Source organism: Oryctolagus cuniculus, chromosome 17 (assembly GCF_964237555.1).
Source record: "Oryctolagus cuniculus chromosome 17, mOryCun1.1, whole genome shotgun sequence".
Lineage (NCBI taxonomy): Eukaryota > Metazoa > Chordata > Mammalia > Lagomorpha > Leporidae > Oryctolagus > Oryctolagus cuniculus.
In genome coordinates, this window is record NC_091448.1 from 45,023,587 (window position 1) to 45,088,587 (window position 65,001).

The window sequence follows — 65,001 nt, forward strand, 5'->3', positions numbered from 1 at the left end:
GATGGAAATTGTTGTCTAACTACACTGGTAATCACCAGAGCAAGGGATTGCCTCCCAGAGCAAGGCTGCAGGGGCCAGAGGTTTGTTTTTTGTTTTGTTTTTTTAATAGATGAATGTCATTGATTCTGTGAATTTTCTGTCTTACCTTGAAAACTGGCTCTTCCTCAGCACTTGAAAGTAGAGCATACTTATTGGGTATCTTTTTTTTTTTTTTTTTTTAAATTTCATTTATTTGAGAGGCAGAGGTAGAGAGGTCTTCCATCAAATGGTCACAGGGCCTGTGCTGGGCCGATCTGAAGCCAGGAGCCAGGAGCCTCTAACAGGTCTCCCACATGGATGCAGGGGCCCAGGCACTTGGGCCATCTTCTACTGCTTTTTCAGGCCATAGCAGAGAGCTGGATCGGAAGTGGAACAGCTGGGACTCAAAGCAGTGCCTATATGGGATACTAGCATTGCAGGTGCCGGCTTTACCTGCTACGCCACAGCGCCGGCCCCTATTTGCTGTTGGTTTGATCATTGTGGCAGGTTTATTTCCATAAAAATCTGTCATCTCCCAACTCCCACTGGTATCCGGACTGTGGTCTACTGATCCTCAAACCCCAATCCTACACTTGATCTTGGCCGAAAGGCCGAGAAGCGAAACCCAAAACCTAGCCAGAAGTCTTTACAGCTCTCTGAGCTCATTCGCATCGCTTCAGTTCACAGATTCTCGGATGACAGGGCCACCTTCCCTTCTTGACACATCTCTCTGGTATGTGCCAAGGGGAGTCGAGCTTGACTGTCCCACCGACAGCATGGGACTTAGGCCTTTCTGAGGCACTCATTCCCCGTGCAGAACTTCGCAAGCTTTCCTAAGTTATCTCTGCAAACTGAGACAACTGGTGAGATCAATTTCTGATGTCATCCTTTGCAGCTTGCCTGTAAACTTGCCAGTACTCTCTACTGGCATTGTCATCAAGTTCTCCCAAACCAGCCAGCTACATCTGTTGGTTTCAGCAGGGAGAGGAACTCAGGCTAAAGTTCATTTCTAAAGGAAGGGAACTTGTCTGACAAAGAATCTTGCGGTTTTGGTGGAAGATGAGTTCAGAGGAGTTTCTGACTGGGCTCTTTTGAGGTTATGTGCAAGGCCAAGATGACACTTCCTGCCTTGAGACCTCTTTTCTGATGGTAATCAAGTCTTAGAACATCTTCACTCAAAACTGAGGTGATGTCTTCTCTAAAAGAGAATTGGGTGACTTGTTTTTCACACTGCCATCTCCAGCCAAGCCACCCTGGAAGCCTTTGTGTGAGTACAGGAAATACTAAGTCTTCATGGGAATTGAGTTGAGTTTAGCCCGGTCTTGATGTCAGAGCCCAGCGCTTGACAGCTGCCTGCTTCCTGCATTCTGACCCAGGAGGACTGGGTCTCCACTGCTGAAACTCGTCACCAGGCTTTGGATTGTGTTTTCTTCCCCTACCACTTGCAGGTGTTTATCAAATAACGAAGAGACCGAAAGAAGGGCAAACAAGCACAGGGGCCTCCACCTGCAGACACGCAGTGGCACTGCTTTGGGGTGTGTGCTGCTGGTTCTTGGTTCCTCAAACTCACACTTGCCATTCTGTTCCAGCAGCTGCACCCCCTCCAGACTGCGTGCCTGGGGCTGCTCCGTGGTTTCCATGATGAGCTGTTCAGCAAAGCAGCGCCAATCTGGGCTAACGGACAGGGTTACCCAGGCCTTTTCCTGCGTGAACAGGAATCACGCTTTCTTGGCAAAAAGGGGCTCTTCAGCCCTGGTCTTCAAGCGGTGATGGGAAGATAAGGGGACGTGCAATGCGCCACACCTGGCAGGAGGAGGGCCACAGAGGAGGACGATGCAGGGTTTAGGTAACGGGCCCAGGGAAGCTGCACTCGGGCTGTTCTGCCACCCTTCTGAGAGCCGGAAGACCGCAGCTGCGAAGTATTCTCCCTGGCAAGCTCTCTCCTTTAAGAAGGGAGCCACCATTTCTCCACCAGCTAATCTCGACCCCGAGTCCTGGGGTCTCTGGCCCAGAGAAACTATCCAGGTTTTTACCCTCAGGGATCCTTAAGTCTTAGCATGAAGGACCACGTGGCTGCTTCCCACTTTGCAGTCGATGCTCAGTGATCCTAGGGCACGCGGGACTGCAGGCCCCCAACTAGTTGAAATCCCCACTGTACAGGATGTTGGCCTGGGAGATCCATGTCAGCCATTCTCCCTCACCAAGCCTTAAACCAAGGTGGTTCACCAGCTAGAGCAACTTCTTCAGATTTCAGTTCCTTTTTGTTTCTCCTGTTCAGAAATGGTGAAGTGTGTCAGGAGGAGGAGGAGCAGGAAGTAGGGAGGTGGAAGAATTTTTTCACAAGAGTATAATGTACATCAGACACTCAATGCTTTTCAGTTTAAATTCCTGGAGTTAGTTGAGAGATTCTTATTTAATACAAATGAGTAAGACAGGGGCAGGTTGTGCAAACATGAAATCATGGCCAAACCAAGCCTTGGAGGTGGCTTTTGACACAGACTTCTCTTCAATAGCACTGTGCTGTTTTGAGGTCAACACAGGTGCCCTCTTTCTCAATGACAAATTTAAAATAAAACTTTGGGGCAAAGCTTTGGAATTTTAGTAACACATGGAACCAGAGCTCCTATTGCCAAAATCATCGTCACCATGGCCCGATCCAAAGCAGGATCTGTGGATCAGTCTGTACACTGCATCTGACTCCAGTCTGCAGTGTTTGTTCCTCATGAAACCAAACACCCGCTTAGTCACTGAGTAGCCAGATCCCGACAACAGCTTTTGTGCCTTCTGTACAACTGAGCAGACAAACACGCTCAGGCAGTCAGCGCTGATCTGTGCTTTTGTCTTCTCTGGTCCCCTTAACTCTGAAAGGGAGAGGCTAGTGGTCGTGTCAGGGAGGGAACAACTCTCCAGAAAGCCTCGGTTATGAGGACTGTACCTTTCACTGATTAAATAAAGCCCTCATCTCAGGAGAACTATTCTGGTGGGCGGTTTCGGAGGAATCCCTGAATGTGCTGGAGCCAGCATCCCAGGGAGCCTGCCTGCAGCAGTCGTGCCTGGCAGAGTCCTGAGGCCACGTGTGAGGTGCGCTTGTTCCTGCAGCGCCCTTGGCATCTCTCCCGGGGGCCCGGGGGCCCAGGCCAAAGCCCCCTTCCAGCGGAGACTTGCAGAGCTCCTCTTTGAGATGCACCTCAGCAGCCCAGATGGGCGCTCACATTCTCCCCGAGTGAACCTCACACTGCACTGCCCGCCTCTGCTGCCCTCCTCATGCCCGGCCAAGCCTGCAACAGTCACGCAACCCGGGGGCTGCTGGCACAGCTGCCGACGCAGTCACAGCGGAGCGCCCCAACCACAGAGCAGATGAGGGAAGTGGGGCCGAGACACAAACATCCTGTCCTTTCTCCATCAAGTGGCTCCTGCTCAGAGCCAGGGTCGCTGAGCTGTCTGTGTGGGACAGAGCGGTGCACTGGCACGCATGAACCCAGCTTCCCTGGAGCCACTGCTACCAAGAGCATTTTTCTCCTGGGCCCGCAGACTTAAAAGGTGCTGTTCTTTGGCTTATGAAGCCAGTGATTGGTGACAGTGCCGGGAGTGCCCCAGGTGCTGGACCAGCGAGAGCCTGGGCAGTTTTGTGCAGGGCATGGTGAGTGCAAGCTTGCTGGAAGTTCCATCTCTTTCCACAGAGCAGCTTAAGAGAGAGGGGCCTGAATCAGGGGCACGGAGCGGGAGCTCCCCGAAGCAGCCCTCAGCAGCTTTGTGGGACACCCCCATGCCCAGCTCTGCTCTTCCACGAAGGACGGGGCGGGGGGAGGGGCTCAGGCCAGGTCTCACCTCGTGTATGATCGCTTCCAGCTAAAGCTCTCCTCCAGACTGGAAGAGGGAGAGACCTCCCGCTTCTGCAGGCTTCCCCAGCGACGCCGGCCCCCTAAGACTGACGCTCGGCGCCTGCTCAGCCCTTTCAGCCTCTCTTCCATCCGGAAGAACTCAGTCAAGGCCCTGAAGGAGTCCAGGATGACCTCGTGGCTCCAGGCCGGCAGGGGCTCCCGGCGCAGGAAGCCGCAGTGGCCTCCGCGAGGACTGAGCAGCAGGAAGAAGTAGGGGTTGCTGTGGAAGAGCTCGGCGGGCAGGGTGAGGTCCGGGGCCCCGCACACGGGGTCGTCGGCACTGCAGATGCACAGCACGGGCACGGCCGCCTCGTCCACGTCCCGGAGGGGGTCGTTGCGGTCCCAGTAGGTGTCCCAGCTGATGGGGAAGGTCTTGGTGTGGCAGAAGAGGGTCTCCTCGAACTCCCGCAGGGTGCGGCTTCTGAACAGCCTGCTGGTGTCCACCGTGTCCTGCAGGGCCGTGGCGTACCTGGCAGCAAGAGGTCGAGGGGGCGGGGGAGGGGAAGAATGAGAACACCATGCTGACAACAGAATTCACACACGGGTGGCCAGCAGGCCAGATTCTGGCTACAGAGGCTTTCTTGGGCTGGCTGGCACTTTACAAAAAACTTCCATTTCACAGCCGTCATGTAAAATCAGTTATGTAAAATGCAGGCATGTGGCTTCTTGGGGGAAGTGGGACGGTGGAGCCACATGGGTTGTCATTCCTTGGTGGCAACAACTGGTTCCTCCCCCCTTCCTGTGTCCCTGCCCAGCCCTGGGGACATCTGACTCCACAGCTGTGCTCCTCCTCACCTCAACCTCAGGCCCTCTCGAGGGAGCCTGCTGGGAGCCATCACCCGCTGAGCCCTCCTAGGAGAACAAACTCCGGGCTGGCATTGCAGTGCCGTGGTTAAGCGCCACTTGCAGCATGAGCAGCCCATATCAGAGTGCCTGGTTGAGTCCTGGCTGCTCCACTTCCCATCCAGCTCTCTGCTGATGCATCTAGGGAGGCAGTGGATGACAGCCCAAGTATTTGGGCCCCTGCCACCCACGTGGGAGGCATGGATGGAGTTCCTGGCCCAGTCCTGGCTGTTGTGCCATTTGGAAAGTGAACCAGCAGATGGAAGACCTCTCTCTCTCCCTCTCTCTCTCTTTCTTTCAAACTTTCAAATAAATCAATGTTTATTAAAAAGGAGAAAGAGGGGCCAGCATTGTGGCTTAGCAGATAAAGCTGCTGCCTGCAATGCTGCAGGCTGCTGTTCAAGTCCCAGCTGCTCCACTTCAATTCCAGCTCCCTGCTATGGCCTGGAAAAGCAGTGGAAGATGGCACAAGTACTTGGGCCCCTGTTATCCACATGGGAGACCCAGAAGAAGCTCCTGGCTCGTGGCTTTGGCCTGGTCCAGCACTGGCCATTGCAGCCATCTGGAAAGTGAACCAGCAGGTAGAAGATTTCCCTCTCTGTAACTCTGGCTTTCAAATAAATAATTCAATATTTTTAAAAATTTGACAGGTAGAGTTATAGGCAGTGAGAGAGACAGAGAGAAAGGTCTTCCTTCCGTTGGTTCACTCCCCAAATGGCCACCATGGCCGGCGCTGTGCCAATCCGAAGCCAGGAGCCAGGTGCTTCTTCCTGGTCTCCCATGCGGGTGCAGGGGCCCAAGCACTTGGGCCATCCTCCACTGCCTCCTTCCTGGGCCACAGCAGAGAGCTGGACTGGAAGAGGAGCCAATATGGGATGCCGGCGCTGCAGGCGGAGGATTAGCCAAGTGAGCCATGGCACCAGCCCCAATAATTCAATCTTTTTTTTTCTTTTTCTTTTTCTTTTTTATTTTTTGACAGGCAGAGTGGACAGTGAGAGAGAGAGACAGAGAGAAAGGTCTTCCTTTGCCGTTGGTTCACCCTCCAATGGCCGCCGCGGCCGGTGTGCTGCGGCCGGCGCACCGCGCTGATCCGATGGCAGGAGCCAGGAGCCAGGTGCTTTTCCTGGTCTCCCATGGGGTGCAGGGCCCAAGCACCTGGGCCATCCTCCACTGCACTCCCTGGCCACAGCAGAGAGCTGGCCTGGAAGAGGGGCAACCGGGACAGAATCCGGCGCCCCGACCGGGACTAGAACCCGGTGTGCCGGCGCCGCTAGGCGGAGGATTAGCCTAGTGAGCCGCGGCGCCGGCCCAATAATTCAATCTTTAAAAAAGAAACAGGGCTGGCACTGTGGCTTAGCAGGCTAAGCCTCCGCCTGCAGTACCAGAACCCCAATGGGCACCGGTACGAATCTCAGCTGCTTTTCTTCTGATCCGGCTCTCTGCTATGGCCTGGGAAAGCTGTTGAAGATGGCCCAAGTGCTTGGGGCCCTGTACCAACATGGGAGACCTGGAAGAAGCTGCAGTCTCCTGGCTTCGGATCCGCTCAACTCCATTCGTTGCAACCATCTGGGGAGTGAATCAGTGGATAGAAGACCTTTCTTTCTGCCTCTCCCTCTCTCTGAAACTCTACCTCTCAAATAAGTAAATTAATTAAAATCTTAAAAAAAAAAAAAAAGAACGCATGGGCTCAGGCAATCCAAACCAAAGACAGAAGCCCCGCCTTCCCCACCATTCTCATTTTACTGAAAATTGTGTTAATTGTTGGGCTTTCACTTTTTTAGAAAGCAAACGTGCTGTCCTGATGACAAGAGAATGCCCCGCTTGGGCACAGCTGGGGCAGGTGCTCCGGAAGCGTGCTGGCTGGCAGAGGAAACAACTGGAATGGAGCCGATTTACTGCTGGTCTCAGAGTGCTCTCCGCAGCCCCCTGGAGAGGGCCTGACACCCTGACAAGGCAGGCAGGGCGGGGGACCAGACACTGGGGTGAACCACTCCAGCCTTGGCCAGATGAATTGAGATCGGTGTCTCCTGCAAACATTCAAAGATGCTCGCCTGAGTTTTCGGTCCCACACTTCCATCAGAAGGGCGGATTTCCTCCTCACCTCCCTCACCCCGCCCTCCAAGCTGGTGGCCAGGGTCAGTGTGCGGGCTGGGGAGGGAGGGCGTTTGGGGACAGAAACTATGGCAGCTGAGCCAGATGAGGGCGCCTTGCCCCCGCACTGCCGGAGCTCTGGGTTGCTAGGGCAGCGCCCTGGCCTGTTGCTGAGCTCAGGGAGGGTGTTCAGCCTAGCGCCAAGGTGCCCACACCTCCTGGCCAGCGCCTGCGCTCCACTCCCGGCTCTGGCTCCTCCACGGTTTCCCGTGGATGTAGCCCCTGGGAGGCAGCAGGGGTCCCGCATGAGAGCGAGCTGGGCTGAATTCCCAGCGTGAGGCTTCAGCCCAGCGCTGAGCACACCAGCCGATCCGAGCGCGCTCTCTTCCTCTCAAACAAACTGTAAAAATTTAACATCACCATTGCCACCGTTTACGGAGAGCCTCTTCTGTGCCACCTCCTCCCCTTTTGTTTTCTCATGTAACCATCTGTAATAAAAATGGAGTGGTTCTCAACTTCATTTAACTGCATAGGGAAGGGAGGCTTGAAGGGGTTGGCGGGCTCGCTGGAAATTCAGGGCTGAAGGCAACCGAGCCTGACCCCACAGCCCAGGTCCTTCGCTAGCCCTCACAGTTGCCAGACGTCTCCCATCTCATTCCGCCATCTCCTAGCAAAAGCCGGGAATGTCACTCGGGCTTTCTCCATGGCAAAGTCTTGCCTGTCACCTTGGTGGTCAAACAGTTCTGTTTCAATATTTTGTATTAAATGTGTTGAATACACACGTAGGAACAGGCGAAATCAGGTAGGCCTAAAGAGTTCGAATAAATCCCAACAGCGTCCCCACTTCTGCGTCCTGACATCTCCCCGCTCAGAGGCTGTAAGTAAACATTCTGCACAGATATTCGGTGGCAATCGCTGCCCTGGCCCTGAGCTTCGGACCAAGTGGAGGCAGGTGCCGCTCTGGGGCCGGCAGGCCAGGTACTCAAGTTGCTAGGACACCTGGGGCTGAGACAGGGCCCCCCACAGGAGTCCCTACTGCGGCACAGCTAAACCCATCCGTTGCTTTTAAACCTGCTCCCCTCGTGCTGTCTAGACTGTAGCGTTCGGACAGATTTGGAAGAGGTGCGAGAAGAAATGGGCAACATGGCCCACGTCTGTTTGCCGTCACCCACCTGCTGAGGGCGATCTTCTGGTGGAGCAGAAAGCCCCGCTCGTAGGGCCACGGAAGGCCGGCTTCGAGCCACTCGCGGCAGCGCAGCACCGGCGAGATGCAGGCGGCGCCGGTCACGTAGCTTGAGGAGCCGCACTCGCCCAGGTAGGACAGCAGCAGCGCCGAGCCCGAGCCCTCGCTCACCGCGAACAGCGGGGCCGCAGGGTGTCGGAAGCGGATGTAAGTGACCGCCTCCTTGAGGTCCGACGGGTCCCCGAAGGACTGCAGCCGGGGGCTGACCAGCGGGCAGCCGTTGTGGCCGCGGCGGTGGAAGATGACCGGGTAGTAGCCGCGTTCCATGGCCAGCAGGCAGAGGCCCAGCACATTGCGGGTGAGGCGCCCCCACGCATTGGGGATCACCAGCAGCACCGCCCGAAAGCCCCCGGCGCCGGTGACCCGGCGGCCCTGAGCGCAAGGTCCTACGACCCAGTCCAGGGCCACCAGCCCGTCGTCTGCCAACTGCAGGTACTCCCGGGCCAGCTCAGGCCCGGGCCCGGCCGGCAGGACGAAGTGGACGAGGGTCTGCAGGTGGGGCCCGGAGAGCCAGGAGCGCGGAGCCGGCCCCAACGCAGCCGAGCGCCGCAGCACGCGCAGCAGGCATTGGGCCAGCGCCGACGGCTTACAAAGCAGGCTGCAGCCCCCCGGCAGCGGCTCGCGCCCGTCGCCGAACTGATCCGAGGGGCCTCCGCCGGCTGCCTCCTCCTCGCCGTCTTGGCCCGGAGCCCGCGGCCGGGTCCTGGCTCCGACGGCGCGCCTCCAGGGGCGCCCAAGCCGCGGGCCGAGCAGGAGGAGCAGGGTGAGAACGGCCAGGCACAGCGCCAGGACAGCGGCCCACGGCGGCATGGCGAGGCACGGAGCCCCCGGCGGGCAGGCTGCAGCGGGCCGCCCCCGCGCCGAGCTCGCCTCTGTGTCCGCGGCTCCGCCTGGCGCCCAGAGCCCTCTCGCGCGGGCGGGCGGGCGGGCGCCCTTCGGATTGGCTGCGGCCCCGCAGAGGCAGCCAAAGGGCTCCCGCCCGGGCCCTTTGTACAGCGATTGCGACAAGCAGGGGCACAGGGTGAAAGCGGCCGGGGCGAGGGGGAGGGTGCGAACGGAGGGGGCGGGAGCCCGAGGCTCGCGGGCCGGGGGCGAGCACCAGAGGCCCCCACCCCTCGGCCTAACGCGGCCTGCGGCAGGCGGGAGAGACCCTGTGTCGCTGCTCGCGGCTGCTCCCCGCGGCTCCCAGGGTCCCGCGCTCGCAGACCTCAGTGTGGGTCTCGGCCCCGCCAGACCCCGCAACGGCACAGTCACGCGGCGGCGGCGGCGGGGTGAGAGGAGGGTGGCCCCCGACAGCGGGTTTGCGGCGAGACGGTGCCCGCACCCGTGCGACGTCCCGCTGGCTCCGCGAGGAGCCCGGCGAGCGGGGAAGAGCGAGGAAGGCTTCACCGGGTATAAACAGCCCCACGCCCCCGAGAGCGAGCGGGGCGCCCTGCGAGGGGTGAGAGTCCGCCGGCGACGGCAGCCCTGCGGGAGGGCGGGGAGCCCCTGCGAGCCAGGAGCCAGGAGCCAGGAGCCCGCTCCTGCAGGACTCCGAAGTCTGGGGCCGGACACCCCAACTCTCGCTCTGCAAATCCTGCAGAGGACAGCAGAGCCGACGCCCGGCTGACGGGCAAGCCCGGCCGGTGCGTCCCGTTAGGGCGAGGCCTGGCACTTCGCCACCTCCCGGCCGCCAGTGCCTCTCTGGCCGCCGCCGGGCGAGCGACGACTGCAGGGGCCGGGGCAGGCCGAAGTGTGTGTGTGTGTGTGTGTGTGTGTGTGTGTGTGTGTGTGTGTGTGGCGGGGTGGGGGTGGCGCAGCATCGCCCGGGCCAGCCCCGGCCTCGGGACCCCGGGGCCTGATGTGCTAGGGCAGCCCAGGCCGTGTGGCAAAGTGCCGCTCCCGCTCCGGCAGGTCGGACTTGGGGAGCCTGGTTGCGGGTCACAGAGGAGCCCGCCGATCACCTCCAAGAGTCCCACTTCCCGCCCTCGCCCCTGCTCCAGAATCCCCCGCAGGCCCTGCAGCTGCTCTCCGCAGGCCACGGGGCCGCGCAGGGACGAACCCCTGGGCGAGAGAGGTGGTCCTCCTCCTGCCCCGCAGCGCGCTCAGCCCCCAAGCTCAGACTCCTAACTTTTCCGGCTTGGGGTTTAGCACGCGAGCGCGCACGCTCGGCTGCTGGGGGCGGGCGAGGGGCGGGGCGGGGGCGGGGCGGGGGGCGCGCGCGACCGGGGTCTACGTGGGCGCGCGGGCGGCGCTGGGGCGCAGGGGCGCGGGGGCGCGGGGGCAGGGCGGGGCGGGGCGGCGAGCCGGGCCCCGGGTGGGCTGGGATGGCGCCTCCTCCTCCTCCTTCGCCCCAGCTGCTTCTCCTGGCCGCCCTGGCGGGGCTCCTGGGTCCCGGCGAGGTAAGGCGAGCCGCTCCCGGGAAGCCTTCCGCCCGGGCCCGGGATCTCAAAGCGCTTTGCCAGAAGTTCGCCCTGGAAGGAGTGGCGTGCTCCGAGGGGACTCCGTACTGGCGGGCTGGGCCTGGGGACGGAGCGGGCAGGGCCCTCGCAGAGGCCAGCGCCCCAGCTGGTCGCTTTGGACCCACAGGTGGTGACTGGGCCGGCGGAGGAGGCAGGAGTCGGCTGTCCGGAGGGCCTGTGGCCTCTGCCCCCACAGGTAGGAGTCCTGGAGAGCAGGAGGGTGAGAGGGGTGTGAAAGGGGAGCCGGGTCCTGCTCTGGCCGCGCCCCACGCGCACCCTCCGGGTACCTCTGCCGGTTCCTCCTGCCCCAGTAGCCAACTTTTCCATCCCAGCGTGGCCCTTGGGACCTGCCAGCACCTCCTCACCCAACACAGGGCGCACCCCGCTGCTCTAAGCTGTCGTCTTTGTCCATGTGTAGGTGTCCCCAAGAGTGACCTACACACGTGTGAGCCCAGCGCAGGTGAGTACAGTCACAGACCCACCAGAGCGTCTGCCCCTGGGAGAACCGCCCCCGCTGCTCTTTTTAGTCGCTCCCTTGCTAACCACTCCCTCAGGAAGAGGCACGGTTCCCAGTCCCCGGGGATGGTGAGCCGTAGGCCCCAGTGCGCAGAAGTGCTGTGGAGCGGCTTTTTTTTTTTTTTTTTTTAATACAGATTTATTTATTTGAAAGGCAGAGCAACAGAGGGAGGGAGAGAGAGAAAGAGAAATGCCCCATCTACTGGTTCTCTCAAGTTGGCTAAAACAGGCAGCTCTGGGTCAGCAGAAACCAGGAGCCAGGAGCTCCCTCTGGGTCTCCCACATGGGTGGCAGGTGCCCAGGCACTTGGGCACCCTCTGCTGCCTTCCCAGTGCTGGATTGGACTCCCACCAGCAGTCCGATATGGGATGTGGGCGTGAAGCTGGCAGCCTGCTGGACTGCCCTGAGCTGTGGAGTAGCGGGCTATGTGGGCAGGCGGCTGCCCGCGGGGTCAGGGTAGCAGGAAAAGCAATGGCGGGCTCCGACCCCGCTGTGTGGCTGCGGGCAGTCCGGCTTCCTGGGACCCAGTTTTCTGTACGAGCGGATGTTCTGCCTCCACCGTGAAGGGGGAAGGGTGTGACAGAGCCTGGGAGGGCACATGGCCGTGTCCTGTTAGGCATGCGTCCTGGGTTTCAGGCCCCAAACTGCGGGCTCAGCTTGCACGGCTGCCTCTCTCCAAGTGTCATCTTTGCCCGTAGTCAGAGAACTTTCTTGTCCCTTTGGGTTTTCATTGGTTTTTCCCCACACATAAATGCGTATTTACTGAAAAGGCATTCAGGAGGTAGAGATGAACAGGGCAAGTACGTGGTGAGAGCCAGGTGTTGCTCCGTAATCAAGACTGGAGAGGGCCGGCGCCGCGGCTCACTAGGCTAATCCTCTGCCTAGCGACGCCGGCACACCGGGTTCTAGTCCCGGTCGGGGTGCCGGATTCTGTCCCGGTTGCCCCTCTTCCAGGCCAGCTCTCTGCTGTGGCCAGGGAGTGCAGTGGAGGATGGCCCAGGTGCTTGGGCCCTGCACCCCATGGGAGACCAGGAGAAGCACCTGGCTCCTGCCATCGGATCAGCGCGGTGTGCCGGCCGCGGCGGCCATTGGAGGGTGAACTAACAGCAAAAAGGAAGACCTTTCTGTCTCTCTCTCTCACTATCCACTTTGCCTGTCAAAACACACACACACACACACACACACACACACACACAAAACTGGAGAGGACACAGGCATTTACCTTGGGCTGGCTAAGCAACTGTGCTAAGCCTCAGTTTTTGTCATCTCTAAATGGGGATAAAATAGTACCCTTCATGGTGGCAAAGTTTAAATGAGCTTATTCACAAATTCAGCGAACATCATTGTGGTAGACAAACAGTGCGTGGCCTCAGAGTTTTCAGTCTAGTGAAGGGGAAAAAAAGGAGACGTTAGGGCTGTCATTGTGGCATAGCAGGTGAAGCCGACTCCTGCGACAGTGTTGCCACTGCTCTGAGTCTCGGCTGCTCCACTTTTGGTCCAGCTGCCTGCTAATGTGCCTGGGAAAGCAGCAGAGGATGGCCCCAGGGCTTGGGCCCTGCATTGGGTTTTCCTCTGCAATATCTAATGTTTGGGGATCCTATCTCCACACCAAGAGATGTTGCATCCTGTCACCTACCAGGCCCTTCCCTCACACAGCCCTGTCTGGCTTCTTAGACCTTAAAGAAGCCTTTTCCGGCCTCTCCCAACCCTTGGTTCCTCTTGGTGTTGTGGTCGGCTCACCACACAGGTGCTTCTGTTATTCTCCGCCACCCCTGGCCTGTCTGCAGCTCCCTGCTCTCCGCAGCCTCCCAGGAGAGCTCACAGCCTCCTCATCTCACCTGGTCTTGTCAGCCTTCTTTTTTCCATCCTCCCCCAAATTCCTGTAATGCTCATAACCGTCTCTTCCAGCTTCTCTGCTGACCACTTGGAGTTTGTTAGTTTACTCTTGCACTCGCAGTGGCTGTTCCTGAGTTTCTTACGCAGGCTCTGCTCTCGTTTGCATCTGCTGCAGCACATAGCTCAGTGCTGAGCGCCAGGTCGACTCAGTCAAAGAATGATTCATGATTAAGGAAGCATTTCAGTCCTGAGGTTGTGCACCTGCTGCCTGCATGCCCTGGATCGAGAAGCTCTTGGGGGACTGACTGCTTCCCAATCCAACCTATATGTAAAGACCTGGTCTTTGTTTGGGGGCGCTTGGAGTCTGGACTGTGCACCTGCAGAGGCGTCACTGTGCCGCAGGTGCAGAGAGACAGCTGAGGAGTGTGGTGTGCGTCTGGCCGGGCTATGACCTTTGAGGGTAGCCCTTGATGGAGATGAGGGGTGACGGGAACACACAGACAGGAGAGTGCACAGTAGTACCCGGGTTCCTCCATATTTTCCTGGGCGCTGAGGGTGGAAGGACCGTTTGGCCATCCTGGGACTTGCTTTGAACTGGCCCCCAGGATAGGGGAACATGAGACTGGGAGGGACTGGGGCTTAGCTGAGCGTCTCTGTGCCTCTCCTCCAGGCCAAGGCCGTCGGCTTCCTCTACCACCCCTGTGCCCACCCCTGGCTGAAGCTCCGGCTTGCCCTCCTGGCCCACACGTTGGTGACGAAGCCCCCGCTTGCCCCCGACTCCAGTCTTACTCGGGAGCGGGTAAGCGGCAGGTGGAAGGTGCTGTCGGGCAAGGAGGATGATGCCCCACGTGCTGGGAAGGAAAATTCGAGAGCTTGCTCCCCTTTCCCCTTTTGCTCTAAGGACTGATTCCTTTCATAGCCCGTGGTGCTGACAGCCTGGGGGGTGGCCCTGGAGATGGCATGGATAGAGCCAGCCTGGGCCGCCCACTGGCTGAAGAGGCGGCGGCGGCAGCGACAGAGAAAGGAGTGGCCCCACTCTGTCGGGCTTTCTGGGGCCCCTCCCTCTGCTGGAGCGGGGCTGTGTGGGAGGAGGTGTGCCCAGGTAAGGCCTGCGGGGCTGGCTCGGTGGGCAGCCGGATTACTGGGTTCTGTGCGCAGGCCAGGGCTCACCACCGTGTCTTCTCCCCTCAGGCCCTGGCCCTTGCTCGGCAGAGCTGGTGGCCCCCAGGTGCTGCAGGGACATCCAGAGGGCCCAGACAGCCCTCTCCCAGTGGTGCCAAGAGGCGGGGGCTGCGGGCCGCCCTGGGTCTCCAGCCCACTCCCTCAGGCCCGAGACCTGCCTCGTCTTCCTCCTGGAGCTTGAAGTCCCAGCAGCGCATGTTGGGAGCCTTAGATAAGGGGAGTAAAACTACAGTGCTGCCTGGGCTCCCTGAGAGCAAGGCCAGCTCCAGGACAGAGGCTCTGGAGCCCCATGGGCAAGGCAGCCCCGGCGGCTGTGCCTGCCCCACTCAGCCTTCCCCAGCCCCGCGGGCAGCAGCGCCTCCGCGGGCAGCTCAGGGCCCCACACCACGCACCGAGGAGGCCGCCTGGGCGGCCATGGCCCTGACCTTCCTGTTGGTGCTGCTCACGCTGGCCACACTCTGCACTCGGCTGCACCGAAACTTCCGAAGAGGGGAGAGCATCTACTGGGGGCCCTCCGCGGACAGCCAGGACACGGTGGCCGGTGAGTGTCCTCCCCCAGCCCCCCACCCCTCTACTCCCGGCGGTGGGCGTGTCCCTGACTGCACCCCATCTTGCCCGCAGCTGTGCTGAAGCGGAGGTTGCTAATGCCTCCGCGCCGCGGCAAGCGTTCCCGACGGAGACCCCTCCTTCCGCCCACACCGGACAGTGGCCCGGATGGGGACAGCTCTGACTGACCTGGCCCGGCCCTGCCGCTGTGGCGCCACGGGCTCCTCCCGCTGGGAGGCCGCGACCTCTGCCACGTGGACCCGCGCCGCAGCGCCCCCTGGTGGCAGACGCAGCATTGCCGAGGCCCGACTTCCTTGGGAGGGGTGGCCCCTGGGAGAAATGAAGCTTTGTGCCTCCCGTTCCGAAATTCCCCATATTTCTAATTAAATTATTTTAGTAGAATCTGGAGTTGAGCTTGTGCCTCTGCCCCACAGACTCCCACCCGGACGCCCGTGTTGCTTGCCTTAGCGGGGAGGGCACACCGGCTGCTCTCCCCTCTGCGGACCTCCCCCCGGCTGCTGGCACCAGCGCCCTTCGTTCGCCAGGCTGGTGCCTCTCCCTGCCCGCGTGCCCGGCCCCCGCACCGCCCAGCACTGGAAGCAGCACATGGCCACTTATTTATTTTTGATACAAATGTACATGACACACGTCTTGACAGTCAGCCCACCACCACGCAGGCAGGGCCTGGCCCCCCAGGGAAGAGGCAGGACAGGGACAAGAGCTGGTGGTGGGTGCTGGCGTAAGCCTCTCCAGCGTGCCTGGCCTGCAGCTGGGGGTGGGGGGTGCCCAGGCCCCTGGAGGGTGGGACCACAGCAGGTGCAGGTAGTGATGGTGGTGCTGGCCTCCACGAGGTTAAGGGGAGGGGACCGTCAGCTCCGCAGCCACCAGCTGAGTCGGGGACCCCGGGGAGCCAGCCCCAGGCTCAGGTGCTCTGTCCTCCGCTCCAGCCAGCACACCTTCCCCTCCACAGGGGAGGGAGAGGAGGAGGGAGGGAGAGAAGTGGTTTTCTTGTTTGAAGTTCATGGAGAAGGGGTGCAGTGGGGGTAGCGATGACGAGGGACATAGGGCAGGACCACAGCTGGTGAGCCTGCAGTCTCTGGCCCCAGGCTGGGGGGAGGGAGGCTGTCCCCCAATGCTGGTTCCCCCACTCTGGTCCCCTTGTCCCTCCAAGCTCCAGGTGGACCAGGCCTCCGGGACGGCACTGCCGCCCGCACACTCACACGCAGGCACGCAGGGACACTCAGTTACCACAAAGTTAAAGTTAAGGAGTAGGGAGAGGAGAGGAAAGATTTTCCAGTGTTTGCTGCTGAGGCCCCCAGCACGCAGGCTGGGGCCTGTGCCCTCGGGAGGGGCCGTTTGGCATGAGAGGAGAGCAGCAAGGGGGCTGGTGGCTGCGGGGCAGGGACATCCACAGAGAGTATGTACAGGGGGGGATGCCCCCACTCAGCCCCCAGTAGGGCTGAACTGGCTCATGGGGGTGGGGTGACGCAGGGGGAGCGGCCCCACTGGGAGTGTCTCCCTGACCCGAGGCTGAGGGTGCTGGGAATGACGCCTTGCAGGCCCCTGCACGCTAGGAGGGAGGGGCGCTATGTACAGGGAGGGAGGTACATGGAATGTGGGGGACAGAAGGTCCTGCCACCCCACCTCCCCATCCTTGGGGGCTTGAAAGGGTGGGCACCAGGGCGCCTGGCTGCCAGAGGAGGGCGGCAGCACTAAGGGCACTTGTGCCAGTGGCTCTGTGGGGTGGGGATTAGTGTCTGGAGTGGCCCAGCTCCCGTGGCCAGTGAGGTCCCAGGGTGCAGGTAAGGGTGTAGGGAGAGTGGTCACTGCTTCTTCTCTCGGGTGGTGATGGTGACCAGCTGCTTGGCAGCCTTGGCAATGTCGTAGGCGCACTGGATCACCTGCTGAGTCAGCAGCTGGAAGTCCACGGGGGCGCCAGGCTCCGGCGGCACCGTCTTCCGGCACTCACTCTGCAGCCGGTAGGCGCTGGCGTTGAGCAGCCGGAGGGAGCTGCGCACCGGCTCCAGGGCTGGCCTCTGCAGGGAGACGGGAGGCCGGGCCTTGGACTTTAAGCCCAGCACATCTGTGCCTCTGCCCAGGGAGCTGTCACGTTGTCCACGTCTGCCCCACCCCTCGGGCTCCCACTCTGACCCCTGTACCTTTGGGAAGAGAGAGGCCATCTCGGTCACAGCCAGATGGATCTTCTCTGAGCAGGGCACAAAGCTGGAGGGAGGGCAGAAACGAGTGGGCTCTCCGGGCTGGTTTCCAGGGACGCTGGGGGCTGCCTGCCCCTCCCCCCTCTCCTGCGGCAGGCCTGCCGGCATACCTGTCATGCTTGAACTCCTGGGCCGCCCGCAGCAGCTCCTGGATGTTCTTGGTGACCTGCTCTGTCTTCAGAATGACGTCCTCTGTGCTGGGCAGCCCGGGGTCCAGGTCCCCGTCCAGGCTCTCCAACTCCGGGTGCAAGTCCTCCTCTTTGCCTAGCTCCAGAAACCGCTTCCCTTCCAGCCTGTCCCGGGGTCAAACACGAGGGACGTTTGGTCCCAGCGCTGACCTGGGGCGGGGTGGGGGGCTGTGGTGCAAACCCCAGGGCGCTCACCCCAGCAGTGGGTCCCCGCTCTGTGTGTTCTCATAGTCGCTGTCAGCACCGCTGCCGTGGCGCGAGAGCTTGCTCTGAAGGGGGTGGAGGGGCAGGGGGTGAGTGCTCCAGACTGGCCTGGGCCCACACGCCCCCGCCCCCAGTCGCCCCCAGCCCCCTTTGGGTACTGGGCGGCGGGCGTTACCGCGTGGCGGCTTCCTTCCTGGGAGCTGGACAGAAGCGGGGAGGAGGGCGTGAAGGGCACGGCTGAGGCAGACACCCCCTTCCGGATCTGCAAGGCAGGGCGGGGCTGGAGTCAGCGCCTCCCCCACCCCCCGCAGCGTGCCCAGTGTGACCGCCCCAGGCTCTGCTTACCCGGTAGAGGCCAGCAGGGACATGCACCGAGTACATGGTGTCGTCCTCGAGCTCCTGCGGGGTCAGCACAGCGGCGTCAGGGCTCGCCTCCGGTGCCCCCGCCCCCGCCCCGAGGCCCGCGGGCACTCACGGAGCTGTGGAACGGCTGCAGCCGCGTGCTGAGCTCGTCCGCAGGCGCGCCGCCGCCGAAGGGCTTCAGGGCAGAGCCCGGCTCGTACATGGAGAAGGCCTGGCGGTCCCTGCGGTGGGTGCTCCCGCCGGGCCCCATGGGGGTGTGTTCCGCCCGCTCACTGGGGAGCGGGGGTGTGGGCGCCGGCCCCGGGGGCTGCCGCAGCTGCAGGTTCTCTGCCTGCAGCTTGTGGATCTGCAGGTGGACACCGGTGTGTCGGCCGCGGGGCGCAGCCGGGCCCCCTCCCGCTACAACCCCGGCCGTGGCCATGGTGACAGCGCTGACCTCCCTCTGTAGCCGCCGGAGCTCGTCGCTCAGGCTGCTGTTGACCTTCATGAGCTGCTGCACTTTGGCCTCCGAGGTGGCCAGGGCCTTCTTCAGCTCCAGGTACTCCTGCAGCGTCACCGCCCCGTCCGACAGGTCCGAGGAGTCCATGCTCTGTGGGGAGACACGCCGGCCGTCAGCCCTCGGGCGCAGCCCGGGGCTCCGGCGATCCCTGCGCTGGGAGGAGGTAGAGCTGGGGCCGGGGGCAGTGCTCAGACCCGGGCGCGGTTGTTCCGGGTGGCGCCGGCACTGCGCAGGGGCTCCTGGTCCGTGTCCTCGTCAGAGGCTACGCTGTCGTAGTCGTGCTGGTCGTCCAGGTCGCTCTGGCTCCGTGCAGACAGCTCGAGGTGGTCTGAGGGCACAGGGCCTGTCACTCGGGGCGCCTCCCCTGGGCTGTCTCCCCAGGCAGGGGGAGCCGCGCCCGCCGCACCTGTCGGGCTGCTCAGGCTCTTTCCCTGCTGCCTCCGCTTGGCCTCGCTGAGAATGTCGATGATCAAGGTGGCAAACTCGCGGGCGTTGAAGCGGGCCAACTTCTGTCGCCCCTGCAAGGCAGGGAAGACCACGCTGACCCCTAACTGGCAGTGACGGGGCCGCCAGGCACTGCCCTGCCACCCGCCTGAATCAGGGCTGGTCCGTCAGGGCCCCGCTGGGAAGAGGCCAAGTACTCAAAGTAACAACGTCTTCCTGGTTCCCCAACCCCAGCTCAGCGAGGGGCGAGGGTGGGCAGGAGCCCAGTCCCAGAGCGCTGAGGAAGGGCAGGGCTCCTGGGGACGGAGAGACCACCCTCTGACCTGATTCCGGGTAGCCGAGTACTCCGGGTTAACCGGCAGGAAGGGCACGGCGCTGCGCTCCGTCACCAGTGTGCTGTGGTTCTGGGTGGCCAGCCACACTGTGGGGGAGGGACAGAGAGGCCATCAGCATGGTGGCCGGGCCTCCCCATGCCCACCGAGCCTGCTCAACAGAGCGGTAGGCTTATGCAGGATGAGGCTGGCGGGGGACTAGGCACAGAACAACGCCCACCCCGCCCTCCATCCAGCAGCCCCAGTTCAGGCTGGAATCTGGCTGTGGCCAGGAGGCAGTGACGTGGGGGGCAGAGGGGAGGGAGGAGCGGGGACGCGGCCAGGCACCTCTTCTGGGTTCCACTGAGGGCCCAGCAGGGGAGGCACTCGGGCCGACCGCCATCCCCGAACTTACCCGCGTCATTCTCTCTCCGGTCTACCTCGTCATACACGTCCATGGCAAGCTCTTCAAAAAGCCGGTTGCTGAGCTGGAGGCAGAGAGGGATGAGATTCTGTCAGATCACTGGCCCCAGTGCTGGCCAGGCCAGCTGGCTAGGATGGCGTGAGGCAGGGGAAAGGCTCGTGTCCTTGCTGCCACCCAGCCCCGTGTTCTGAGACCTGGAAAACAAGGCAGGGGCTTGGGTCCAAGCTCCAGGGAGGGCGAGGACAGAAGGGAGCAGGACTACTTGATTCCTCGTAGGTCAGAGGTGGGGCTAAGGCCCTGGGAGCCCTAGCACATGGAAGGCAGAGCCGAGGTCCAAGACAGGAAGGGTGCAGGGGCGGGGGGGGCTAGTGGGGGGCTCCGAGCATCAGGGTGCTCACCGCCTGCAGCTTCTTCTTTGCAGCTTTTGCCAACTCAGACAGGTCCAGGCTGGGGACGAGGAGGGGAGACGCAAGGGAAAGAAGGGCCGTGAGAGGTGGCCAGGCCCCTGTGGTGACCTCCCAGGCATGCAGGGCTCCCAGGCAGACAGGACCGCGACGCCCGCGCCCGCCCGCCACAGCCTCTATACCTCTGAGACATGCACTTTTGCCGAGACCTAAGTCCAGAGGAAGGCAGCAGAGGGAAGAACAGGACAGCAGCTGTTACCCAGCAGCAGGGCCGCTCGCGCCGCCTCGGGAGGAGCTGGCACTCTCGGCACGCACCCCGACCCTGCCTGCTCTGTCTGGGGCCCCTTCACGGGCTCTCGGCTACCTCGGGAGCACCTCGGCATCTCCCGCCCCAGGTGCTGCGCCGTTCCCTCTCGCCTGGGCGCCTTTCCCACCCAGTGGCACCACCCTCACTGTAGGGACCCAACATTCCAACAGTGCACAGGGCACGCCTCAGCCCTGCCTCCACCGAAAGCGAACTTCTAAGTACGGGCTGGATGCCTTGCACGCATCATCTCACTTAATCCTCTCAACAGCTCTGCCAGTCCCTCCTCAGATGAGGTAGCCAAGACGGGCTGAGCGTCCTGCCTCCAGTCCCACAGCCCATGGACGGCACAGCTGAGCCCACACGCCGGGCCTGGAACCCGTCTGCCCTGGGAATGGCCTGGGCTCTTGCCCTGGCTGTGTTCCTGAGACTCCCGCCCCATCCCGGGTGGTATTTCCAACCCCTGTGCCTCCTGCCGTCGGCAAGAGCTGCAGTGACGGGCAGCCTCCCTAGCTGGAGCAAGAGCAGGGAACATGTCAGACATCCGCCTGTGACTGCAGTGCCCAGAGTAGCTGCTGGCTCTGAGAAGGTGCACGGCCCATGTTGCACTGAGCGCGTGCCCACAAGTCGGGCTTTTTGCCGCACACACAAGGCAGAATCAGACCAGAGCAATGGGGAGAGTCTCAGAACAGGACGTCTGGGTTGAGGGATCCCTGCTGCCCAGGCCTGACCCTCTGCATCTGTTCACACCAGCTCCTAGGGGAGGGAGCAAGCTCCTCTCCAGTTACAGCCTGGCAGTGGAACACCGCCGCGGCCAGAGATGGCCACCAGGTGGCACTAGCATGCATCTCCTGAGCTGGATGAGTGCCTGGGGTGTCCTTACCACCTGGGGCTCTCCCAGCCTCTCAGATCAGAGGCGGGAACACCTCACTCAAACCCTGTGCCATGCATGGCCCTTGCCTGATTTCTGAGTGTGCGCCCAGGGCCTGGGCAGTAGCCGCAGAGCGGGTCAATCCCTGGAGCCTACCATCTTTCACTACGGAACAGAGGTTTGTGTAAGGTGGGGTCAGAGCCCAGCAGCCACCCTCCCAGCAGAGAGGCCCTCCTTGTGCCCTGGGCAGTCAAGCGGCTCAGGTGGTGCTGGTCGTGTACTGAGCTGGCAATCCTTACCTGCCGTTGGGCCCAGCATTAGGAGTGAAGACTAGGCTCTGAAATACCTGTGCCTCCAGCCCCCCGACAGGATGGGGGTGGGGTGGGGTCCCAGGCCCCTGAAACCAGGGGAGAGGATGGGGTGGGGCCTCTGGGGGTCAAACGTCCGCATGGCATCCAACAGCCTTTGGGAAGGGGCGTCAGGTGGGCACTCACCTGTCAGCCATCTGTGGGATGATGTAATGCCCATTCTTGTGATCTGAACAAAAATAAAAATGCCAAGTCACTGGTGCTGGGTGGCCTCAGCAGCTGGGAGCCCACCCCACTGCCACAAGCAGGGCTTGGCACCCAGAAGTGTCGGGGGGGAAGGGGGAGGGCAGGCCACCCCAAGAGCGCTGGGAGCTGGCTGGAAGTTAGGCCCACCCCCACTCTCTGGCCCCAACCTGCTGCAGCCCAGAGCCTGCAGCAATTTCACAGGAGCCAGTTGCCTAGCAACACTGTTCCCCAGCCGGCTTTGTCACCATGGCACCTGCTGCTGGGGTGTGTCTGGGTCCCACCTGCCAGGCCCAGCCAGACCTGCCCGTGCTCTGCTCACCCGGCTTACGTCCACAGAGGTAGAAGGCCAGCCGGTCAGTGAGCTCATACTGGCACTCGACTAGCCTTTCCGCCAGTTCATGGTGCCCGGCCTGCCTGTGGGGAGGGGTATGGCTCAGCCCTGCAGCAGCAGCCCACTGCCCCCACCGGCCAGGCCTCACCCCCTGGCCGACCCTCACCTGGCATAGTCGATGGGTGTGCGGCCATTAACGTCGGGGGAGCCAGGGTCAGCCCCGTACACGACCAGCAGCTCTGCCTGCAGCGTCTGCCCTGCCTTGGCAGCCACGTGCAGGGGTGTGGTGCCCTTCTCTGGGTGGAAGAAGTTGGCCTGGGCGCCCAAGGACAGCAGGCGCAGACATGTCTCCAGGTTGCCGGTCCGCACGCTTGAGTGCAGTTGCTGCAAGCAGTGGAGTGTGCAGTAACTGTGCACGCGTGTGCACGAGTCCTGCCCCAAGCTGCCCCTTGCCCCGCTGCTCCCCGCAAGCCCACCAGCTCCAAGGGCCTCAGCCAAAATCTGGCCATGTCAGGGAAGACAGAAGGCTCCCCACCAGGAGTGAATGCCAACGAATAAAAACTGCCTTCAGGGCTGGCACCCGGTGCAGCAGCCAGGATGCGGCCTGGGATGCTCACATCCCCATCCAGAGGGCCTGCTCCAAGTCACAGCTCCTCCACTTAGGAACCAGCTTCCTGCTAATGTACCGAGAGGCTGAAGGGAATGGCTCGAGGTGCCTGGGTCCCGGTCGCCCACATGGGAGACCTGGACTGAGCTCTGGGTTTCTTGCTTAGACCTGGCCCACCCCTGGCTGTTGTAGGCATTTGGGGAGTGAACAAGCAGCTGGGCGATCTCTGTCAGCCTTTCAAATAAATAAAAATAAGATTCAAAAAATCGTAACAACTGCCACAGTCACCAGCCGCTGTGTGCTTGTATGCTCTGCCAGGAAGCCATATCACCTATGAGGTAGTTGCTATTATTTCTTTCCCATTTTACAGATGAGACCACTGAGGCTCTGAGAGCCTTCGCACCTGCCCTTAGCTTCTGAGTGGCAGCTGGGGGACGTTAGCCTCATGTGCACACTCGGGAGCTGAGGCGCCTTGGTCACACACAGCCTGATGGAGCAATCTTGTCCCCTGCTGTGGCCACTGTTTTCCCCTGGCCAGGCAGCCCTAGGGGCCTCGGGCTCACTGGTCATGAAGGAGAGGCCCTCGCGGTGTGTGGGGGTGGGAAGCAGAGGCCCGCCCCTCCCTCGCAGGGCCCCCCGCACCTTGCTGAGGTCTTTGGCGGTGACCCCATCATCGTCCCGGCAGGGAAGCTTGTGCACAAACGCCAGCATCTGGTACTTGGCCCTGATGAACTCGGACTTGATGGGGCTGCACGGCACACACAGGAGGAAACGTGTGTCCCCGGCCACAGCCCAGGCCACGCACGCCCTCCCCGCCGCCCCTGCAGCCCCACTCACTGGACTTTGTCTTGCGGGTTGGCTTTGCGCCGGCCGCTCTGCACTTGTGCGGGGTCCAGCAGGGAGTGCTCCCAGATGGAGTTGGCCCCGTTGCTGGCGAGCGTGTGCACCATCTGCGGGGAAAGGCTGCCAAGTGAGCGTGCGCCCACTGCGTGCTGGGCATCGGGGACCCATCCCTAGTGCACGGAAGGGACCTCCTGTGGGTCTGCCACCCCACACCTGCAGCCAGCCAGGCCACCCAGAGGCCTGGATCCCATGGAGCATGCCAAGTGCCTTGCATGGCGCCACCTGGCTGCTAGGAAGCTGCAGAGTCGGGGCAAGAACTGGCTGTGTTTGTGAGCGCAGCAGGGGTGAGGAGGGTCAGGGTCAGGGTCAGGGTCAGCTCTGCCTAGGGGATGCTGCCCCGTGGAAGCTGCAGATTCCACCGAGGGTGGGGCTGCGGTGGGGAGGACCTGAGCCCAGGCCTGGGTCTGCAGGGAAGGAAAAACCACATGGCCCACCCCTGTACCTGCAGCAGTGTGGGAGGCCAGGCGCTGTGGCGAAGGTGCTTGACAATGGAGATGTGGCGTCCCAGGCTCCGGTGCACACTGCAGCACTCGTCACACACCAGCACACCCCTGCTGATGGATGCCCAGCCAGGGTCTGCCGGCGTGGAGGCAACGGTCAGCCAGAGCCAGAGGGCAGGCGAGACCTTCTCAGCGCCCACTCTGGGTCCACACCACGCTCAGAACTTCACGCGTGCTCACCTGCTCATACTCGCGGTTAGGCCCGGGTTACCAACAAAGGCTTTCTCCCAGGGCTCACAGGTGGGAATGGCAGGGCCACGACCTGTGCTACACATCCTTGCTCCTTTGGCGCCATGTGGTCTCCAGGGCCCATTCAGTGGGCACAGCTCCCTGTCCTGTGGCCACAGCCTCAGTCTCCCAGCCTTTCCCCAGGGAGCAAAGCTGCTGCCCTACCCCTTCCCGCAGGGAGGCAGGAATCCCCTAGGGGACGAGACCTTGATGCCATGTGCCAGACATCCCTGGATACCCTCCTCTCACAGGTCAGCCCCAGGTCTCCTGCACCTAGGGCCTAACAGCCAGACCGCCCATGGGCTCCTGGTGCTGGCAGGTGCGAGGGTCTTTCACGCCGCAGCCTCCTGCCACATCACTGATGGTGGGGGCCGCAGCCCGTCTGGAGAAGGGTGGGCAGAGCCGAGGCGCTAACCGCGATGAAGTGAACACCGTGCACCACTGGCTGTTTTATGCGTGATGCCTCTGAGAACTGTGCGGCGAGGTAGGAAATGCTGTCCCTGCCTCACCGATGAGGAGACAGTGGCTCAGGGAGGTTAGAGGGCTTGCGCAAGGTCACACAGCTGAGGATCAGAAGTGCTAGGATGTGGGCCCAGGCACTCTGACGGCAGACCCACGCCATGTCTACACTTTTGCTGTCCCTCCTCTGCCCCTGCAGCTCGGCCAGAGCCCCGGGAGAAGCGGGGGAAGAAAACTTGGCAACAAGGGAGCCAGGCCTGGCTGGAAGTACCCAGGGTCCTCCTCGAGGGTAGCGGGGATACCACCCATCCCAGGCCCCCTGGGCGAAGGGGAGGAGACAGCTGCATACAACTCAGGCTGCGGAAAGGTCACGGGGGAGAAAGCGGCCATTGTGTAGGCTTGCAAGTGGGGGCGGGGAGCTCTCCCTGGACACTGTGCTCTGCCCAGGGCTCAGGAAGCCCTGGCCTGGGGGCGGGCAGGGGGTGGGGTACTGGCTCTCTGCCTTTCCCCACGGCCTTCAGGATGTCCAGAGTGGGTGGCCCCTGGGACGGGGACAGCTTGGGGTGATGAGGACCTCTCCTAACCAGAAGATGACTCCCGGGCCGCGGCCGTCCAGGACTCCCATCCAAGTTCCCAGGAGAGCTGTGTGGAGGCTCTGAGTCAGGAGCCCAGCCTCGGCTCTGGCCACAGCGTACAGGAAGTAAATGAGAGGGCTCGGTCGCTAGGTGCAAGTTTCGTCAGGGACTCCCCAAAACAGGGCAGGAGAAGGATCCAAAGAATCCACAATGTGTCACCATATACCTTCCTTGGGCCATGAGGCCCAGACCAGCTGTCCGTGGCAAGAGGGGGAGCCCTGGGCGCACTGTACCACTAAGGCATGGAGGGCGGCCGACCCCCACTACCAAACACCACTGGGTCAGGGGTCTGCCCGCCAGCCACCTCCGGCAGCGCAGGCAGGAAGCCGGAAATGATGCAGCCTAAATTCTTCCTGCTGAAATGGTGGGGTTTCCTGTAAGTGGGGAGCCGCCCAGGCCAGGATCATACATGGGCCGCCCTGAGGCCTCCACCCCAGGCCCGTGGCCCTATCAGAGAAGCCAGGCCAGGAAAAGCTAGCGTTATAGCCAGGACCAGCGGTCCAAGAGCCCCAGGTTGTGGGCACACCAAACATAGTGAGCCCCTGGATGCGGCATTGACCAAGGGCCCAGGATCTGGGGAATGTGGCCTCAGGCTTTGCTTGGTCCCCTCACCCCCGCCTGTGGGAAAGGCCCTCCTTCTCCTCCATGGTGACCTGAAATGGAGACCTGCCGTGGTCTGGGCCACACTGGTGCCAGCTCACTTCTGGATGATACCGACAGAGGCGCACCCTAACTGTCTTACCTACCACCTACACCCAAACAGCCTCGGGTCTACCCAAGCATGAGCCCCCAAGTTCCACCTAAGCCAGTTCCTAAGAGAAGAAGCAGGAAGGGTTTCTGAAGCCAACTAGCTACTGTAGCTTAGGGACAAAGCACCCTTGCCACCAAGAGGCTGGTCAGCCCAAAGAGCTAGGGGCTGGGGTAGGCTGCTCAGAACCCGCCACCCCTCACCTGGCTCCAGCTCCACAGCTGGGGTGTGGTCTGCTATGCGAGGTAGGTGGCAGGGGGTCTCGGATGGTCCGACCCCATGGAGGCCTCTACCATGTCACTTCCTGCCACCACAGAAGCATTAGTGGCCGCAAGGGCCAGCACATCTGCTTATAAATACCTCTCTCCAGCACTAAAGCTCACACAAGAGGGAGAAGCCAGCTGCGCTGAGGCAGGCGAGGGCAACCCAAGGGGACAGAGGGCAGTTAGCCCTGGCGGGGCATTAAGGAGCTCAGGGTGTGGCCTCACGGCTGCACACACACATCCGTGTCCACAAGGCCCAACACGCTGCAGCAAGAGGAAGCAAGCCCACCACTCGCCCCGCCCCAGGAGCTGCGTTACGCAGAGGTCAGTGAGCCTGCAGGTTGTCCATAGGATGGGCATCCTGAGGCCTTCATTCCTGCGCCTTGGGCTGCCAGAGCAGAGAGGCTGCTGTGGGGACCTGGGCTGGGCCTGGGAGCTCAGCACTGAGGCCACGTGACTAGAGGTAAAGGACAGGGGACCGCGTTCTCCAGGGCTCCTGACCCCTGCACCTCTCTGGGACTGTGGTGTGAATAGGGATGCAGACTGCGGCTGACCAGGTGGCACCCGCGGCCATGCCACGTCCAGTTGCCTCAAAACATGCTCAAACCTACTCTCCACAGGCCCAGGCCCGGGACCCTCTGGGGACCAGCTGTACCTCCCCAGTGGACCAACTATAAAAAGGGCGTGACCCCAGGGCGTGACCCCAGGGCTCCCCTGACAGCGAGAGAAGCCCCCCTGGCTGGGGGCTTCACTGAGGAGGGTGGCACTGGGTCTGGACCCCAGGCTGCTGCGTATTCACAGGCCCCAGAACACCCATGCCGCCACACACCACGGCCAGCGTCACGGGGTAGGGGGTCTGCAGCCCTGATGAACACGCACGTCCTTGGGGCGTGGCTGGCAACTGCCAGACCCTCAGGCTCACCTCCTGGTCTTTGCCTTCTCACAGCCTCTGCCTGGGGCACGGGGAAGGCAGCACCAGGGACCTGAATGCCTTTATCGGAGAGGGACCCAGGAGCGACGGGCGCTGGGCAGCCACCACGTCCGATACACGAACCTCTGGGCAGCCAGTGGGTTCCACCAGACGTTCAAATGCAACGTGGGAAGCACAGGTGGACGACGCTACCCTGTGTCCCCCTGCCCTAGAATCAGGAGCAGGGCTTTGGAGATAGGAGGGCCTTCCGAAATCATTTCTACTCCAACTGCTGAGCCGCAGTCAAGGGAGCCGAGGCCCAGGGCGAGCAAAGTCTCACCCTGGGCCACAGAGTGAGCTGGAAACAAAGGCAGCCTACAGCCCAGACCGCCCTAGCAGGTGTCTCCTCAGCCTCACCCACTCCTCCTCTCCCCGACCCCGAGGTGCAGGAGAGCCAGGACAGGCGAAGGCAAGGTCTCCCCTTAGCCCCTCCATCCCCAGGCCTGGCTGCGGGCGGGGAAGGCAGTGGTAGTTCCTGGAGAACTGGGGGTCTGAACACCACCCCACACGGATGTTCTGGGACCCTCAGGACCTCCGCCACCCACACGGCACCTGTGAGTGCGCCCCTGCCGGAAGCCCCCCGTTCCCGAGTACTCTAGCTCGGGACACAGAACCACCAGGGAGCTCAAGCAAGAGGCCCCCAAAGCTGCATCCACTCCCTCACACTCCACCATGCCCACAGACTCCTGCGGCATCTCCCAGGGACCAGGGCTCCTCTTAGCTTCCTTCTCCATGCACGCTTCTCAGCCCCTCGGTTGGCTGAGTCCTCCCGGGTCAGAAGGAGGAGGCAGCCTCCTGGGTCCCCCGCTGCCCCCAACTCACTCAGCAGGCCAGGGCATCCACACCTGCGCAGACCTAACTAACTGCCGGGGAGCCCACCCTTGCCAGCAAGACAGGCACCCCTTGCCACTGCCCCCACCCTACTCTGGCCACACTGCACTAGGGGACCAGCAGGGGTCTGGGGCCGCTTCAAGGCCACCTCCCAAGCAGGCTTCACTGGGGAACGGGAAAAGGCGAGCCCAGCTGTTCCCAGTCACCAGCAGGCCTGGGGAAGAAGATGCCCCGGCTTGGCCTGGCCCTGAACCAGGCCCTGAAAGGGGTCTCAGCCTTGGGAAGCAGGGGCCGGGAATCCTAGGAGGAGCCACCCCCTCGCCTGCTCCTGAGAAAACTGTACCCAAGCCCCAGGGGCGTCTGTGCCCCTGGGCCCCGGCCACCCCGGCGGGCGTGCCGACCAAGCAGGCAGCAGGTGCAAGACGCGGGGGCGGCACTGAGGTGACACAAAATCCACACTTGCTCCCACCTCCTCAACCCTGCCGGCCTCCGCCACAGAACTCCCGCCACCCCGGGCCGGCGCTTCCGTGTGGACACCGGGCTGGAGCCGGGGAGGCCGCGAGCTGAGGGTGGGAGGCGGCGCCGGCGACGTCCTTCCTCGCTCGCCCCCGGACTCGAGGGAACCGGGGCCCCTCCGGCCGGCCCCCCAGCCAAGGACGCGACTCCGCAGCGGCCCGGTCAAGGGGCCGAGGCCGGAGGCCGCAGCCCCCCGCCCCGCCCCGCCCTCCGGCCCCGCACGGCGCTCCCGCCAGGCCCCGGCGCCCGCCCGGCGGCGGCCTCGGTGCACGGTCCCGCCCCTGGCCCGGCCCGGCCCCGCTTACCCGGGGCGCTGCAGTCCGCACACACCTCCGCTCGCGGCCCCTTCCGGGACATCCTCAGCGGCGACGCGGCCGCAGCCCTCTGGGCCAGCGTGGGGGGCGCGGGCGGCGGGCCCGGGCGGCGACGGCGGCGGCGGCAGCGGCGGCCCCTGCTGCCCGGCCCGGCTCCGGCAAGGCCCCGGCGAGGCTCCGCGCGCCTGGCCAACCGTCCGCCCCGGGGGCTGGCCCGGAACCCGCCGTGCCCGCCTGCCCGCTCGCCCTCGGGCGCCCTCCGCCCCGCGCCGCCCCGCGCCGCCCCGCCGCCGCTCGCCGCTCGCCGCTCGCTCTCCCCGCCCCCTGCGCGGCTCCCGACCGCTCCTGCAGGAAGCGGCGCAGGCCCTGCCCACCGGGGGAGGGGCGGCCCACACCCCCGCCCCGCCGCCTCGCGCCGCCGGCCGCGCCTCCCGGAGAAAGGAAGCCGGGAGCGCGGGCGGCAGGGGGCGGGGGTGCTTAAAGGGGCCGCGGCGGCGCCGGGCTCGGACGGGCAGCGTGGCCTGCAGCCCGGGCCTCTGCTCCTGTGCTCCTCCAAGCCCCGAGGCAGTGTAAGTCTCCCTCTTAGCCCCATCCCCTTCACTGCGGCCCCTGGGTGGCCAGTGGGACTTTCGGCTCAGAGACGGTGAAGCCCGCTCGGGGGGCGGGGAGGGGGGGATCCGGGAAGAGAGGAAGAGGAGCTGGAGTCCCCAAAGGGCTGTGCCTTGGGGCACCCGTGTGTGTCTGGGCCGGGTGAGGGGTGCGTCCCAGGTACCCACACCCCCACGGGCAGGCGTCTGTGTGGTGGTCACACCCTTGCTGAATTCGCACAGCGGCAGCAATATGGATGCCCAGGTGCCAGAGGGGCCATGCAGTGTAACCCCTGCCTGTGTCTAAAGATGCATCCCTCCCCGCACGCGTGCAGCTTCCATCTGGAGGGGAGAGAACGCGGCAGTGACCACTGAGCCTGTGTTTGCTGATACCTCCATGTCACGCGCCCCGTGCACTCCCACCGTGTTTCTGGGCTACCGGAGGCGTGTGTACCCGGAGCGCATGCTTAAAACATATTCAGGGGCTGGGAAAATCTTTCTTCTGGGGCTTCAAACGGAGAAGCAGGCGAGGACCGTGGGAGGGGACAGGAGCCGAAGTGCGGGCCACACGTGGGCGCACCCCCGCACTGAGCATGCTCCCCCACGCACGTGTGCCCGGCGTGCACCCAGCCCCCATCCCTGCAGCAGCAGCAGGGCCCTGGGATTGTGGGGGAGAGCAGGGGTGTCCAGGGCCAGGCCTGGGGGCCAGATCCGCGGTGACAGTTAAAGGGAGGGTTTCTCAGGCATCAGGGACTCCTGCTCAGTAACAAGTTAGGAGAAGGGGGAGTCCTTGCGCAGGGGTGCCCGAGTCGGTCGCTGTACCCAGAAGTACCCTGTGGGTGGGCAGGCCCCTTCCCTAGGGCAAACAAGTAATGCTCATGAGTCACACCACCCGAAATACACGCAGAGCTGCCTCCATCGCCTTTCGCCGCAGCCCAGATTGACAAGTTTTGTTTGAAATAGCGATCCACGGGATATATTTATAATCGCACCTTTAAAAAAAAAATCCCTGGCAGGCCTCCCCTCCCCCCAACAGTCAGCCGCTCAGCTGGTGGGGCTTCTGCACGCTTAGATTCCTCGCAAAGTGTATTGGGGGCGGGGGTACCACCGCCGCCCCCGCGCTGCGCCCGCACCCAGGAGCCCGTGAGCTTGGAGGCTCCAGACGGGGGAAGGGAGCAGTGGCCTGGCAGCCGGTACCGGGCGCGCAGCCCACGAGCGGCGACCGCCCGTTCACCCCCGATCGACCCCCAGCTATGGAATTTCATTTATTAAACGTCGAGGCGGCTGCTGGCAGCCCTGCCGCTCGGCTGGCTTTGTTTCTCCGCTGTGTGGGCGCGTCTCGAGCACGTGGCCGCCGCAACGCTCGGGCCGAGGGGAAGGCGACCTGGGTGGAGTGTTCAGGGCCGCCTGGCAGGGAGAGCCGGCTGCCCGGGCACGGACCCTCCGAGCCCGGGAGCTGCCCGCCCCCGGGAAGGAAGGGCGATTCGCTCCGCTCCCCCATCCCCAGGATGCCCTGGGGACAACCTGGGAGTGGCCCTGGCGCGGACGCGGCGTCCACAAACTTTGTCCCTGAAGCCCCAGCCCTGTGACGGCGAGGCTTCCGGGCTCAGGGAGATAAAAGCGCTTCTGGGTTTCCCTGTGGAGATGTCACTACCCCCACGAAGCAGGTTAGCTGAAGGAGAATCACACACAAGGTTCTAAGGACAATTTAATGAGGAAATGTGCAGGCATTTCTCGCGGTCGCTCCTAGACAGACGCCCCTCCTTTCCGGAGCCCCCTCCCCAACGCCGGCCGCAGCCACGACCCTCTGCTGACCCCTGGTGGTGGAGGCGGGCAGCGCCCGCGCGCTGCAGCGACGCCCGCTGGCTCCTCCCCGGCTGGAGCGAGGGGCGAGGCGGCGCGCTCCGCCCTCGTCCCTTCCCGCCCGGGCCTGGCACCACCGCAGGGTGTGCAGCAGGCAGGAGAGACCACACAAAGGAACCTGAGCGAGGCGCAGGGAGTTTGCAAGCTTTTGCTGGCACCTCCCACACAAAACACTTCTTGGATCGTCGTTCCGAGAAGGGCTGCGGTGGAATCCCTTATCCCTCGCCTTGCTCGAAGGTGGGCTCGGGAAAGCGCCGAGCCTCAGTCCGCCTGGTGGGGGTGGGGGTGGTGGGGAGGCGCCTATTCCAGGGCAATTACTGTCCTCAGCTCACCCCCACGACGTGGTACCCACAGGCTCACTTTAGAGGTGAGTGCATCGAGAAACAGAGAATTCAGGCCGTTTGCTTAAGGGCAGACGGTGGGCAAGGAGGTATTGGGATTTCGGTATCTGTGACATCATGGTCCCTCCTTCCAGTCCTTCCTGCCCTCGCAACTGGTGGCTCGGGAGGCAGATTCCACTCTTACCACGCCCTCTGCAGGGGCCGTTCTGGAAATACCTCTGCGCCCGGTCTCTGGGACCAGGGGCGGAGGTGGGCAGCTGCCACCTGCTGCTTCCTCTGCCCAGCCTCACTCTGGCTCCTGTGGAGGCCAGGGTGTGGAGGGAAGGCTGTGTTCTCCCGGCCAAATGGGACATTCTCTTTTCCGTGCCGTCCGTAAAGACGGAGTTGGATTTTCTAAGAAGAGGGGGAAGACGCCTAGGAAACACTCCAGGTGCCAGGTCCCTGGCTGCTCCATGTCCCGCACGCCTTCTCGGGAGTCCCCATCAGGCACCCGCTACTGGGAATCCGGATCTCTTTCTACAGCCCCTGGGACCAAGCTCAGTTATGAAGGCCACACCGCACCCCCCCCCCCCGCCCCCAGGCACGTTCCAGGGAGGCCTGTGGCAGAAAGCCAGCGAGCGGGGGTGCGCCCCAGCCCACCTGGAGTCCGGGCTCCGCCTCCGTTCTGGCCGGGCCTACCTCTTGGCTCACCCTTATGGGATCAGGGCCACCCAGTGCGGGACCCTCTCCCGACACCTGCCACCCTCAGTTCCGCCAGGCGGACTACAAGTCCCATGATGCCACGGGGCCTAGCTGTAACCCTCTCTGCCGGGGGCACTCGGATCCCCACTCTCTCCCCCGCATCCCCGCGTCCCTGGCCGGCCGCTCAGGCTGAGGGCCGGGCTATGCGGCTGCGGGGAGCCGGGTGCTGCGGGCGCGCGTCCCTGCGGCGGCGGCGTCCCCGGGGCCCGCACCCCGTGCGCCCCCGCTGCGGGTGCCTGCTCTCTCCGCGGAGCCGAGTCTTTGTGTGTGGGGGTGTGGGAGGCGAGGCGCCACTCCGCGCCGCGCCGCCGAGTGCCCGCTCCCTCCCCGGGCGGGTGGGGGCCTCGCAGCGCCGCCCGCCGTCGCCGCCGCCTCGCGAGGACGCCCGCCGCCCGCGCCGCCCGCACCGCCTGCACCGCGCCGGGCGCGCCGCCCCCGCCCGCCGCCGCCGCTCGCACATGCCCGAGCCGCAGCCCTGCGAGCAGGCAGCGCCCGCCGCCCGCCCCGCGGCCCCGGGCCCCGGCTGCGGCGCCGTCCCCCCTCCCGGGCCGGGCGCGGCGGCCCCGGCATGAGGAGCGGGCGATGATCCCCGCCAACGCCTCCGCCAGGAAGGGGCCCGAGGGCAAGTACCCGTTGCACTACCTCGTGTGGCACAACCGCCACCGCGAGCTAGAGAAGGAGGTCCGCGCCGGCCAGGTAAGAGCGCCGTCGGGGCGCCGGGGACCCCGCGGCCCGGCACGCCCGTCCGGCGTGGGGCAGGGGCGCGGCGCGGGCTGTCCCGCCTCTCGGCCGAGTTAGCGGCGCCTCTTTGTTTGCAGCCGTGGCTTTTGTGCTGGTTGACTGGGAGCGGCCCCTACCCGCTCCCACCGGCCCGGACGCGGGCGGCCCGCACGTGTTCCCCACCCTCCGGGAGCCGGGCTAGGGTCGCCGTGCCCCCTCCTGGGCCAGGGCAGTGAGGGCTGCAGGGAGGGGCGGCCCGCTTGGTGTGTGTGTTCCCTGTGGTGGGAGGGTCCGCCCCACTCCGTCGAGCCGCGACACCTCCCGCGTGAGCGTGCGGAGGTGGGAAAGGCCCGCAGGTCGAGGATTGGGGGCCAGGCTGTGACACTCCCGGGCATCCCGGCCCCACCCAGTGCCCTTTCCCTGCGTGGTGAGCGCTTCCTCCGGCCCTTTAGCGCAGAGCCCCTGGATCCCTCAGCCCCCAGCCCGGGGAGAGAGGCACTCTCTCCACGAGTCCCCGAAGGGGCCTTGTCCAGGTGCTGAAAGGCGCTCTCCTGGCGGCTGGTGCTGAGGAGGCGGGGGTGGGGGGTGGGGGCCCCGGCCGCAGGCAGGACTGGCGGTTCTGCAGGGTGAGATCGCGGTGGGGCCGGGTGGGTCAGCCAGCTTCAGGGAGCAGGGAAAGGTGGAGTCTCTTGGCTATTCTTCAGCACGAAGGCAAGCCCAGGTCACAGACTGTGCCCAGTTCTGTCCTTGGCACCCAGGCCACAGGTAGGCACCCATGGCACAGGTGACCCACCCTGCAGGGAGGGCAGCAGGAGCCACAGCTGGGCCCAGTCTGCTGCAGGGTGAGACCTCCCGACTTGGGCTGGGAGTGGGTAGCTCCGAGTTGCTACCCACTGAGGGCCAACCCAGCAGCCGGCTTCCCAAGGGAAGCAGGGAGGTGGAGGTTCACCCCCTAGTACCCAGGCCAGGGGCCTCATGCAGTCTCCCTAAACGTGGGCTGGGCTGGGCTGGGCTGGGCTGGGCATCCACCCCCTTCCTCCTGCCTCTGCTGAGCCGGGGCTCCCCAGACCCGCTCTGCTTACCCTTCAGAAAGGAAGCGGCTTGTGAAGGGGGAGGGAGGTCAGCGTGCCCTGGGGAACCAAGATGGATGAACAAGGCACCAGCCTTGCCCTGGAGGAGACCTGGTGAGGCAGGCGTGTCCTGGGGATTACAGAGCCTGGTGCCAGGCGCCTGGCTCTTCTCGGCTTTCCTCTCCACTGAGGGCAAGAGGCGATGAGCTGCTGAGAGAGGCTACAGCTGCAGGGAGTGAAGTCTGACCTGAGAGGGACTTCCCAAAGGTCCAAGGGTTGTTAGGGTGAAGACCGGATCTCCAGGGGGCCTCCGTTCCACTCTCCCGTCCAGGAGCTGGGTGCTCTTTTTCCTGCAGACACTGGAGAGAGGCAGCAATGCCCTGGATGCCCACATGGCCTGTCGCCCAGGCCTCTGCCGAGAGGCCTGGAGGCAGCAGCCATCTTGCTGGGGTGAGGTCGGTGGGGAGCATGAGCGGCTGCAGGTGGAGGTAGCTTGGGGCTGCTGGGTGTGCCTGCTTCCCCTGCCCCCCGCTGCCACAGGAACCAGCGCCCAGTTCACCCCCTCCCCACCCTGGTGAGTTCCGTCTCTTTGAAATGAACCAGCGCCTGCCCTTCATCCAGGCCAGGGGGAATATAGGGCGCCAGTTGAAGTTAACCCCTGTTCACCCACCATGGAGCCAAGCCAGCCCTCTGCTTCCTCCAGGGGGGCCCAGGGGAAAACCAGGCCTTCTGGATGGGAGAGGGCCCTAGCTGGCTCTGCCTCCTGCAGGGGTGACCTGAGGGAGGCCACTTGATAAGGCTCCTGCAGGCCCCTGGCCTCCCAGCAGGGAGGCCCTGACCGCTGGTCCTGCTGGCACCAGCTGCCACTGAAGCAGGCAGGCTTCCCTGGGCACGCAGAGGCCGGGTCTCCCCATGCTTGGCATAGCTGTCGCGGCTTCACTCCACGAGGCCCTCCCGTGGGCAGGCTTGGCAATGCCGACTGGTCACGGAGGGGGTGTGCACAGCAGCCTGCAGAGCGGGGCACTGAGCCTGCTCAGCATCCCCGCCTCCCGGCTCTTCTGAGGGCTGGCAGCAGAGTGGGTGGGCAAAGGGGTGCTAGGGTGAGAGGAGGGGGCCTAGATGGCAACCGGTGGTCCTGGTGCCCTGCCTCCTGCCGAGTTAGGAGGGGATGGGCCATTTCCCCTGTGCCTGGCATGGCCGGGAGGCGGGCACAGCCCTGGTTCTGGAGTCACAAGTCCCTGGGGTTCCTTGTGCGGTGCAGGAGGGTACGGGTTAGACTGCAGCTCCCTGTGGGAGGCTGGGGAGCAGCAGGCTTCCCCTGGCAGCAGACTCAGGCAAGCTCGCTCTCTCCTCCTGGGGCTGCTCCGCCATGCTCCTCCTTCCTGCTTTCCCCGCTCACCCTTCCGATCTAGCGGCATGAGAGATGGGGTTGTGGGCCTGATGCTCAGGTGGGTGCTGTCCTACTGGAGGTGACAGCTGTGTCCAGGTCCTTGGGAGGCACCTGTGAGCCCTGCCCCCCTCCCCTGAAGTGGACCATCCTGGCTGTGGGGCATCACCACATCTGGCGAGCTAGGAAGCTCAGGAAGAGAGCCACAAACCCCAGAAACAAAAATCAATGCGTTCTGGAAGGAGGGGGAGAAGCCGCACGGGACAGGACTAAAGAGGCCGGAGGAGTCCGCAGGTGCTGCCCCCACTAGCTCATAATCTCCCTCAGCCAGAGTGAAGGTCCCACTCCCCTCCCCCTTGAGCAAGCTCAGGCTCACCTGTCCCCCTACCCGGCAGGTGACAGAGCTCAGAAGCAGTGACCAAACTAGACTCCTGCTATCTTCCCTGAGGCTTGGGACAAGGGGCAAGGAAATGACCCAGAGGCCCAGCAGGCGAGGCCCAGCGGACGCTCTGGGCCCAGTGCACTTCTCCAGCACCCACGTCTAGTCTGTACGTGGTGTGTCCTTTTAGGATTGCATTCTACAAAAGGATTCTGCTAATGCTACTGGCGTTTGCAAAATGCCCTGCTATGGCATGTGGGTGTGAGGGGTGATCATGGGCAAGTGTGCTGGCAAGGCACATATATGATGCCCATGAGACACCTGCAGAGCTAGAGGGCAGCCAGGCACGCATGTGCACGTCCACTGAGAGGTGTGCCTGCACGGTGTATGGGGCGGCAGAGGCATGAATGAGTGCACCCCCATGGTGCCCATGCTTGTGTGCACCTGCCTGAGGGAGGCCAGGAGGCGGCCTGCCCAGAGCCCCAGCCCTGACCCAGCCAGGTCCTGCTGGGGTGAGGAGTCTCCATTCTCTTGGCGGGGAGGTCAGGGTGTTGGGTTTCACGGGAGACCTTTTCATTCCGGCAATTAAATAGCTGTAGGCCTTTGCTGAAGAGATTAATGAATTCTCCCACCTGGGCCCAGGGCAAGGTGCCACCTGCACAGCAGGCCGTGTTCTGGCCAGGTGAGGACAGCAGCTTTGGGGCCTGGCTGGTGGATGGGGTCCACATTGGCCCTAAAACAGTGGTGCCCTGGGGAGGGCTGAGTGGGGGCGGATGCTGTGCCTGGCAGTGAGTGCCAGCTTCCCTCTGGGGCCTGGAGCTGAGGCACCTGGGAGGTGGGGTGGCAGGCAGCATCTGGGGCCCTGGGCCGAGTGGGGCACCCTGCCAGCTCCCCGAGGCCTTGTTAGCAGCAGCAGCAGCATCTGGGGCACGGCCTGGTGGCTCAGCTACAACCTGGCATGCTCTGTAGAGCCGCCACCACCCCCACCTGGGGGCTCAGGACTCCACCCAGGTTGGGATTCTGGGCTGCCCAGCTCAACCCCTAACAGACAAAGAGCAAACAGCGCTGTCGGGGTGTGTGGGAAGCTGGTGCAGAGGAATGGCAGGGGGAGCCTCACCCTGGCATCCTGCAGCCTGCAGCTCTGAGGCCGCCGGGGGTCAGGCACACTCTTGTTTGAGCAGATTTAAAAATGAAGAAATGCCAACGGAGGGGTATAAGTTATGCAAATAATTTAAACATTTAACATGTTTTATTTTTGACGAAGACGTTCACACTCGTGTTTTAAAATATTGAACTGTTGCTAGAAGGCTGGCGGTGACAGCAGCATCCCTCCTGCAGGGCCCGGTTCGCTCCCTACAGGCGACCGCGACCGCTGTTCCCCCATCATTCTAAAGATCCACTGGCAGTGACTCAGTGTATCACCTCCCTCCCTCCCTCCCCTCCCCCACCGCCCCCCAGCACAGCCACCCCGCCTCCAGCTGACGGGTGCTGGCCCGCGGGAGGGGTGTGAGGGCTGGGGGGTGGCAGGGCGCAGCAGGGATGTGGCTTTCTTCCAGGGGAGGGCCGCAGGCAATGTCAGGAGAACTAGAGCGGCAGAAGGGACAGTGGGTGAGCAGCAGCTGCCATCTCCGGGCTTCTTGGTGACATCTGAGCAGCAGCCTAGGCGAGGCGGCCCATTTGGCACTGCTGTGGCAGGACACCGGGCCGTGGGGAATCTGTAAGGAGCACTGGGCTTGTCCTCTGCGCCCTGACGGACCATGCCAGGGAGACCTGAAGCCAGGGCAGAGAGAAAGGCCTGCTGGCTGTATTGAGAACTTACTTTCATGGGAACTACTCAGTCCCGCGAGACCTGACCCACTCTCGCCAGGGGGCATGGATCCCCTGGGGCCGGTGCCCCTGTGACGTAATCGGCCTCACTAGGCCTCACCTCTGAAAGATCCCCGTTCTCAGTGTTACTGTCGTGGGGACCGAGCTGCCAGCATGGGATGCCTTAGGGGCTGCACGACACCTTTCCCATAGCAGCCGGTCCCAGGGAAGGCCGGCGACTTCCAGCAGAAGTCCAGGCCCCCATGGCTGTGCACAGAACAGGGTGGGAAGCATGGGGGCGAGTGACATTCCACAGCATGGGTGCAGCTGCGGTGGGTGATGTGCAGGGCAGACAGACCAGTGAGCAACGGCGTGGTTGTGGCCAGGCCGGCCGCGTGACAACGGAGAGGACTGCAGGTCCATTTTGGAGGTAGTGCGGGAAGGTTCTGCTGATGGATTAGGTGCGGACAGATAAAGACGGTTCCAGAGGATTTCTTTTTTTCTTCACCTTTGAGAGCGCAGTGAAGCGAGGAGGAAGTGTTTACTGCGCTGAGAGAACTGGGGCAGGTGCAGAATGCAGAAAGCCAGGGACAGTGGGGGAAATCGCTCCGGAGTGATGGACGCAGGGAAGGAGCAGTCGCGGCAGGCAGGACGCCCCATTTCATTTCAAGAATTCACTGATGTTTGCCTGCTTTCCTGAGCGTGGAGGTTGCTGTTTCCCCTGGAAAGTTTTCTTTCTTAATTAAAAACATTTGTATTGCCTGTGTTGACAGTATGTGCTGGATTTTCGGCATCTCTTCCATACGTCTGGGCTTACTTCATGTTGGAAGCTGTCCTCCTGGGTCCGTCCCCTTTGGCTGGTGGGGCATACTGAAGAGAGGGGTGTGGCACTTCCTGGATGTTGTGGTGGCGTGCTGGCCTGTTCACGGGAACACCCCCAAAAGCTTGTATTCACAGGTCTTTGGGGCCTTTAGTTTCTCCCAGGAATGATTAGCCCATCTCCTGCTTGGGTGGGGAGAGGGGTGGTATTCCAATCTGGCTGCCAGCCGCTCAGGATCCGAGGCAGGGAAGGGGCTGGGGCCTCATTGGTCACCAGTTTGCAGCCCGATGACTTCATCCTTGGCTGAGGCCACTGTCTTGGAGTTCAGCATGTCTGCCCACTTTATTAGATTGGGGAAGGAACCAGCGCCTTGCCTTCAGCCCTGAAACCTATCCACCCCCCACCCCCCACCCCGCGCATGCTGTTGCCACTGCCAGCAGGGCCTGGCCTTCTGGGATGCAGGGCGACCTGGATTGCTACTCCTTGGGGTTCCCCCATGACCGCTGGGTTCTGGCTTCCTCTGCCCCCTCCCCCGCCCAAGGCTCTTGCGATGCCTCAGCCGTTCTCCATGTTCTAAAGATGTGTTGGAATTTCTCATTTGCTGACATTTCCTCCCTTTATTCTTGCAGGTTTTAGATATTTTACTGACATTCTTATACTTACAAATTTAACATTTTTGGTGCTCTTCATTTCTTTGTGTAGATCCAGGTTTCCATCTGGTATCATTTTCTTTCCACCTGAAGAGCTCCCTTTAACATTTCCCGCACATCTTTTGGTGATAAATTCTCTTAGCATTTGTTGATCTGCAAAAGCCTTTATTTCCCTTTCATTTCTGAAGAATATTTTCACTGATATAGAATTTAAGGTGGAAAGTCTTTTTTCTCTCTCAGTACTTCAAATATTTCAGTAGATTGTCTTTGGCTTACATAGTTTCTGAGAAGTATGTAGAGTTTCCTGTGTGTGTTCTTCCACACATTCCCATTTCTTCTAATGTTTTTTTAAAATTTTGTTTATTTAAGAGGTAGAGTTACAAAGACAGAGGGAGAGATAGAGAGAGTTCCTCCATCTGCTGGTTCACTCCTCAAATGGCTGCAACGGCCAGAGCTGGGCTGATCTGAAGCCAGGAGCTTCCTCCAGGTCTCCCATGGGTACAGGAGCCCAAGCACCTGAGCTGTCCTCTGCTGCCTTCCCAGGCCATTAGCAGAGCTGGATTGGAAATGGAGCAGCCAGGACTCGAACGGGTGCCCATATAGGATGCCAGTGCCATAGACAGAAGCTTAACCCTACTACGCCATAGCGCTTGCTCCTCTTCTAATGCTTTTCAGACTTTCTTATCACTAGTTTTCAGCATTTGATTATAATGGATCTTGGTGTTTGTTTTGTTTGGAGTTCATTGAGTTTCTTGGTTCTGAGTTCTGTGGGTTGTATTAGTTTCCACAGCAAATTGTCCAAACTGAGTGGTTTCACACAACAGAACTTTGCTGCACGCATTTGGCACAGTGGTTAAAGATGCCTGTATCCTGTATCAGAGCACTTGGGTTCAAGTCCAAGTTCTGCTTCTGATTCCAGCTGCCCATAATGTGCACTCTGGGAGGCAGCAGGTGGTGGCTCAAGTACTGGGGTTCCTGTCACCCATGCGGGAGATGTGGATTGAGTTCCAGGTTTAAGGCTGAAGCCTGGCCAAGCCCCAGTTGTAGCAGATATATGGGTAATGAACCAGTGGATCTCTCTCTCAAATAAATAAATAGGGATGTTGCACTTTGGCGCAGTGGGTGAAGCTGTCATTTGGGATGCCCGCATTTTACATCAGAATGGCTGGGACTGAGTTCTGCCTGCACCTGATCCAGCTTCTTGCTAATGCACACCCTGGAAGACAGCAGATGATGGCTCAAGTATTTGGATCCCTGCCACCCAGGTGGGAATCCCAGATTGAATTCCTGGCTCCTGGTTTCAGCTTGGCCCAGCTCTGGCTGTTGTGGGCATTTGATTTCTCTTTGTCTTTCTCTCTTTCAATTAAATAAACATATAAAAAGACGCTTGTCATTGGATTTTGATTCTACCAGGATAATCCAGGATGATCTCCTCTTGAGATTCTTAATTACATCTACTCTAAGTAAGGTCACATTCATAAGTTCCAAGTGTTAGAATGTGATACGGACATATCTTTCAGGGAGGGGCACCACCATTTCACCGACTACAGCAGTTTCTTTCTTCTTTTTTTTTAATTTATTTGACAGATAGAGTTAGAGAGTGCGAGAGAGAGACAGAGAGAAAAGTCTTCCATTGGTTCACCCCCCAAATGGCTGCTACGGCCGGAACTACACCGATCTGAAGCCAGGAGCCAGGTGCTTCTTCTTGGTCTCCCATGCGGGTGCAGGGACCCAATCACTTGGGCCATCCTCCACTGCCTTCCCGGGCCACAGCAGAGAGCTGGACTGGAAGAGGAGCAACCGGGACTAGAACTCGGGGCCCAATATGGGATGCTGGCACCGCAGGTGGAGGATTAACCAAGTAAGCCACAGCGCCACCCCCCCCCCCTTTTTTAAAGATTTATTTATTTATTTGAAAGGCAGAGTTACAGAGAGGCAGAAGCAGAGAAAGAGAGACACACTCACACACACTCTGTCTCTCTCTCTCTCTCACACACACACACACACACACACACACACAGGTCTTCCATCCACTGGTTTACTCCCCAGATGGCTGCAATGGCTGGAGCTGTGCCCATTTGAAGCCAGGAGCCAAGAGCTTCTTCTAGGTTTCCCATGCAGGTGCAGGGGCCCAAGGACTTGGGCCATTTTCCACTGTTCTCCCAGGCCACAGCAGAGAGTTGGATCGGAAGTGAAGCAGCTGGGACTTGAATTGGCACTAAAATGGGATGCTGGTACTGGAGACAGCAGCTTTACCTACTAAGCTACAGCACCAGCCCCACCACTACAGTAGTTTTAATCAAACTTGGGAAAATTGTGGCCATTTCTTTAAATTTGTCCTATTTCCCCTCATTTCCTATCCTGTCCCCTGGCAGTCCAATTGCACATATGTTAGTGTGCTTGACAGTGTGCCACAGATGACCAAGGCTCTCTGGCTTTTCTCAGCACCTGCTTTCCTCTTCTGTGCTTCTGTCTGTATAGTTTCATTGCCTTGTCTTCAAACCTTCCCTGAAGGTTGTATTCTGTAGGGTGTAATTTACTGCCTATTCCACCCCATGAAGTTTTCATTCCAGATACTGTACTTGTTATCTTTGGGTGGTCCATATCTTTCCCAAGAAACATCTTATGTTTTTCTTTAAATTCGTAAGTACATTGAGCCATCCATCATCTTTATCATTTCTGAGTCTGTTTCTCTTAAATGACTTTTCTCCTGGTATGGGTTGTGTTTTCCTATGTCTTGGCATGTCCAGTAATTTTTAAATGGATGTTGGACATTATAAATATGATGGATTTTGCTGTCTTCCTTTAAAGAGGATTAGGCCTTGTTCTGGCAGGCTAAGTAAATTACTTGCAAATTAGTTTGATCCTTCTGAGATTAATTTTTTAATCTTTTAGGGTGGGTCTAGGTGGGCCTTTTCTTTTACTTTGTTATAGGTGAATTTTTTCTCTAGGCGTAGTTCAGTCCGGTGCTAAGGTCTAACCTGTCTGGAATCTATTGAAGACATTGGGTGATCAACACTAGCAGGTTGGAACTTGAATATCTTCCTGCCCTGGGTGGGCTCTGAAAATTTATCATGTTATTGCTCCTTTTTGTCTGGTCTTGTTGGGTTCCATTATATTCAAGTGAAGTCTAGTATTCAACAAAGCCCTAGGCAGATTTCTAGAGTGATTTTTTTTTAAAAAATAGTGTTATTTATTTGAAAGGCAGAGAGATACTGAGAGAGATCTTGCATTTGCGGGTTCATTTCCCAAATGTCCACAATAGCTGGAGCTAGGCCAGGTGGAAGCCAGGAGCCTGGAACTCCATCCAGGTCTCCCACATGGGTGGCAGGGACCCAAGTGCTTGAGCCATCACCTGCTGCCTCCCAGGGTGTGCATTAGCAGGAAGCTGAAATCAGAAGCAGAGCCAGCGAGGTGATGCATGGTGCCAGTGGGTCAAGCTGCTGCTTGCAAAGCCAGCATCTCATATTGAAGTGCTGGTTCAAATCCCAGCTATGTAGCTTCCCATCCAGCTCCCTGCTAATGTGCCTGGGGATGCAGTGGAAGATAATCCAAGTACTTGGGGCCCTGCCAGCATACAGAAGGCCCAGATGAAGCTCCTGGCCCTAACAGTTGTGACCATTTGGGGAGTGAACCAGTAGATGGAAGATCTCTCTGTTTCTCTCACCCTCCCTCTCTGTGTAACTTGCCTTTCAAATAAATAAATATATATTAAAAAATAAAGACTAGGGACGCTTTTTGTGGTACAGTGGGTTAAGCTGCCATCTATGATGCTGGCATCCCATATGAGCACTGTTTCAGTCCCCGCTGCCCCCCTTCTGATCCAGCTCCCTGCTAATGTGCCTGAGAAAGCAGGAGAAGATGGCCCAAGTACGTGGGAGACCCAGAAGAAGCTCCTGGCTCCTGGCTTTGGCCTGGCCCAGCCCTGGCTGTTGTGGCCATTCGGGGAGTGAGCCAGATCTTTCTTTTTCAGTGTCTGTCTGTTTTAACCGCTGTGCTGTATGCCTGCCTGTGGTTTTTGTTTTTGTTTTTTCTTTTTGCATAGCTCACTCTTTCCCACAACTTGGTCCTGCAGCTTCTAGCTACCTCAGCTTCCCTAAACTCCTGTCTCTTCAGCCCAGTGAGACCACCCTGCTCTGCTGGGGACTCCCTTCCCTGAACTGCAGTCTAGAATGTTCCTCCAGGCAGAAACCCAGGGAAGTCATAGTGCTCACCTTGTTTGTTTCCCTTAATTCAGGGATCACGCATGGTCCTAGACTGCCTGTTGCCTGAAAACAACTATTTCATATACTATACATTTTTTTTGGACAGGCAGAGTTAGAGAGAGAGAGAGACAGAGAGGAAGGTCTTCATTCTGTTGGTTCACCCCCCCAAATGGCTGCCATGGCCGGCGCAGTGCACCGATCCAAAGCCAGGAGCCAGGTGCTTCCTCCTGGTCTCCCATGTGGGTGCAGGGACCCAAGCACTTGGGCCATCCTCCACTGTCCTCCCGGGCCACAGCAGAGAGCTGGACTGGAAGAGGAGCAACCAGGACAGAACCCGGTGCCCCAACTGGGACTAGAACCTGGGGTACCGGCGCCGCAGGGGGAGGATTAGCCAAATGAGCTGCGGCGCCGGCCCACATATTTTAAGTAATAGTTTTTGGGGCCAGTGTTGTGGTGTAGTGGATTAAGCTGCCATCTGCAATACAGCATCCTGTATAGATGTCAGTTAGAGTCCTGGATGCTCTACTTCAGATCCAGCTCCCTGCTTATGCACCTGGGAAAGCAGCAGCAGATGACCCAAGTACCTGGGCCCCTGCACCCATGTGGGAGACCCTGATGAAGCTCCTGGCTCCTGGCTTCAGCCCTGGCCCAGCCCAAGTTGTTGTGGCCATTTAGGGAGGGAAGCAGCAGATAGAAGATTATCTATCTTTTTTAAAATTTTACTTATTTGATGGGGCCGGTGCTGTGGTGCAGCAGGTTAACGCCCTGGCCTGAAGTGCTGGCATCCTATATGGGCGTTGGTTCTAGTCTCTGTTGCTCCTCTTCCAATCCAGCTCTCTGCTGTGGCCTGGGAAAGCAGTAAGAAGATGGCCCAATCAGTGGATGGAAGACCCCTCTCTCTCTCTGCCTCTCCTCTCTCTGTGTAACTCTGACTTTCAAATGAATAAATAAATCTTCTAAAAAATTTATTTACTTGAAAGAGTTAGAGAGAGAGGTAGAGAGGTAGAGAGAGAGAGAGAAAAGTCTTCCATCTGCTGGTTCTCTCCCCATATGGCCGCAATGGCCGGAGCTGCATCAATCCAAAGCAAGGAGCAGGAGCTTCTTCCTGGTCTCCCGTGCAGGTGCAGGGGCCCAAGGACTTGGGCCATCTTCTACTGCTTTCCCAGGCCATAGCAGAGAGCTGGATTGGAAGAGGAGCAGCCGGGACTCAAACCAGCGCCCATATGGGATGCTGGCGCTTCAGGCCAGGGCTTTAACCCGCTGCGTCACAGCGCTGGCCCCTATCTCTCTCTCTAACTCTGCCTTTCAAATAAGTAAAATAAATCTCTAAAAAAGTTATAGTTTTCTCATTGTTTATGGGAGGAAGGTAATTTAAGTTATCTCACCATGGTTGGACTAGAAACCTTTTGATGGGATTTTTAATTATTATTATTATTTTTTTTTTTTTGACAGGCAGAGTAGACAGTGAGAGAGAGACAGAGAGAAAGGTCTTCCTTTGCCGTTGGTTCACCCTCCAATGGCCGCCGCGGCCGGCGCGCTGCGGCCGGCGCACCGCGCTGATCCGATGGCAGGAGCCAGGAGCCAGGTGCTTTTCCTGTTCTCCCATGGGGTGCAGGGCCCAAGCACCTGGGCCATCCTCCACTGCACTCCCTGGCCACAGCAGAGGGCTGGCCTGGAAGAGGGGCAACCGGGACAGAATCCGGCGCCCCGACCGGGACTAGAACCCGGTGTGCCGGCGCCGCAAGGCGGAGGATTAGCCTAGTGAGCCGCGGCGCCAGCCTTGATGGGATTTTAACCAAGTTTTGGGAGAGAGGAACTTAGATGCATACCATCCATTCACTGTAGTTAACTCGAACCCTAGACTCCTGAGATATACTTAAATATTTATGCTTGACAAACATATGCTTTTATCACACGACGAAAGTCTCACACAATGGAATCGTGCTATTCAAAACATAATGATGGGATTTATCCAGAATATTAATATACAGGCACAGGACACGGGTGGGAAGTGGCAGCATGAGCATTTTCTTTCATTGCTGCCAGTGTATTTATTTCCGCGGTGGTTGGCTCTGCCTCGTGCAGGGGTAATGTCAGCCCGAGTGGGCCCCTCCTGAAGGAGCAGCCTGGAAGCCCGAGGAGAGGTCGGGCCTCAGGCACCTGCTTGACCTGCAGCCTCGCTGCCCATGCTTCAATTGTGAGCAGCCCACTTGGCCCTAGGGGAGGGAACCTGGCGGGGTGGCTTCGCCAGACAGGCAGGAAAGTCTTTCCACTCCCACAGTTACCTTCTGCCCCAGCTCTGAGCCCCTTTCCAGTGTCCTGGTTCCGACTTTGCGTCTTTTCCATCGCCCCGTAAGAAAATCAGGGCAACGTGGAGGTTGCTGCCTGCCTTGGGGCTGCCCCTGGAGTGACCAGAGCTGCATCTTCAACTTCTCCAGGTGGACATCGAGCAGCTGGATCCCCGTGGCCGGACTCCCCTGCACCTGGCCACCACACTGGGGCACCTCGAGTGTGCCCGTGTGCTCCTGGCGCACGGCGCAGACGTGGGCAGGGAGAACCGCAGTGGCTGGACAGGTGGGTCCCCTGCTCAGCCTGTTTCTCAGTCGCCTGGGGGTGGCTGGAGGGTCCCGCCATCTGACACTGCCTCGCCTCCGCCAGTGCTTCAGGAGGCTGTGAGTACCCGGGACCTGGAGCTGGTGCAGCTGGTGCTGCGGTACCGGGACTACCAGCGCGTGGTGAAGCGGCTGGCGGGGATCCCCGTGCTCCTGGAGAAGCTGCGCAAGGTGAGGCCAGCCTCTCTGCCTCCGTGCCGCAGCCTGAGCTGCAGCCCTACACAGGCCTAGCCCCTGTGCTTTGCCTCCTCCAGGCCCAGGACTTCTACGTGGAGATGAAGTGGGAGTTCACTAGCTGGGGTAAGAGGAAACCTTCGGGGCCTCGCCGGGTGCTCGCCCACCCCGGGACTGACTTGGTGCTCCCTGCCTGGGGCCCTCCTCCCCTAGCTCTCCCCAGGCCTCCTTCTCATTCTTTGGCTCCCAGCTCAGTGGCACCGCCTCTGCAAGGCCTTTCCAGACCATCCCAGACACTGGCTCGACCCCATTGCTATGTCCTTACTTGCTTATTTATTTATTACTCATAGCTCCAAGAGGGCAGGAGTCCTGTCTTTTTCAATTCCCAGTGACTGGAATAGTGCCTGGCGTGCAATAATGTTCAATAAATATTTGTTAGAAGAGTGGATGAGAGATTGAATGAACTAACACGTGGCGGATGCTAGAGACTAGGTGGTGCCCAAGACAACCCCGTCCCCGGCCTCCCAACCTCAGGCTGCACACAGACAAGTGAACGTGGTCTACACTGGGGGTTGGAGGGTGGACAAGAGGCTGCGCTCCCACTACTTTCCTCTCCCTTTCCTGGCCACACCACCGACCTCTACCCCCATGTCCTGAGCTGGCCCAGGCTGGGCAGGCCAGGCAGACAGAAGCCACCTCTGACCTCTGCTTCCATCCAGTGCCCCTGGTGTCCAAGATCTGCCCGAGTGACACCTACAAAGTGTGGAAGAGCGGGCAGAACTTGAGGGTAGACACCACTCTCCTGGGCTTTGACCACATGACTTGGCAGCGAGGGAACCGCAGCTTCGTCTTCAGGGGCCAAGGTCAGGCCTGCAGGAAGCGGGGCAGGCTAGGGAGGATGGGAGACTGGCCCACGCCAGCCCTGACACCCTGTGCTGTTCTGTGGCTGGCAGACTCAAGTGCCGTGGTCATGGAGATTGATCATGACCGCCGGGTGGTGTACACAGAGACTCTCGCGCTGGCAGGGCAGGACCGGGAGCTGCTGCTGGCGGCTGCCCAACCCACTGAGGAGCAGGTGCTGAGCCGGCTCACTGCGCCTGTTGTCACCACGCAGCTCGATACCAAGAACATCTCCTTTGAGAGGTGAGTGGGCAGGGTCTTGGCCAGCCTTGAGCCAGCCTGGTGGGGTGCCTACCTCACCCGGACTTCTCTGCTTCTCTAGGAACAAGACTGGCATCTTGGGCTGGCGCAGTGAGAAGACTGAGATGGTGAACGGGTATGAAGCCAAGGTGAGGCCTCAGCTCTCGGGCGCCGGACCCAGCCACGCTCCTGCCTCCAGCAAGCTGGGCGGGGGCCTCCTGAGCAGCCCAGCCCAGCCTTGGAGGGGCAGAAGAAAGGGCATCAGACTCATAGCCAACTGATGAGGATGGCTTTTGCTGAGCCCTTATCAGAGTCACATTCAAGGCACCACCGTGCCATTTTAGATGCAGGCATGGATGGACACACATACGTGGATGAGTACAACTGCTCATCTAATCCTCATGGGCTTTACTATTCAGATGGGTGTTGTTGCTCCAGGTTCAGGCCTTTACCCTTCCACTGCCTCTGTCACTCTGGGACTCCCACATCGCTCGGTGCCTGGTGCCACTGATGCTGCAATGTTCTGTCCACGTTGTCTCCACGGGGAAGCCTGCCCTGGTTCTGCAGGCTTCGTTAAGGCCTGCGCTGCCCTGGATCCCTCCGAGTTCTAACTGTCCCTAGACGGCGAGCCTCCTGGAGGCGGGGAGGGATCGTGTCTGGCTTGTTCACTGTTACATTCCTGTCCCTGCCTCAGTGCCTAGCACACGCAGTCTTCTCCAAAAAAAAAAAAAAAAAAAAAAAAAAAAAAAAAAAAACTCTGTTGAATGAATAAGTGAATGGATGAATAATAATTTCACCTATTTATGTGCCCAAAGGCCTAGGGACTGGAGCTAAGAGCTCCGCCAGAACAGGTTACTACAAGGAGTGTTCGGAACGCCTTCGGGGGCAGGGTGTGGCGGCACCAGAGCTGTCTCTGAGCCCTTTTCTCATCTGTCCCCAGGTATATGGGGCATCCAATGTGGAGCTCATCACCCGGACTCGGACAGAGCACCTCTCAGAGCAGCACAAGGGCAAGGTCAAAGGTAACAAGGCAGAGATGTGTGTGTGTGGGGGAGGGGTTTGCAGGACTGGAGGAGCAGCTCCCACTTCAACACCTTCATCAGTATCCCCTCTGGCAAGAGCCCGGACAGTTACTTAGGGAAACATTTCAAGTGCTGGCTCCTAACGATTGCTGCAGTATTGCTAAGAAGGTTCTGGGGGCTCGTTCGAGCTTGGTAGAAAGGCATGCTATCATCAATTGCTAATGTCTGCCCTGCTGGATTTGGGGGAGGAGAAATGTCTACTGGCCATTCTAGTCTAATGGGACATCCCCTAGGCTCTCCGGGTGTCACTTAACCTGAAGTGCAAAGATAGAATTTCTCACCGGGGAACAAAACAAAATCATTAATAAGTGAAAACACACAGAAACGCGGGCATCCTCCAGAAGCACTCAGCAAACGCAATCACTTACTGCCCCAGCCTCTCACCTGGGGAGTGGCACTGCGGGAAGTCTCCCCGAGCCCTGGGTCTGCTCTGATCCCAGCAGTGCTAGCAGCGGTTCTGGCCTTGGCCGCTCACAGTCCACAGCACACCTTGATGAAGGTGCTGGGGTCTGTGGTGTGGGTGAGCACTGCGTCTTAGGAACCGCCTCCCTCCCGGGTCATGGGTGCTGGCACGTGCATGGAGGCACCCAGGTGTGCCTGGGGCTGCAATGTCTCTGAGATGCCACATTTCTTGTAGGCTGCAAGACGCCCCTGCAGTCCTTCCTGGGAATTGCTGAGCAGCATGGGGGTCCCCAGAACGGAGTGAGTGTGTACGGGGAGCGCCCCTCAGTGGAGGGGTGTGGGTGTGGCTCAGGAGGCATCCTGCTTAGCAAGGCCAATGTGGACATCTTCTCCACAACACCCAAGGCCATGGCAGCCCCACACAGGCAGGGGGGACGGCTTGGAGGCTCGGTGGTACCAGATGGCTGACCCGGCATCAGGGACTGAGGAGAGCTCACCGGCCCTCCCCATGTGGTGCAGACCCTGACCACTCAGACTCTGAGCCAAGCCAACCCCACTGCCATCACTGCAGAAGAATACTTCAATCCCAACTTCGAGCTTGGCAACCGGGACATGGGCCGCCCTATGGAGCTGACCACCAAGACGCAGAAGTGAGGCCCCTTGCTCCTGCCGGGGAGGCGCCGGGGGCAGAGTGGGGGCTGGGCAGGAGGTGCTGGGAGGCCGTGGCTTCCTGCAGTGTCCCTCACCCCTTGGGATCTGGGGGGGGCAGGTTCAAGGCCAAGCTGTGGCTGTGTGAGGAGCATCCCCTGTCCCTGTGTGAGCAGGTGGCCCCCATCATCGACCTCATGGCCGTCAGCAACGCGCTCTTTGCCAAGCTCCGGGACTTCATCACGCTGCGCCTGCCCCCTGGCTTCCCCGTCAAGATTGGTGAGCCCCCAGCGCCATTTCGCCTCAGCCTTCCCGGAGGTCAGACGCGGCAAGGGGGCAGGGCTGAGGTGTGAGACAGCGTGAGGGCGGCGCCCGACCGGCTCCTTCTCCTCAGAAATCCCGATCTTCCACATCCTCAACGCGCGCATCACCTTCGGGAACCTCAACGGCTGCGACGAGCCGGTGCCGTCGGTGCGAGGCAGCCCCAGCAGCGAGACCCCCTCCCCCGGCAGCGACTCCTCCAGCGTCAGCAGCTCCAGCTCCAGCAGTGAGCCCCGCCCCGCCCCCTCGGCGCCCACCCGCGCGGTCCCTCCCACCCCGCGCCCCCGCGCCCCCCCCCCCTCCCGGCTCCCGCCTGACCGCCGCCCCGCGCCCCCAGCCTCGTGTCGCGGCTGCGAGATCTCCCCCGCGCTGTTCGAGGCCCCGCGCGGCTACAGCGTGCTGGGCGGCCAGCGGGAGGCGGCGCCCCGCGACGACGACGACGACCTGCTGCAGTTCGCCATCCAGCAGAGCCTGCTGGAGGCGGGCAGTGAGTACGACCAGGTGCGTCCCCGCGGCCGCCCCGGGCCTCCTCCGTCGCCCGCGCCGCCGCGGCTGACCCCGCCCTCCCTCCAGGTCACCATCTGGGAGGCGCTGACCAACAGCAAGCCGGGCACCCACCCCATGTCGTACGAGGGCCGCCGACAGGACAGGTCAGTGTCCGCGAGGTGGCGCCTGGCGGCGGGTGGGGACGAGACCCGAGGCCTCCAGGCGTTGACTCACCGGAACGGACGCGGGGGCCGGGGTCCTAGATGCTCACGGGCTGCGGGCTGCCGTGGTGCTGGTGGAGGGGGCGGGCCGCGCCGTCTCGTCTCGCCGCCCCGGCAGCCCCCGACGCGCGGCCTCCTCGCCCCCAGGAGCGCCCCGCCCACGCCGCAGCGCCAGCCCGCGCCCCCGGCGGCGTCGGGGCCCAGCCCTCGGCCCAGCCCGGGCCCGGGTTCTCGCGGTCACGTGTTCCGGAGCTACGACGAGCAGCTGCGGCTGGCGATGGAGCTGTCGGCGCAGGAGCAGGAGGAGCGGCGGCGGCGCGCGCGCCAGGAGGAGGAGGAGCTGGAGCGCATCCTGAGGCTCTCGCTGACCGAGCAGTAGCGCCCCCTGCCGCGACCCTCGCCCGCCTCTGGCGGGACCCGCCCGCGGCCCAGAGCGGGACGCGCCTCGGCCGCGCGCCTGCTGAGATGCGGCTGGAGAGGAGCCACCGCCTCGAGGCGTAGCAGCGCGCCGGGCACGAGACACGGACAGGCTCGCTTGGGCGCGGGGTAGCTTTCCCAGCCAGGGCCCTGGAGGCAGCTGGCACGGCCCGGACCCCCCCTCCCCCGCTTCGCTGTACCCTGACTCCTAACCCGCTGCCCGGCGCTCGCATCTGCCCAAGGGCGGCGCCAGGCAGGCCGAACGCGGAGACGAATCCTCCGAGGAGCCTTGTCCCCGTCCCTTGCTCCTCCTTTCTGCTCACCGGCCCCACTCCAGGACTCCGCCCCTGAAGCCTTTGCATCCCTGCCCTTCTCCCCTGGGAGGCAGCTGAGCTCCCTGCGTGCTGTGTCGCTGCTTTGTCCCAGACACAAACCAGCACGTCCAGGGCCCAGCCCCTCCCCCACCCCGGCATTTCAGCGTCAAGTGCACTTAGCGGGGTGCCCGGCTCCTCCAGCCCCCACACCCGTCCTGGGTCTCAGGGTGGTCCCAGCTTCTCCTTGGGCAGCCGGAAGTTGGAGTACTAGTCGCCAAGGCAGGGAGCGTGTCCAAGGTAGCCCCCTGGCCTGGGTCAGGCCTGACTCCCTCACGGTGCCTTGGAGAGTGGGGGGCATATGGGGCAGGGGGCGAGCGCTAGACCCGACACGACTGGATACCAAGGGGTCGCCCAGGGCCCTGGCACCACCACCTACCCCTTCCCACCAGCTGCTGCTAGCCCTCTGTGGTTGTGCATCCCACTTGCCCTCACCAGGGGCCGACTCTCAAACCCTTCATCCAATGGTGCTAACCCCAGGCTCTCCCTCTGCCCCGCCTCACCCACCCAGAGAAGCACAGACCCCGCCAGGGGCAGAGGGCCCACTGCACACCCTTGTCCGGGGCCTCTCTCGGACTGGCCTTCCGGGCTCAGCCACTGGGGCTCAGAAGGGACACAACAAGGGGACCGAAGAAAGAACACCACAGAGAAACTGTTCTTCCCACTCCCTTCCCTGACGCCAGGGGCACCAGACTGATTGTGAGGCACAAATAAATCGGCTTCAAACCGGAGGTTTTTCCTACCTGACTTTACTGGGCAGGAGCACCCACCACCTCCGAGCGGGAGGGCTCTGGGGCAAGGGGCTGCCTGGCGGCTACTGGGCCCAGGATTGCATGTGCTAGGCCCCCCAGGACATGAGCAGAAGCTGAGGATCTCAGGCCAATGACCCCCAGCCATGCAAGAGGCACAACTGAACACTTAGTAACGGATTCCATTCAGTACGTCTTGTTTTCCTCTGGGTCAAGGCCATGGCCAAGGGGCTGGGGGCAGTGTGTGGGGGGGGAGCCTGCTTCCAGTTTTCTCGAGCTGCCCAGAGGAAGCTGCCGGCGAAAGGAAGGAGCCCCCTGCCAGAGCCTGCTGGGTGCGGGCTGTGTGTGTGTCTGCAGAACTGGGATGCTCCCGTCTAGGTGACCCCCCACACGGTGGCGGGATCAGAGGAGCAGCTCTAACTTCCACCGGTCGGGGGGACCCATTGAGTTGCCACCCCTTTGAGGTCAGGCCCAAGCTCCCCAGGATCTCCCAAGCATTGCGCTAATACTAAGCACTTCGCCTGCTCCGCGGGGGACGGAGGGCGACACCACCTCGCCGTGCAGCACCATTGCTGAGGCCCCGTTACCCCAGGCCACCTAGGCCAGCTCCTGCGAGTCCTGGACCAAGCGCGCAGCCCAGCCCTCGCCAGACAGACGCGGATGTCGCCTCCGCTCCGTTTGTCCGGGTCTCCCACGAGGGGCGGTGTTGCCTTCGCAGTTCCGCCCCCAGCCCCAGCTAAAGGAGGCGGGTCGGGAGTCCAGAGCCCAGAGCCGGCGCCGCGCCTGCCGGGCGGGGGCTAGTCCGTGCCGTCCACCAGCTCGCACAGCATGTTCTCCAAGGCCGTGATGCGCTGCTCCTGGGCCTGCACCCGCTCGCGCAGGGCCTTGATCTCCTCCAGGATCGTCTCCAGGGTGTGCTGCTGCTAGGGTGCCAAGGACCGAAGAGGCCGTGTTGGACGGCGGGCGGAGGGGGACTTGTGGGCTGAGACCGTGCGGGGGCGGGGTTGGGTCTTACCGCCAGGGGGGCGTCGCTGGCCGACTGGCTGCGGCGGGGGCCGGCGGGCGGGCGCACGTCCAGGATGTTGCGCTTGGTGACCCTGAGCTCGCGGTGCTTGGGCGGCACGTAGCCGTCCTTCAGCGAAATAAGCACGGGTTCGGCGTCCTGGCCGGCGAGCCATTCGTCCGCTTCCAGGGCCGGCTCTGGGCCTGGCGTGTCCGGGTACAGATCGTCCTGGAACAGGTCTGACTGCGGGGGTGGGTGGCTGCGTGAGCCGAGGTGCCAGTCTGCTGCGCACCCCACCCCCCACCCCCGCCAACTGCTCTGCCGGCCCTCACCTTGCGGGGCACCGTCATGATAATGGGCTCACACTTCCTTTCGTGCAACTTGTAGAACCTGTAAGAGAGCGGGGTTCAGCACCCCGCACACTGCTGCCTCATTTTAACTGTGAGGTCAGGGTGTTGCAGCCAAATCTGGCTGAGCTCCCAGCGTGCGCAGTGCACGGTAAACAGCAGTTCTGGGGTGTTTATCAAACTTGTGCACATGAGGAGGCTGTCCGGCTACTGAGCGCCGGGGCTGGCCCTGAAACACCTGCTCGGCACCCCCACACCCTCTCATCTGCAAAGTGTGGCACCGTTGGGGAAGCCACTGTGGCTATGAGCGGACAAGAGGCAGGGACGAAGACCCGGGGGTGGGGGAGCAGGGCTGCTGACCGGGCAATCTCACACTTGCTGACATCCAGGCCCCGCTTGGGCATGAAGCCCACGCCTCGCTGCGGCTCTTTGCTGCTGAACGTGTTCAGGTAGTGCACGTAGGGCGCCTCCTCGGTGATCTCAAAGTACCGAATGCTGCTGTCGCCCTGCAAAGCCAGTTGGTTCGGAGGTGCACCCGGCCAGGGCCCTCACACTCCTCCATCCGTCCAGGTTGCCCGTTCTCCCTGCCAAGCCTCAAGCACCTTGCCACACAGGTAGACGATGCTGGAGTCCGGATCGTAGAATGGCAGTAGGACCCCATTGCTTGTGTCCATCTCCTGCAGGGCCACTGGCTCCTCAAAGTTGTTCTGCCCGAGCACAAGGGAGGCGTGACCAGTCTTGCCCTGGCTCCTGTGCTGCCCTGGAACCCCCTTCAGGCCTTTTGCCCTCCCCAACCCCCATGCACACCCAAGACAGCTCTGGTCACCAGGGCAGCAGGTCCCTCCCCTGGACACCACTCCTCCTTCCCCGAGCACTTATACCCCCAGCGTCGCCGCATGCAGTCACAGCAAACCACCCCCAGGGACTCGGCATCACCAGGTGGGGGCACCAGCGCAGGCTTCTTCAGGCGACGCAGCAAAACTGGGCAGAGGCATGGGTGTGGGGATGGCAGGCGCTGCCGAGAGGGCAGCAGCCTCCAGCCCTGTCCAGGTGGGCATGCCCTGCGGGTGGGGGCGCCTGGCCCCTCTCCCGTGATGCCAGTCCCCGGGGCACACACCCCAAGCCTCCAGCTGCGTTACCGGGTCCCACAGGCCCAGCTCTCGCTGGCTCATGCGGGTGAAGCCCGTGGTGAAGATATGGCCCTGGCGCGTGAAGACGGCCCGCATGGGCCTCATCCCCTCGTGGGCCGCAAACCTCTCCTGGGGGGGAGGGGGAAGACAGGGCGGGGCATCACCAGACTGTCTGTCCTGGGGGCCTTGGAGGGCGGGGAGAGATGAGGAGGGCACCTAGGAACTCAACTTCCTGGGGGACCCCTGGCCTGGAGAGGGCAGGACGTGCGCGGCTCTCAGCGGTTTCCCCAGCCCTTAAGCGCCCTAGAGCCGGGGACGTCGGCTGCTTCGAGGTCGTAGCGAGGCTGTTTCCGAACGCGAGCTCTCCGCCCCGCTCGGGCCTCTTGCGTGCGGGCCACCGGCCGGGAGAGCGCGCCTGGCCGACCCAGCAAAGGAGCGAGCGAGCGCGCCCGGCGCGGCCTACCCTACCGGGTCCCATAGCGCGAGTTGCCGCTCACTCATCCTGCTGAAGCCGGTGCTGAGCAGCTTCCCGTCTGCGGTGAAGACGGCCCGCAGCGGACGGGCGCCCTCGTGAGGCCGGGCTCGCTCCTGCTCGCAGGGTTAGTGGGTTAGAGCGCCTGCTCGCCGCCCCGGCCAGGCTCGCCGCGCAAGCTCCACGCAAACATGCACTCGCCCCGCGCCCCGCCGCGCCCCGCCTGGGGCTGGTGAGGCCAGGGCCACCGCCCTCCCAGGGTAACCGCGAGGGCTGCCCCCACGCTCCGGCCCGCGGAGGAGTAGGAAGGGGTTAGCCCTTGAGCTGGTGGGCATGCCCCAGTCTCTGGAAGAGTGGGGGGACTCTGGGGAGGTGGGGTTTGGGGCTGGCTGAGAGGAGGGGGTCCCGTCTCAGGTTTCATGCAGGTTCGAGAGGGCAGATGGAGTTTCCAGCTTCTCCCCTCCTCCATCCCAAAGTGAGGGGACTGCCTCTAAGCTTTAGAGATGGAGGGGAGGGGAGAGGGAGGGAAGAGGGCGGGGCGGCGAATTGCGGGCCGTCCAAGTCCATTCCGCAGGGCTGGAAGCAGTGGAGCCCGGGGAAGACGCTCCAGTCACTGGAGTAGGGCTGGGGCAGGTGAACCACTGTGGCTATCAGGTGCCGGCGGCTGGTCGCTGCACAGGGGCTGCTGGGGAGCGGCCAGGCCAGGCACTCACCGCCACCACTTGGCCCTTTCGCGGGTCGATGATGCGCAGGGTCTTGTCCTTGCACGTGGTGGCTATCAGGCTGCCGTTGCTGTTCCAGCACACACTGTGGATGACGTCGGGGTGCAAGTCGTCCAGACTCAGGAGCACCTCCCCGGTGCCCACGTTCCAGATGATGATCACATTGTCACCACCTGCTCAGAGTGGCCAGGCACCGTCATTGCCTGGAGCCTGACTTCGTCAGTCCCCCCCCCCCCCCCCAGCTACAGCAGGGACTTGTCCTGAGGCCCGGACCTGCACTGAGCAGGACGTTCCTGGCAGTCGGGTGCCAGGACAGGATGCCCACACGCTTGGAGTGGCCCTCGAGCGTGATGACAGGTTCCGTGATGTTGCGCACGGGGGTGTAGTCTGGAATCTGCCACACCTGGGTAGGAAGAAAGGCGCAGGGTCGGGAGGATGAGCAGGCTCTGTCCCTCCTCTGCGGGCTTGAATGGTAAGGGTCAAACACAGGCCAGGATTCGGTGGTGCCTGCCCAGGCCAGAAGCAGCTGGGAGCCAGAAGGGGGCGCTGCTAGTTCTCCAGAGACCTCCTCATTTACCCCAGCAGGGAGACTTCCAACCAATGCCCCCTGCTCTTCCGGCTCCAAGTTGTCCATAGCTATAATTAGTACTAAGCGGTGCATCCTGGGAGGGAGTGGGCACGTACCTAAAAATAACCCGGGAGCCGGGCAGGGCAGTGTTCTGGGACTCAGCACCTCCCCAGTACAGGTGATGCTGCCCTCCCTCCTCCCCCGCCCTGCAGCAGCCACCTGGTTCCTACCATGATGGTGGTGTCATCGGAGGCACTGGCGATGACATTGTCATTGTGTGGGCACCAATCGATGTCCAGCACGGGGGCGGTGTGTCCAGTGACCAGTGGGTAGTTCTTATCTACTCGTCCTGTCTGGAGGGATCGGAGAGGGAGGTGAGGGGCCATGCTCCTGTGGTTTTTTTTTTTTTTTTTTTTTTGAGGGGGTGTTGGCAGCAGATTTACCCATGACTCCATTCTTTATCTATTTTCTCTTTGCTGACCCCTCTTAGCTCCTCTAACCTCAGCCTATCTATTTCCTGAACTTCGCTGAAGGCACACAGAGTTGAAATAGTACTAGGGGATAGTAGAGAGGCAAGATGACTTAACCAAGGACACACGCCAAGATACTGGTAGAGGTGAGTGAGACTGCAGCTCTCTGTCCAGTGCTCTTCCAGAGACACCTCCTTGGAGGAGACTGTTTCTGAACCTGTTCTCCCAGCTGCGCAGTCTGTGGGAACTCCCTAGTGGACAAGGGCAAAGTGAGATGCCCAACAACACCTTCCTAGCCACCCTCGTCACTGACGTCTCCTTGGAACCACGGGCAGCAGGTAGTCCTGGTGCCCACTATCCCCAGAGTGGAGCTGGTGACCCACCTATTTCTGGTCTTCGTGGGATGCTTGTGCGGGTTGTGAGCCCTCCGCATTGGCACTGGCCCTGTCTAGCTGGTGGTGGTGGCCATGGTTGGGTGGCATTGAAATGGTAGCTATCCTAGAAGAGGAGGCAGCTCCAGTTGAAACTCGAGCCCTGGGTGTGGCGTCCTTGGATGGTGTCTGCATTGTCTGGGATGACTCACCAGCTATTGTCAGCCTCCTCCTGACCCTGCCACCTGTGGGTCTCCCCTACCAAGGTGAAGAGGCCAGCATCCAGGTCAAGGGCATGCTTTGGCGAGGCCATCCTGGGGATGAAGATGGCCAGGCGACTTGAGAGTACTCAGCAAAGGTGGCAGTCATTGCCTGGTACCCCATCCCTAGGGCTTTGCCCTTTGTTCTCTGTAAGAACCAGAGAGGGGAGGTGGCCAAGGGCTCTTTGGACAGAGCCTGATTCTGTGCTCAGTGAGCTGCTTTGGGATGTGAGTTAATCAAGTGGTCATCCTGGGCTGGGGAGAGGGTGTGGCATTAGGAGAGACAGGGACAGAATGTCACTGGGCCCGGGTTCCACTGCAACCAAGCCATTTCCATCAGCTGACGCTCCTGCTGGTCCCTGCTGGCATCATGGTACTGCACAGGGAGGCGCATGGACTGGGGAGTGGGTGCAGGGCCCCTCCTCCCATGCTGCCATTCCAGATGTGGGGGGAACATCCTCATGGTCCCTGAAGGCCAATCCACACAAACTGCCCTTGGGAGAACTGGAATGGACAGAGACACAGCTGCGGGGAGCCCCCAGACAGCGCCCTCCCACTTGCTTCCTTCCCCTGCTTCCTCACCTTGGCCAGGGGCAGGACAATGAAGGCACCCCCACCTCCAGCCTCCACGATAATTGCCAGGAATTTGGGGTTGACGGCACAGAAGGAGCTGTCCCACGTGACCTTGGACACACGGATGTCCTCGTAGGACTGGTCAGCCTTTGCTGCCTGCCCAAACACATGGCGGAACTTGCTCTGCCGGACCACGCGCCGGCTCATAGCGGGGGACAGAGCTGGACGATCTCAGGCCCAGAGATGCCTTTGCTGCTTAGTCCAGCGAGCTGTGGGAAGAGGAGGCGTGAGGGCGGAAGTGCGTGACAAGGGTTATCTGCCCAGAGGTCTGGTCCTAGACTGGGAGCTTTCTTCCTGGTGACTGAAGAGTGGGACAGGTCTTTGCCACCTGTAAAAGTGCTGTTTAATGCAAGGTGCTAGGACCTGGGGCCTGACTTCTCCTTAGAGACCCAGGGGGTTCAGTGGGCCCAAAGGGGCTGAAAGCTTCCTGGAAATCGGCACGTGTGGGGAGGCGCCTCACTGCTAGGCTGCCCTGGGCTGCCTGGCTTACGGGAGCATCCCTTCCTGGAAGTGGCTGCACCTCCCAGAGGCCTCTGCCTTGGGTCTTGGCTGGAGGCCAGGTCGGGGCTAGGACTGCATCCCCCCAAGACCCTGAACTTGCATCTCTGGCCTTGTTCAGGCAGATGCAGCTTTGCCTTTTTCTAAAAACGTGGCGAGGGCGAGGTTCCTCCTGTCAGCTCGCCTGGGTCCTTCCTGCTACTGTTCCCATCCGTTTCCTTAGGTATGGGGGGAGCACGACGAAGGGGACCTATCTTCCTTCCACTTTTTCCTGTGCTAGCTTCTGCCGGAGGCCTTGCAGCTTTTGCCTACCATGCTTCTGTCAGCATCCCCCAGGCCCTCTCTCCCGTGGGCCCTTCCTCCAGAACTCTCTCAGGGGTGGGGTCCGCGACCTCCCGGCCAGGGCGATTTGCACGGGTGGGGAAGGTGAGGTATGCTTTCTGCAGCGTGGCCTGCTACACTGCTCTCTTCCCCAGGGGACGCACCAGGCTCTCCCACAGGGGCACCGGCTCCAGCCCCTCCCCGGCTCCGGGCATCCCTGTGCCCTTCAAGCCGCTTCTGCGGCCCCAGCCTGAGGCCCAGCCTCCCCGCACCCTCTCGGGCCTCCTGCCCCGGCACTGCGTTCCTGCGAGACGAGGTGTCTGCGCTCGGGCCGCTGTCCGGCCAAATATAGACACCAAGTCGGCCCTGCCCGGGACCGAATTTGGCTGGGGGGGAGGGGGCGCAGACCTCTGCCCCCTCCAGAGACCTCGCCCTCTCCGCGGGCTGCAGTAGTGGCCGCGGGGCGGCGGCGGCGGCGGCGGGGGTGGGGGCAGTTGTACCTGGTCCTGAGCGGGCCGAGGGGGCGCTCACGCAGCGACTCCTTCGCCGGGGGACCGGGGTGCTCTGAGGGGCCGAGGAAGGCGTCCGGGCGCCGGAACTGCCTCTCCGGGTGCCCACGGCGTCTGGGCCCCGGGTGTCGGGCTGCGCGCTCCGGCCGCTGCCTGCAGCTCTCCGGGGCCCCGCGCCGCTGCAGTCCCAGCTGCCGCTGCCATCAACCTGAGGGGGCGGGGCCTCGGGCGGGGCGGGGCCGGGGCCACAGCGGCCCCGCCCTCCCCAGCGGCGGGAAAGCCGAGCGCCTCCGACCCCGAGTCGCGCGGTCACCGCCCTCGGCCGGACGGTAAAAAGTGTGTGCGCGAGCGTGCGGGGTGCGCGCGCTTCCGCCTCGCTCCGCGCCTCTCGGGTCGTCCGGGGAGGCCCAGGTTCCCGGACCCAGAGCCGGCGGCCGTGCCACCTCGGCTGCCTTCCCGCTGCGTGCGCCACGGTCGTGCTCCCGAGCTGAGCCGATCCGGGCGGGCCGGAGCTGCGGCGGCTGCTCGTCCCGGCCTCCTGGGAAGAGGCGCCTGAAGACATCTTGTCTCCAGAGTGAGAGAGTTGGCTGGCCCGCGGCTGCCGTCGAATGCGGGCAAAGCGCTAGGCGCTTCTCTCTGCTGGGGAGAGCGGGGCGGGAAGCAGCTCGAAGGCCTGGGAGGGGAGAGTGAACTCCCGACCGCGCGCCCCTCGGCACCAGGTTCAGAGGAGGAGGTTGGCACAGGCCTCTGGCGGTGTGGGTTTTTTTTTTTTTTTTTTTTTTAAAGGTGGGGGTCTAACCTGACCCCACGCTGTGTTCTGGACCTCGTTTAAGGTGGTGCCTGTGTTCCGGGGAAGCCGCCCCTCTCCCCAAGATGCACAGTGGGGTGGGCGCTCGGTGCAGCTGTTGAAGACACCGCGTGGGACGTCCACATCCCATGTTGGAGTGCCTCGGTTGTGAGTCCCAGCTCTGCTTTGCTGCCGTGTACCCAGGGAAACAGCAGGTATGGCTCAAGTGCTTGGGTCAGGGCCTCCTGGCCTCCTTTGGCCCAGTCCCAGCTAAGAGAGAACCAGTGAATGGAAGATCTCTGTCTCTGCAGCTCGTGCCTTTCAAATGAATAAAAGAAATCTTAAAAAAGTAGCCTGATCAAAATACAGCCAGCCAAGAACTACCAGTTCCTGTAGCTGCTGTCTACCCAGTGCCTGCACACCGCCTAGCTTTTTTCTCTTGGCTCATGGTACTGTTATTTCACACTCTCCGGAGTCTTGGAGGGCCGAGACCAGCACTCTGCACCACTTGTTGGCAGGGAAGGCATTTGACACGCTGCCTAAAACTGTACCTTTCCTTCCCTCTCTCTAAAGACAGCAGGGGACTCTCTTCTACAGGGAAGGGTTTGGGACTAGAAAGCAGCAGTCTTTCAGTCTACCCAGCCTTCAGTTACATCACCGCGAAGGAGCAGGGATTCACATCTATTTGCTTGAGGCTGGCATGGCTCAGCCCTGCCCTCTAGCCTTCTAGGCACCAAGGCCTGGCAGAGCTGTGGGTGGGCAGAGACAAGGCATGCCTTCCCACTGGGCCCCGGGAGTCAGGGCATGAAGCCACTTGGGTTTGGTGCTTCCTCCTTGAACTGTTACCTGGGTTCTGAACTGCAGTCTATAGAATTCAGGCACAGATGTCACCTTTCCTAAAGCCATTTTCTGGAAGAGGGAGCCTGGCAAATTTGCTCTGATTTGATCTGCCTTGGCTAGAAAGTCAATGCCTTGGCCGGCATTGTGGCGTAGTGGGTTAGGCAGCCGCCTGCAATGCCAGCATCCCTTATGAATGCCGGTTTGAGTCCTGGCTGCTGCACTTCAATCAGGCTCCCTGCTAACGTGCCTGGGAAAGCAGTATAAGGTGGCCCAAGTGCTTGGGCCCCTGCACCCATGTGGAGACCCAGAAGCAGCTCCTGGCTGTGGCCATTTTGGGAGTGAACCAGAGGAAGAGGAAGACCTCTTCCTCTCTAACTCTGCCTTTCAAATACAGTCATTTTTTTTAAAATCGCTTATCTAGAGAACAGTGGTGTACGTCTCCATCCATGTGACATGGACAATTCAAAATGAACTTTAGCTCAAGGAAGTGGCAAATTTCATTAGGAACTGGGAAATCTCTCATGATGGGTATGGTGAAAGGTGGGAGCAGTGCCCCCACCTCATCTGGTTTAGAGAACTGTCTGCTCTTTGGCCCACATCCCTCCTGTACCACTGACCTGCTTCTCCCAATAGTGGCAGGTTACAGCTTTTATTGTGAAATTCATGTCCCCTTCCTGCAAACCTTTCAGTGACCTGAGGCGCCTTATGCTGAGAGCTTGTTCTCCTTCTCTCACTAATGTCCAGAGCGGTCACCCATCCAAGAAATCCAGTCCCTGCGGGGACGGTCACAGCAGCTGCTCCAGACCAGTCACTCTGCACCACAGATGGCGGAGGAATTTCGTCCCTTTGCGTATTCACTCCCCTGACATTCAGGTGGTGGCTGTGGCGAATGCTTCATTGAGTAGGCGAGTTCCCAGTTTGGTCACTTGATTTTGGAGCCATGCTGTCTGAATTAATTTTGGTGACCCTATCTCCTATTGAGTCTTCCATTTTGTGGAAGGTAGGAAGTTACACTTCTCTAGAGCTCAGCCATGCTCAGGGTGTACCTGTTTGGGATCCATCAATGCAAATGGCTCCATGTCACCAGTGTTTTCCTCTCCCAGCCCCCCCACTTTGTCCAAGAGCCCCCTTCCTTGCTGCACATGATGAAGTACACATTTCATCGTCAAAATAAAAATTTATTCAGTCTGTAACAAGAACATTGAATCTGCACATTTGCGCACAAGTTCACATTTAAAAACAGCGGAGCACATCAGTAATAAAAAGTCTATGATACAAGTGGAACATCCCAGCCACCAGGGAGATTAAGGAAGGAGATGAGACCACTCTGTTTTCTGCTTCAAATGCCTCAAAAAGGTCCCAGAGATTCCAGGGAGCACCTGCTTTATTTAATAAAAGTGAGCATAAAAGTTTAGGGTGGCCTGGGGCAAAGGTAACAGTCAGTGACACAGTCTTCTGGACTTTTTTTTCCCCATGTTTAGGACAAGTCCTATAAAATAAAATAGAAAGAAAGAAAGGAAGAAAACAAGAAAAAAAGAAAAGGCACCTTTAGCTATGCTAAGCGAATCAAAATGAATAAAACCTAGAGACCAAACAATTCCCTGTGGACTTACTGACTGGGAAACATTTCGGGGCCAGCTATCCAGTTGTCAGCTTGAGGTAAGCCCCAGGTATGAGCTCTGCAGGTGCACATAGGATGCTGCCCAGCATCGGCGAGAGGACAGGAGATGGGGACACCAGCCATATACCTCTAAGGGGAATCTTCAAGCTGCTCAAGGATGGCTCCAGTTTAGAGATCCTGTCCCAGATCTCCAGGCCACTGAGAAAATGAGGCTGGTCTTCTTTTCATAGCAGAAGCCAGGCCCAGTCACCCTCCACTTCCAGGCTGGAAAAGTACAGAAGCACCTTGCAATTGCTCGCCATGGCGTCAAGGGACCCCAAGCCCTGGGAGAAGGGTTAGGAGTGTGTAGCTTCCTGCTTTGCTGGCAGGCCCTTTTCTAACACGGGTGTTGGGTGAATTGAGGCAGCAAATACGTTTATGTCTAATACATGCCTTGATCTTTTAGTTTGGAAGGGAAAACAAAGTCCAAGTTGCTTTTCAGTTGGATTGCTGCTGAAACAGCTAAAATTTCATCGTCTACCATTAAAAAGCAAAACAAAACAAAAACAACACGAACCATTCACCACTACAACCATCACTATAAGACACACCAGCACTGAGGAAATGAGTATTTCCATAGAGAGTGTTAGATGGGAGTGCAGGACATGAATGGAAGTCAGCTCCAGGCCGCACCCACTGATTCCCAAGGGCTGACCATTATGGCATTGTTGTGTGAGGACTCACAGGACAGCCGGGGCTTGGGTGCCTGGAGGACTGACTGGCCAACAAGATGATGCATATTTTAACACTCATAATGTAAACAAAGTATCCACAAATAGTTGTCCAAAAAAGCCAAACAATGGCTTCATTTAAAAAGTTTAAAATGCCCTTAAGTGACTTTTTGCATAATGCTTTCTTAAAAATAAAAAAAAACTCCCACAAAAACATCTTTACCAAACATGCCTAGATCACTTCAGAACTGAAATCCTCAGAGGAAACAGGAAGATTTCTGTGAGCCGCTATGTCTCCGAAGCTTCTTGCGGGAAGCTTTAGATCCACCCTAACGGCATTTGGGGCTCGTGACCTCAGAGCCTGGGCTGTCATCCTCAGGCTGATCTTGGAGCCTTAGGTGGTTCCTAAAATGAGAAAGAGGATATACCAGTTGGGATAAAGGTACAGGAACCAGGAACACTAGATAAAGAGCCTGAAGAGGCTGAGATGCCAAGAATGATCCTAAACATTTAGAATCTGAAAGGCAACCAAAACAAGGAGAGATGAACATTACTATACTACAGTACTACAGATCTACTAGAGAATACTCCTAAGTGTCTGCAAAAATTAAGAAAGGGTTGGGGTTTCTCTCCTACTGACCAGGTAACCATCTAGATTATAGCTCAAATCCTGTGTGCTCCTGGGGCTTTTGCCCCAGGCACTGAGATATGCATGCACACACACACACACACACATTTTCCAGAGTAATCAAAAGTCAGACTACGGTGGTTTTCACAAAAGAACATAAAGAAGAGGCACTGGGAAAAGGTCAAGGTTTTTCCTGCTCATTTCTTTCAGTTTATCAGATAACCTGCTACTCTAGGTCTGAGCTTTCCATGAACAGAAAAGGGAAAGAGGCCGACCGAAATTATCAACAAATGTGAAGAGAACAAAGTCTGAAAAGTCCTCAACAACTCATGAGCTACCTCTCCTAGACATTTCTCAGACACATAAATAAATTAAGGACATCCTACTGTGGGGGTTTGAGAGGGTTGACAAAACCCCTTGGCATGGTTGAATTACAGACCCTGTATACACGTTAATTTAGGAAGGTAAATTAAAAAGTAATTTTTAAAAGGGAAGGCAGAAGACGACTGTTTCGTCTGCTTTTTAAAAAAATATTTTTTTTCTTTATAGCATTAGGAGGCTTCTTCCCCATCTCTGTTACACTGAAAGCAGTCAGAGTGCCATGAAGCACAGTGGCAGGGAAGAAGATGGGACGGGTGACACTGTCCACACTGCCTGGGCTTCTTGCATGGCATGTCACCCCCTCAGGGGTCACTGCAAGTAGACGCCATTTCCTTAACCTCCACGCCATGACTTCCTGTCCTTTCCCCATCGTACTGGTGGCAGAATTGCTGCAACAAGACAAGGCAGTTTAGATGGGTGAGCCCTGGAAGCTCACAGCCCTGTCTTGCAGGCCTCTTCACAATGGCACACACCGCCTAACAAATACTTTGTGACACATAAACATCCCAGAATCACACAGTGGTGTAGAAGATACATTTGAATGTTTAAGCAAACAACTGAGGCACAGGCACACATACCTGCTACACTATAAAGATACCCTTTAGCCAGTGGTTTCTATCCAACCTGCCTCCTGGCAGTGACGTCAGACCCAACCACGGCCTCAATATGGCAACCGGATTCACAGCTCCTTTTGAGCAGCTGCGAATGGCCCCAGTTCATCTTTTCTGTGTATTCCAGATCACCCTACTCTCTGCTCCCGCCAAATTCTGGCCTCCGGCATGACCTTGACAGTCTGTGCCATCTGTCTTTTCCTTCCAGTGCTGTGATGAACCAAAAGCCCAAGTCTTAAGGTT

The 65,001-nt window shown here is 60.6% G+C and overlaps 6 protein-coding genes across 35 annotated transcripts in view; 2 read left to right on the plus strand and 4 right to left on the minus strand.

Annotated features, from left to right (window-relative positions):
- Nucleotides 1–200: 200 nt before the first annotated feature.
- ABHD15 (abhydrolase domain containing 15) lies at nucleotides 201–8,886 on the minus strand. The gene is made up of 2 exons (XM_002718908.5): nucleotides 8,006–8,886; nucleotides 201–4,368 (listed from the first exon to the last, which is right to left on the minus strand). Exons 1-2 carry the CDS (start codon nucleotides 8,884–8,886, stop codon nucleotides 3,843–3,845), a joined length of 1,407 nt encoding a protein of 468 aa, XP_002718954.2. The 3' UTR covers nucleotides 201–3,842.
- Nucleotides 8,885–14,999, plus strand: TP53I13 (tumor protein p53 inducible protein 13). Of its 9 annotated transcripts, none has more exons than XR_011383614.1 (7): nucleotides 8,885–9,517; nucleotides 10,645–10,713; nucleotides 10,936–10,977; nucleotides 13,540–13,668; nucleotides 13,771–13,971; nucleotides 14,061–14,592; nucleotides 14,673–14,999. XR_011383614.1 is itself a non-coding variant. In XM_017348936.3 (7 exons), exons 5-7 carry the CDS (start codon nucleotides 13,825–13,827, stop codon nucleotides 14,783–14,785), a joined length of 792 nt encoding a protein of 263 aa, XP_017204425.3. In that variant the 5' UTR covers nucleotides 9,188–9,517; nucleotides 10,645–10,713; nucleotides 10,936–10,977; nucleotides 13,540–13,668; nucleotides 13,789–13,824; the 3' UTR covers nucleotides 14,786–14,999. The 9 variants fall into 9 exon arrangements, 8 of the variants coding, with proteins under 8 accessions (XP_051680563.2, XP_017204425.3, XP_051680559.2 ...); XM_017348936.3 differs by having other exon boundaries at nucleotides 9,188–9,517; nucleotides 13,789–13,971; XM_002718907.5 differs by lacking the exon at nucleotides 8,885–9,517 and adding an exon at nucleotides 10,303–10,457 and having other exon boundaries at nucleotides 13,789–13,971.
- Nucleotides 15,000–15,201: 202 nt separating this feature from the next.
- GIT1 (GIT ArfGAP 1) lies at nucleotides 15,202–28,965 on the minus strand. Of its 2 annotated transcripts, XM_051824591.2 has the most exons (21): nucleotides 28,676–28,965; nucleotides 23,663–23,796; nucleotides 23,155–23,267; nucleotides 22,960–23,065; nucleotides 21,877–22,094; nucleotides 21,699–21,793; nucleotides 21,320–21,362; nucleotides 19,833–19,859; nucleotides 19,645–19,693; nucleotides 19,238–19,310; nucleotides 18,835–18,932; nucleotides 18,474–18,585; nucleotides 18,262–18,395; nucleotides 18,005–18,157; nucleotides 17,681–17,914; nucleotides 17,551–17,604; nucleotides 17,381–17,467; nucleotides 17,197–17,270; nucleotides 16,924–17,106; nucleotides 16,757–16,820; nucleotides 15,202–16,633 (listed from the first exon to the last, which is right to left on the minus strand). In XM_051824591.2, the coding sequence occupies exons 1-21, from the start codon at nucleotides 28,725–28,727 to the stop codon at nucleotides 16,421–16,423; spliced, it is 2,316 nt and encodes a 771-aa protein (XP_051680551.1). In that variant the 5' UTR covers nucleotides 28,728–28,965; the 3' UTR covers nucleotides 15,202–16,420. The 2 variants fall into 2 exon arrangements, with proteins under 2 accessions (XP_051680551.1, XP_051680550.1); XM_051824590.2 differs by lacking the exon at nucleotides 19,833–19,859.
- Nucleotides 28,966–30,975: 2,010 nt separating this feature from the next.
- On the plus strand, nucleotides 30,976–52,747 carry ANKRD13B (ankyrin repeat domain 13B). Of its 4 annotated transcripts, XM_070061156.1 has the most exons (16): nucleotides 32,305–32,912; nucleotides 45,692–45,827; nucleotides 45,912–46,036; nucleotides 46,120–46,165; nucleotides 46,759–46,902; nucleotides 46,993–47,182; nucleotides 47,262–47,328; nucleotides 48,120–48,201; nucleotides 48,899–48,963; nucleotides 49,183–49,313; nucleotides 49,433–49,590; nucleotides 49,706–49,858; nucleotides 49,970–50,133; nucleotides 50,206–50,282; nucleotides 50,382–50,407; nucleotides 50,458–52,610. In XM_070061156.1, exons 1-16 carry the CDS (start codon nucleotides 32,799–32,801, stop codon nucleotides 50,838–50,840), a joined length of 2,061 nt encoding a protein of 686 aa, XP_069917257.1. In that variant the 5' UTR covers nucleotides 32,305–32,798; the 3' UTR covers nucleotides 50,841–52,610. The 4 variants fall into 4 exon arrangements, 3 of the variants coding, with proteins under 3 accessions (XP_051680556.2, XP_069917257.1, XP_051680557.1); XR_007911249.2 differs by lacking the exons at nucleotides 32,305–32,912; nucleotides 50,382–50,407 and adding an exon at nucleotides 30,976–31,371 and having other exon boundaries at nucleotides 49,488–49,590; nucleotides 50,487–50,624; XM_051824596.2 differs by lacking the exons at nucleotides 32,305–32,912; nucleotides 50,382–50,407 and adding an exon at nucleotides 30,976–31,371 and having other exon boundaries at nucleotides 50,487–52,610.
- On the minus strand, nucleotides 51,861–59,430 carry CORO6 (coronin 6). Of its 12 annotated transcripts, none has more exons than XR_007911253.2 (12): nucleotides 59,172–59,430; nucleotides 57,802–58,061; nucleotides 56,349–56,471; nucleotides 55,824–55,953; nucleotides 55,542–55,723; nucleotides 54,825–54,944; nucleotides 54,366–54,485; nucleotides 53,829–53,933; nucleotides 53,587–53,732; nucleotides 53,212–53,269; nucleotides 52,892–53,118; nucleotides 51,861–52,796 (listed from the first exon to the last, which is right to left on the minus strand). XR_007911253.2 is itself a non-coding variant. In XM_008270965.4 (12 exons), exons 2-12 carry the CDS (start codon nucleotides 57,997–57,999, stop codon nucleotides 52,674–52,676), a joined length of 1,536 nt encoding a protein of 511 aa, XP_008269187.1. In that variant the 5' UTR covers nucleotides 58,000–58,061; nucleotides 59,172–59,428; the 3' UTR covers nucleotides 51,861–52,673. The 12 variants fall into 12 exon arrangements, 10 of the variants coding, with proteins under 10 accessions (XP_008269187.1, XP_008269186.1, XP_008269191.1 ...); XR_007911252.2 differs by having other exon boundaries at nucleotides 51,861–52,799; XM_008270965.4 differs by having other exon boundaries at nucleotides 52,892–53,122; nucleotides 59,172–59,428.
- Nucleotides 59,431–61,964: 2,534 nt separating this feature from the next.
- Nucleotides 61,965–65,001, minus strand: part of SSH2 (slingshot protein phosphatase 2) — a 280,902-nt gene continuing 277,865 nt past the window's right edge. For all 7 annotated transcript variants that reach the window (XM_070061153.1, XM_002718906.5, XM_008270960.4 and 4 more), the window contains one exon: nucleotides 61,965–65,001. This exon is cut by the window's right edge and continues 3,889 nt beyond it. The gene's annotated coding sequence lies outside the window, so the exon portion shown is untranslated.

Excerpts from the sequence above, each read along its gene's own strand:
- ABHD15 (XM_002718908.5), bottom strand. The coding sequence starts at position 8,886 with ATGCCGCCGTGGGCCGCTGTCCTGGCGCTGTGCCTGGCCGTTCTCACC. Across the intron at positions 4,369-8,005 it reads CAGAAGATCGCCCTCAGCAG|GTACGCCACGGCCCTGCAGG; the intron begins GTGGGTGACGGC and ends TCTTGCTGCCAG.
- TP53I13 (XM_002718907.5), top strand. The coding sequence starts at position 10,383 with ATGGCGCCTCCTCCTCCTCCTTCGCCCCAGCTGCTTCTCCTGGCCGCC. Across the intron at positions 13,669-13,788 it reads CCAGTCTTACTCGGGAGCGG|CCCGTGGTGCTGACAGCCTG; the intron begins GTAAGCGGCAGG and ends TTCCTTTCATAG. Across the intron at positions 14,593-14,672 it reads CAGCCAGGACACGGTGGCCG|CTGTGCTGAAGCGGAGGTTG; the intron begins GTGAGTGTCCTC and ends TCTTGCCCGCAG.
- GIT1 (XM_051824591.2), bottom strand. The coding sequence starts at position 28,727 with ATGTCCCGGAAGGGGCCGCGAGCGGAGGTGTGTGCGGACTGCAGCGCC. Across the intron at positions 22,095-22,959 it reads CCGCCAAAGACCTCAGCAAG|CAACTGCACTCAAGCGTGCG; the intron begins GTGCGGGGGGCC and ends CACTGCTTGCAG. Across the intron at positions 17,271-17,380 it reads AGGAAGGAAGCCGCCACGCG|AGCAAGCTCTCGCGCCACGG; the intron begins GTAACGCCCGCC and ends CACCCCCTTCAG.
- ANKRD13B (XM_051824596.2), top strand. The coding sequence starts at position 30,991 with ATGTGCAGGCATTTCTCGCGGTCGCTCCTAGACAGACGCCCCTCCTTT. Across the intron at positions 48,964-49,182 it reads ATGGGGGTCCCCAGAACGGA|ACCCTGACCACTCAGACTCT; the intron begins GTGAGTGTGTAC and ends CATGTGGTGCAG. Across the intron at positions 49,591-49,705 it reads TGGCTTCCCCGTCAAGATTG|AAATCCCGATCTTCCACATC; the intron begins GTGAGCCCCCAG and ends CCTTCTCCTCAG.
- CORO6 (XM_008270964.4), bottom strand. The coding sequence starts at position 57,999 with ATGAGCCGGCGCGTGGTCCGGCAGAGCAAGTTCCGCCATGTGTTTGGG. Across the intron at positions 53,733-53,828 it reads TCGTCTACCTGTGTGGCAAG|GGCGACAGCAGCATTCGGTA; the intron begins GTGCTTGAGGCT and ends CTGGCTTTGCAG. Across the intron at positions 53,270-53,586 it reads AGCAAGTGTGAGATTGCCCG|GTTCTACAAGTTGCACGAAA; the intron begins GTCAGCAGCCCT and ends GCTCTCTTACAG.